The 70,020-nt window shown below is 49.0% G+C and overlaps 1 protein-coding gene and 1 long non-coding RNA gene across 8 annotated transcripts; one reads left to right on the plus strand and one right to left on the minus strand.

Moving 5' to 3' along the window:
• Positions 1-7,689: 7,689 nt before the first annotated feature.
• PFKFB3 (6-phosphofructo-2-kinase/fructose-2,6-biphosphatase 3) lies at positions 7,690-49,370 on the plus strand. Of its 7 annotated transcripts, none has more exons than XM_039730848.1 (17): positions 7,690-7,821; positions 33,697-33,822; positions 34,119-34,215; positions 34,477-34,543; positions 34,677-34,751; positions 35,057-35,113; positions 36,798-36,922; positions 37,661-37,868; positions 38,543-38,689; positions 38,819-38,923; positions 39,918-40,047; positions 40,220-40,282; positions 40,441-40,505; positions 42,005-42,175; positions 43,309-43,331; positions 45,147-45,197; positions 46,504-49,370. In XM_039730848.1, the coding sequence occupies exons 1-17, from the start codon at positions 7,806-7,808 to the stop codon at positions 46,508-46,510; spliced, it is 1,533 nt and encodes a 510-aa protein (XP_039586782.1). In that variant the 5' UTR covers positions 7,690-7,805; the 3' UTR covers positions 46,511-49,370. The 7 variants fall into 7 exon arrangements, with proteins under 7 accessions (XP_039586782.1, XP_039586783.1, XP_039586778.1 ...); XM_039730849.1 differs by lacking the exon at positions 7,690-7,821 and adding an exon at positions 29,039-29,521; XM_039730844.1 differs by lacking the exon at positions 7,690-7,821 and adding an exon at positions 29,300-29,521 and having other exon boundaries at positions 45,150-45,197.
• On the minus strand, positions 28,801-29,311 carry LOC120512492. The gene is made up of 2 exons (XR_005630029.1): positions 29,243-29,311; positions 28,801-29,021 (listed from the first exon to the last, which is right to left on the minus strand). It is a non-coding gene; the product is annotated as an uncharacterized LOC120512492 (long non-coding RNA).
• Positions 49,371-70,020: the final 20,650 nt, after the last annotated feature.

Below are 70,020 nucleotides of genomic sequence, written 5' to 3' on the forward strand. Positions count from 1 at the left end.
GAGCTGCTTGTGACACGGAGAGCTTGGTGTCACTTACACGCACTTTCTGTCACAGTCAGTGCAGTACTGTAATGATTGAGTTCTTAGAGGAATTCCTGCCTTTAGATGATGAGGCAGTTGTCCTTAAAGACAAACAGGGATTGATTGTGTCTAGCAGTCTGTTAATTTGCTGTCACTGAGCAATGAGAGGACTCAGCCAGGAGATCTATATTCCTGCTGTGCTCTCTGGGCAGATCTAGATTCTTCATAGATGGGTTTGAAAGTAGCCCCTGGGCTTGGGAATTTTGGTGTCCTATAGACAGGACTATGGATAAAAGACTTCCCTCTTGCCCTGTGATGCTGTGATTTTATTCAAGATGCAGAGCAGTTAAAGAGCAATCCCAGTGCCTTTATCATCCATCAGTTTGGTTTATCCTCACACTTCACCACTGGCTTCTGGTTGTGGCTGTAGAAGGTACTTCTGAAATCCAGCTGGAGATGATCAAGCAGCTCCTGGCAGAACATGTGGCCCTTGATTTTGTGTTTAATATGTGAACACAGCTCTTTGTTACCTGTGATGGAATTTAGAGGATGAATTTATCTGCTTTGCCTTGTTTTGAGCCACAAAATCATAGTATGGTTTGGATTGTAAGGGATCTCAAAGAGCATCTAGTTCCAAACCCCTGCCATGGGCAGAGATGCTTTCCACTAGACCAGGTTGCTCAAAAATTAACCTTTTCCTCAAAAGGCTTTAGTGACACTTCCTGCTTCACAGAGGATGACAGGATTTTTTAAGGATGCAAAAACTGGTAATTATATGAGTTGCTCATAATATCAGCCAGAGCTGACAGACCTTAACCCCAGGGCAGCCCTGGATGTAACCATAGATACTCATGCCTTATATAAGGAGCAGTAAAGGAGTAGCTGCTCTTTTTTCCTCCTCACTGAAGTATTTATTAACTCTGAAACTTTTTCTCAATGAGTGCTTGGATTGGTAAGATTCCCTTTCTCTTCCTACAGGTCAGTGGGTTACAAGTGCTGCTTGCTTTGAATGTCCAGTGTGATTTTACCTCCTATTTACTGCAAAAAATATTTTGTGCCACTCCAGGTTCAACTCAGCCAATTAGTGGCAAGGAGAAAAAAATGCTGTAAAGTTTGCAGGACTTTCAATTGCTGCACAAAACCATGAAAGTCTTTCACTTCTGTTTCTAAAGAGAGGGAATGAATGACAAAATCCCTGTCTGTGTGCCTGTGTTTGGTAGTTCAACCAGAACTGTGCAGTAGCTGACAATAAATACAAAAGTGATCCTGTTGTCAGCTGTGCTCCTTTAGGGATCTTGCTGCCTGTTTGTGTCAGGTGGAGCTGGATCTTGCTGGTGGCTTTTTGTACACAGGTCCAAACTCATCTTTCCATGTCAGTAAGCAAACTCCTGTTTGAATGGGGGGGAAATGGATGTTGAAGAGGAAAAGGTGCAGTGGAAGAACAGGTATGAAAGCCAAAGGAAACATTTTGTAAGTTGAAGAAGGGGTAGTGTGTGTGTGTGCTCTTGCAGAGGTTTCCTCTCACACCCTGATTCCTCCTGCTGAGCTCATGGTTGTGGCTTTATGGCTTTTTCTCTTTTTAGCATCAGGAAATTGGGAAATCCCAGAGCACAGGGTTGTTAGCACAGAAATGTAAAAACACAGCCTTAGGTCTTGTGTCCAAACAAATACCTGGTGTCCAAACAACCTTATCCACCACAAGCTTTCTGTAGCTGTGGGAATCAGGGGATAGGACACAAATGTCCCAAATGTCCTGCACCCACCAGCCCTGTCTCCCATGCAGGATATCCCCCTGCCCTTCTTTGGCAGCCCCAGCACATGCTTAAAGCCCAAGACACCCTCAACTCTATGGAAAACAAGATCTTTCCCAGGATCTTTTCTTTCTTCTCTCCTGCTTCTTCCTCCTCTGGGAGGAGCATGGGGTTTTTTTTCAAAGCAGCTTTTAAGCATCTTGCCACTTCACAGCCCTTGAGTTGTTTTTCCTCTCCCAGTCTCTAAGGTGTTGATCTCTGGCCTCCATTTGAGAGCTTGCAGCAAGTCAACAGCTCAGGAATCCACACGGTTCTGCCAAGACAAAGGTCTTCCACTCATCTTGGGTTTCTCCACCTTCTGCCGCAGGCACAGAGCTGGGTAGCACTTCTGGACTTCTCTGCTTTGAACTTGTAAAACTTGTATGGCAACTGTGAACCAAAACTCAAATGATACCCTGGCAAAACACACCAAGCTCCTCTTGGGAGGATGGAAAGTGAAAACTGGTGGGGTTTTGTGTTTTCCCACTTTGGGAAAGGGCTGGGTTTGTGCAGCTGAGGTGATGCAGTTACCACTGGGAGAGGATGTGAGCTGGAGCTATTCCCAGTGTCCTTTCCCTCTTTGTAGGAAGGGATGTTGCACTTGAACAGCAAAATTTAAAGACCTTTCCAGGGAAATAATCCTGTGGCAATGAAGTGTACTCAAACTGGGGTTCAGAGATTTGCTTCAAGCACAAATTTCAGAGGAAAATCCATCTCCCTGCACCACCACAGCCCTGCCCGTCATCCCATAACACCACTGCACCCAAAGACACTGTCCCAGAAGTATCACACTCACCTGCAAGGACTCAGCCCTGCTGAGGAGATCAGGAATTTAGGGATAATAAAGAAATTAAGTTCTAAAAATATCTTCAGCTATCACATACTAGTAATAGTTTCTTCCCCTTTCTTCACTTGGATTTCTACATCATCATTTAAGTGTTTTGCTTTGTTTTATTTCTATCCAGCAGGCTGATTTATTCATGGGCAAAGCCTGGTGGTTTTTATTTTTCCTGCAGTGTTGGGGAACATAAAAGCCTGAAAACTTGAGGCTGCTATCAGCATTTATGCTAAAAAATAATGGTGTTGGCATCGTAAAATCAATGCATTTTTTTTTCCCTGTTTTAAAACCAGGAGGAGTTAACTGCATGGCAAGAATTTGCCTCAGCAAGCCTGGACTGTGTGAAATAGAATTGATTATCTGTCACTCTTGATGCATCAGAAGAAGGATGCAGAGGTTTCTCCAAATGTGACATTTCCTCTTCAGTGCCAGGTGGGTGTGTGGTAGCAGTTTAAAACCACAGAAATCAAAGGAGAAGGGAAAGTGAATTTCCTGCATGGAAAGAGCAAAATAAAATTTAGAAACCTGCTGGATCTGGCAGCAGCAGGGAAGCTGAGAATGTTTCTACCTGACAGCTGCAGTAATTACTGCCTGCAGATCACTCCTGGGAGACTCTGTCCAGTTCTTTCTCTCCAAAACCCAAAAGCTGAAAATTGTGCAAAACAGGAGACCAAGAGTGCCTGGTCACAAAATGATTTGGGTTAGAAGGGGCCCTAAAGATCATCTCATTCCAACACCTTCCAGTATCCCAGGTTGTTCCAAGCCCCATCCAACCTGACCTTGGACACTTCCAGGGATGGGGCAGCCACAGCTTCTCTGGGCACCGTGTGCCAGGGCTTCACCACCCTCCCAGAGAAGAATTTTTTTCAAATCTCTAATCTAACCCTGCCCTCTGTCAGTTTAAAGCCATTCCTCCTTGTCCTAAGTCTTTGACCTGCATCTCTCTAATCCAATCTCATCTCCACACCTTTATAGAGCACCTAATCTCTGTGATATGAAGATGCCAGCACTAATACCAGAGGTTAACAAAAGTAATCTCTCTAGGTCAGGCTGCAAGGGGGAGATCGGCTGTAGACTTTCCAAAAGCTGATTGTTCCCTGCCCCTTCTGCATCTTAAGCCCTGATGACCTGGTTGTGCTGCCTGTTCCCCCAGCAGGACCAGGCCAGGAGCCCCTCTGCAACTTTCCCCTGCTAAATGTGCAAGGTGATCAGCTCGTGGGGAGAGCCTGCTGTGAGAAAGGGAGCTGGGTACCACTGTCTGGCTGCTGGAGTGTGGGAGGGTCAGCAAAGGGCCTGGGGAAGCTGGGCATGGGCTGAAAGCAGAGATGTAATGGTCAGTGCCTGGTCACTGAAGGGCGACCTTGAAGATTGGCTTAGGTGTGACCACAGAGCTCAGCCAGGAACAGCTGAGCTGTGGGAAAAGGGGTCTGGTGCTGACAGGGAAAGCAGGACCTTCAGGCAGTGTGTAACCCAGGGGAGGAGGAGGAGGAGAGCCTGCCTGAGCACTCAGACCTCTTATAAAAGGACAAAACAGAACTTTGCAAGCTGGATCAATCACGTAAGCAAGTCTCCTGGTGTGCCCAGTGCCAGCAATTCCCAGCACCCTCATCTTCCTTGGGTTGGTGCCATGCAAGTCATTCCAAACGTTATAAATATTTCAAAGGAGCTGTTTGCATTCTTATTTGCTTGTAGAGTAGAAGCCTTGCAGTGAAGGAGATCCCCGTGACTGCTTCTCAGGCTGGAGGCACTGACATTCCTGTCTCACACTGCTCCCACCCGTGACCTACCTACCTGCAAAGGGAGAACAGTTCAGTGCTCATTTCCTGGCTGGGGATGTGCAGGGCAGCTCATTTCGTCCCCCTGGCCCTTGATGCAAAGCCTGGTTGTGCACACAGATGGATTCAGTGCAAGGTGGGGAAGGCAAATTAAATCTCCACCCTGGATAAAGAGGTTTTTCTGGGCTTAAGGATGAAGTTGAGGGAAAAATTCTTCCCTGTGAGGGTGGTGAGGCCCTGGCACAGGGTGCCCAGAGAAGCTGTGGCTGCCCCTGGATCCCTGGAAGTGCCCAAAGCCAGGCTGGATGGGGATTGGAGCAACCTGGGATAGTGGAAGTTGTTCCTGCCATGGCAGGGGATTTGGAACTAGATTGTCTTTAAGATCCTTTCCAACCCAAACTTTTCCATGTTTCTATGAAATTGGGGTTTAAACCCCATAGAGAGACAGGTAAAAGGATCCTTTGCAGGGTCAGCTTTAACTAAACAACCCCCCTAACATAATAGTCATTAAATTATGCTTTTGTTTCCTTTGGAGACACCTTCCTACAGGACACAGCTGGGAAAGCTGGTAGCAACCACTGAGGCTGGAAGTGCCTCTCCCACAGAAACCAGGGCTTGGGAAGATCTCAGGAAGCTTTCTGGACCATCCCTCAGCCCTGGGGCACAATCAGTGCAGGCTGAAACCCTTCCCACCATGTTTGCTCAACAAGTTCTGAAAACCTCAAGTGATGCTGAGCCACTGCCACCCTCTCTGGCATTTGTGCTCTGCCAGGAGAGATGCTCTGATTTCACCATCCTAGACCAGAGTTTGGTTAGTTTCATCTAAATCTTGTTCTGGGACCAGCTTGATTCTCAGTATTTTTTTTTAATTATTACTATTTTCTACTTTTAAGTTGTTCTTTCTAGATGCCAGACAGAAATGCTGTGAGCAAAGGGTGAAGATCCTCATACACCAGAAATCCCCAGACTGTGTTTGAAGTCTTCTCTGCTTATTAAAACTGCCTGGCACCACTGAGATTGCCTGAGGTGCTTTCTGTGGGTGAAACCCAATAATATCTGATACAGGGAATGATGCTCTGACTGCTCTGATGGCCTTGGCTGGAGCTTGGAAGCTGGTTTCTGGAATTTTCTGGAAAATGGAAAGCAAATCCGTTGGTGTGGACACCAAGGATGGTCCCATCTGAGATCTTTCTAGGTCAGGGCACAGAATAACTGGAGCAAATCCCAGGGCAAGGGCCAGGGGACAGAAGCACCTTAATGGGGACCTGAACCATCATCCTCTAATACAGGTCCTGGTCACAACCACAAAACCCTGGGATGCTCCTACTGGGAAGGTTTTGGAGCTGAAGTGGCATTGTCCAGGCAAGATCAGTGTTGGAAAAAAAACCAAAAAAACCTCTAAGGAGTTAAGCCCCTTCCAAGATGTGCAGGCACTGAGCAGGATGTTATGGACAACAAACTTGGACATGAGCATCCAAACATGGATTTTCATGGATAAGCCACTCATTTTGGGTCTAACCCTGAATACATTGCATTAAGTTTCTTTTGTGAAGCCCTGGAATCATGTGCTGGAAATATCCTTCTGGAGATGAACTGCAAACCCACTAATTTATCCTGGGAAATAAAACTGTAAAAATCTGGTTTTGTAGAAATTTGAAAGCTCATCACTCCAAGGAATTTCACTTGTTTGCCAGAGCAGAGGACTGAGTTGAGGGTGGTTGAGGGTGAACCAGAAGAACTCCTGGGTCCTGCTGCCCTGGCCTTGGGCATGGCTGGGCTGTCCTTCCCTTCCACCTGGGTGCTGGGACACATGGAGTGAAGGAAGACCCCCTTCACCTTCTGGGCTGTCTGGCAACAGCACATGGCTGTCCAGCCCACCTGCCTTTATCCCAGCCTGCGGCCCTTTAAGGTTACTAAACATCCTGGGAAATTCCATTTCTGGATGATTTTTCCCCAAGGAAATGGTTTCCTGCTCAATGTTCTTGAGCACACCCCCAGCCTGTCCTGCTGTGTTTTCCAGGGGCAGGGCATAAACCAGCTGCTGTAACTGGTTCCAGCCACTGGAAGAAGCCCAACAGCAGCCCATGCCATCAAATCTTGAACAATTTTGCTCCTCACGTGGTGCTGGGGCTCAGGAACATCTCCACCTACAGAAGCAGCAAAGACTGTAGGACACTGATGTCCCTGTCCCTGCCATTTCTGTTGGTGTCACAGCTCTCCTAACACCCTGGGGTGTGGTTTTTTTTGGAGTGCTCCTCACCCACTGGCCTAAACAGGTCTCTCCAGTGGGGGTTAAGCCAAACCTGGCAGACTTTGCCCTGGGGAGGATGAAGGACACTCACCTGGAGCATCGAGGTGGTCTGGATGGGGATGGAGCCTACAGGAGAGGGATGGGGAGGCTTTAGAGCACCCCAGGAATGGTTTGAGGAAAGTCTTGCTGACTCCAGGAGGGAGAAACAGTTTTGCAGGGAGCAGAGGCACAGCATGGAGCTCATGGTGTCGCTGTCAAGCACCAAGATGAAGGGATGGGGTCCTGTCCTGCACAGTTCAAAGGGTTTCTCTTGAGCTCCCTCCAAGCCAATGCCCCTTTCTACCTCCAGGGAGGGCATAAAGGAACCACAGTATAAATAAACAACCCTCCCAGGTTAAAATACTCCACCTTCACCTCATGCAGAGACGAGGACACACTGACCTGATGCTGTTCCAAAGCCCGTGGCTCACCCCAGCCCAGTGATGCCACCAAGGGGTATTTGCTCATCCTCAGGACCCAGCACAGCAGGATCTGAACTTCCAGTGGCCTGTGCAAGGGCAGGAGGTGCTGAACAGGGGGATCTGAGTTTCTGACCCCCTTGTTTCTGAAGCAGCTGGATTTTCCCAGTTTGTCCCAGGGCCACCACAGAGAAGATGGGATTGCTGCTCTGATGAGCTCAGAAATTTGCTTAAGTGATGCAGGAGGGCAAAATTCCATCATCACACCCACATCCATTACACCCAGTTCTGTACTGCTCCTACCAAGAAAAAAACACCACAAATCAACTTAAAAACCCTTTCCCAATACCTTCCACCCCTTTCTAAAGCAATCCTCTTCCTGTCCTGTCACCTCCCTCCCATCCCTGCTTTCTCCGGGAAGCGAAGGGTTAAAGGCTCTGAAACTGCAAGAACTTCCTCCCTTCTGCAGTGCCACCCTCGGAATGACGCTGGTTTCTGCCGGGCTTTGCCCAAATATGTCCGTTTCCTTCTGAAAGACGGAGGAGGAGGAAGGAAAGAAACAGAGATACGGAAGAAATATATATATTTTTTTGGTTTTTTGTGTGTGTGTACATATCTGAGAGAAGACGTCCGCGTCCGGGGAACCCAGGCAGCCCTGCCTCCTCCTGCTCCATGCCGTTCCGCAAAGGTAGGGCTGGAGGGGTGGGCAGCACCCCGGGATGCTCGCCCAGGGGCTACCTGGGCATTCAGGGGATTCCTGGGCAACCAGGGAATTACTGGGCATCCAAGGGAATACCTGGGCATCCAAGGGAATACCTGGGCATCCAAGGGAATACGGGCAACCAGGGGATACCTGGGCATCCAGGGGATTCCTGGAGGGCTGGAGGGGTGGGCAGCACCCCGGGATGCTCGCCCAGGGGCTACCTGGGCATCCAGGGAATACCTGGGCAACCAGGGAATACCTGGGCATCCAAGGGAATACCTGGGCAACCAGGAATACCTGGGCAACCAGGGGATACCTGGGCATCCAGGGGATTCCTGGGCATCCAGGGGTGGCTCCGTGCCGCCGGCGGTGCCTCCTGCAGGGTGGGAGGTGGGAGCACCGGGCTGTGCCGCACCGCCGGCTTTGGAGGAGGCTGGGGGACACCCCTGGGGTTGTGTGGGAGGGTTCTGTGCAGCCTGAAGAGGGTGACTGTCCCCTCTCCACCTCCCCTGTGGGGTTTTCCTTCTGTCCCCGGGCGGGGGGATGAGCTGCGGTGGCTGTGCGAGGGCTGGGGACGGAGGGCAGCGGGATGCTCCTGCCCAGGGGATGCTGCTGGGGGCTGCCTGGGGCCATGCAGCTGAGAACTGGCGACCTGCGTGCGTTTGTGTCCTTGGGAGGAGCTCGCCTGAGGGGCTGCGAGGAGAGGCTGGGCAGGTGAACAGCCCTCACCTGGGCAAAGCCCTTCCGTGCACCCCAAAGCATCTCTTTTCCGCAGAAATCCCCACTTTGCCACCCCCTGGCTTGGCAGTGTGGGGAAGAAGCAGCCAATATGGGACAAAAAGCCCTGATGGGCGCTCCTGTGCTGCTGTGGGTGAGCTCTCCATCCCCCCCGGGTCGCTGTGGAGCAGAGACTCTTGAATGCCACCTCCTCCCCTGTCCAGAGGGAAGCGGTGCGGGACGCTTGTGGTGGTTCCTTTTGGAGAAATGGAAGGGGAAAAGTCCTCTCCGGGAGACAGACAAGCCAGGGGAGGCAGGGTTAACTCGGGATGTGCGAGGACACGGGCGGAAGGCGCTGCCCAGCATCGCACACAGGCTCTGGCCGGCTGTGCCGGGGCAGGGACAGAGGTGTCACACACCGGCACACCGAAAAGCAGCAGGGAGGGGATGAAACTGGCGGGGAGAGGGCTGGGTTTGTTTTTCTCCCCTCTGGGGAGGGTGTGAGGCAGTGCCCGCAGTGATGCTCACAGAGTGATGCCGCCGAGGTTTCTGCTGCCTTTCAAGGCTCAGCGCAGCGTGGTGCGGCTCACACCCTCGCATCCCGACGGCGCAGCAGCCTGCAGGGCTCCGTTTCATTTTAGGTGATAAACGGATTCATTTGGAGCAGAGGGAGAGGCGCTGGGAGGACAGAGCGTGTGAGGCTTTAAAAGGGCTGAAAGGTGGAAGTGACAGGCAGGGCTCCAGCACTTGGGGACACGCGGAGGATTTGCAGCAATTGATGCTCTTCCGTGCGTTCCTGCCCAGCACGGCTGGATTGGGGTTTTTGGGGCACCGTGCCCCCATCGCTGTGGGGCACAGCTGGGCTGCAAATCCTCGGCAGTTCCCTCCTGCAGCCCTCGTGTCACCGTCGCAGCCGTAGCTCGGTTGTCTCCAACCTTCCTCTAGAGGTCAACCTTGAAATGCCAGAGCAGCTCTCAGCAGCCTGCAGCTCCAGGGAGCCCAAGGTGGCAGGGAGAACGGTGTGGATGGGTTTTGCCCATTGCTGGTGTGTTTTAGGAATAATTTTGTCACCACAAGAGTTGTCAAACACTGCAAAAGTGGCGCCTGGGGGAGTGGTGGAGTCACCGTCCCTGGAGGGATTTAAGACCTGTCCATGTGGCACTTGGGGACGCGGTTTAGTGGTGGCTTAGCAGTGCTGTGACCTGGCTGCAGCCTTTAGCCTCAGCTCAGAGCATCCCGTTGGGCTGGTGGGACTCTGCATCACCAGCCCTGCCTGGAGCACTGCTCAGTGCCTGCTGCTGGGCTGCCTGGGCTCCCCAGGGACACGTCCATAAGCCACCAGGCAGGAGGGTTGTGGAGAGCATGGCCTTGTGGCTGCCCTCCAAAAGCTGCCCACAGCAAGCTGTGCACATCCTGAGTTTGCAGGAGAGGTGGGCGTGAAGATATTTTCCTTCTAGTTCAACCTGGTGCATCAAAATCCTTGCTCAAGGTGGCGGCTTCAGCTGGGTTGGGATCTGGCTGTGCTCCTGACCCTTTCAGAGGAATGTGGGGGCTCCAGGCAGCTTGGCAAGGAGGCTGAGCCTTTACTCTGGGAGTCTTTTGGGAACAGCATCTCACCTTCAGGGCTTGCTCACAGCCACCCTGATCCAGGGTGCAAAGAGGAGGCTCTGCCCAAGTGCTGCTGCTCTGTAGACCCTCTTGAGGCACAAGGGCACTTTGGGATGAGCATTTTGGAGGCTCTCAGCTGTCTTTGCACATCCCTGTGTGTGGAAATGGAGCATCCTGTGGAGGAAAATGCAAACTCCACCCGTGTCTTGGCTGGTTTCTCACTGCTTGCAGCTTTGGCATCCCTTTCCTGTGTCTCCCTGAGAAGTCTGTGTGAAATCCTGGTTACCTTGGCTCTGATCTTCCTCCTTTCTCCTCGGGCATCTTAGCCAGTGGCATTGCCACAGGATCTGCACTCCCTGGCTGTGTAACAGCTGCCATTTAGCTGACCTCAAGGCATTTGGCAGTTTCAGGTATTAAAGGAAGGTATTTCTAGCAGGGGTGCTCAAGGACAGGCAGGAGGAACGAGCTTAGGACAGAAATTAATTTCTCGAGGCATTGCTGCATCAGCTGGGAGCACTGGAGAGAGCCTTGATCCCCAAGCAGTGCCACTACCCTGGCAAAGGCCTGTCTGTGGCTGCAGCTCCACTATCAGGAGGTGTTGGGAGCTTTCACCTAAAGTGCCCTTCCTGAAAAATATGATTTAATTACTGCAGCTGACGCGAGGAAGCCTGGGAGTGTGCAGGTGATAAGCTGGCAGGGCACTGCCAGCGAGCAGGACATTTATCATCTGTCAAAGGACAAATGAAATCCTGCTGCTGCTGGCTGGGAAGGAGCTGGAGATAAGACTGAGAGCCAGTGAGCAGAGAATGAACACAGGATGATAGAAGCATGGAACAGTCTGGGTTGGAAAGGATGTAAAAGATCACCTAGTTCCAAACTCTCTGACAAGGCAAGAACACCTTGTGCTTGATGAGGTCACTCAAAGTCCACTCCAGCCTCACCCTGAACACTTCCAGGGATGGGGCATCCACCACCTCTCTGGGCAACCTGTGCCAGGGTCTCACCACCCTCATCATAAAAAATTTCTTCCCTGTATCTAATATAAATTAACTCTCCTTCACATTGAAACCATCACCCCTTGTCCTATTGCAACAGATCCTGCTGAAATCTGTCCCCATCTTTCTTATAGGTTCCCTTTAGGCACTGGAAGGGGCTCTAAGATCTGCCCAAAGCCTTCTCTTCTTGAGGCTGAACACCTCAGCTCTCTCAGCCTGTCTGTATAACAGGTTCTCCAGCCCTTGGAGCATCTTCATGGCCTCTTCTGGACTTGCTCCAACAGCTCCACATCCTTCCTACATTGGAGACCCCGAGCTGGACACGGTGCTCCAGGTGGGGTCTCACGAGAGTGGAGTGGAGGGACAGGATCCCTCCTCTCCTACTGCTCCCACTGCTTTGTACATTCTGTTAGCACAAGTTACAACATCCCCTGGTCTCATTTCTGCTTGCTGGGATCAAGGAGGCTCTTGTTAGCAGGGGCAGAGGAGCCTTTTGCCTGCAGCATGAAGGGGAAGGGCAGGACTGTGCCACATCCTGGCATTGCTACTTCTGCTGCCTGTCCCCTGAGCCACTTCCTTGCTGTCCCAGCTCTTGCAGTGGCTCAGATTACAACACCCCCTGATGGGAAACTCTGCTTTTGCAGAATGGTTACAGCTAAAAGTGGAGAACTGCCTTTCTGCAGCTTTTTTTAGGTATTGGAAGGGATAATCTCGTCACTTTGGGAGGCTTTCTGGATTGCTGGCAGTGCCCTGCCTTTGCTGGTCATGTCACCCCTCGATGTCGTGTCTTCCTGGCAGCCCTGGAAAAGGTTTCATCCAGCATTTCCTGTCAGAGGCACTGAACAGGACTTTTAAGCACTGATAGATGCAGAGAAGCCATGTGAGGAGTCAGGAGCTGCTCGAGGGGGGTCCTGCCAGCTGCAGCTCCCCATGGGGACCATCCTGGTGACAGTGACACCGTGGGTGTCTGCTTTGGGGTGTCTGCTCAAAGAGCACGGAGAAAACGTGTGGCAGAACTGGCCCTGGCTCTCCTGACTCACTGGCTCATGCCTGAGTCGAGCCATAACCTTATTTTCACTGAACATCTTTCCTGGAAGGCTGGAAATCCCCTCCCGTTCTGCTTTGTCCCCTGGCCTGTGTTTCTCACTGTGGTATTTTCACTCTGGCTCTTGGTTTCATTTCATCCCCTTTCACCTCACCAGCCCCTTGAGCCAAAGCACCCAAAGGAGCAGGTGTCTGTCCCCCATCCCACCCCTCCCAGCACTTCCAAGAAAACCCTGGGTGAGCGTGACCTTTCCACTGCCCCTTGGCCTTTGCACTTTCTTTAGCATTTATGGCCACTCACAGGGAGTTTCTGATGGATTTCAGGGTCACCATGCCTGGTTTTGTTCCCATTGTCACCCACTGGGTCATGCACAACCAAGCAGCAGAGCCCACCACGTCTCGAGGTGCCGGTGTCCATGCCAGGCTGTGGTGGCCAGGTGGGACAGCCTTGGCTGCCACTCCACTAGAAACTCTTGTAGGAGGCTTCTAGAGGGTGCAGTGGGATTTTTGGGACCCGCTCTGCATTCTGGTGACTCCACAGAAACCAGCTGGTGGGGACAGATATGAGTTGTTAGCACCTCTCAGACTTCCCGAGTCTGGGAATTAAACCATGTAACAATGCTGAAGGGACATCCTCATGTCCTATCCTGGCAGCAGGCAGACACACCTATAACCTCCCTGCCAGGGCCAGCACCCCACCAAGCAACTCAGGATGCTGGAAAACCCCTCCTTTTGGTGTCCTGCCTCCCTCCTGGCAGGGATGGGGAAGGATTTTCCACTGCTGTATCTCCAGCCACCAGCTGAAACCAGCCTCAGTGGCAGTGTCACACAGGAGAGCAGCTCAGACTGGGCTTGGGCTCAACCCCAGTGCTCAGATCCCACCACCAACACCCCCAGGCCCTTGTCCACCTGGCATCCCACCACCCCTGTGCCACTGGGAGCCTGTGCCAGCAGAGCTGCTGCCCTGCTGAACCTTTCCCTAACACACCCTCTGTGATGGAGAAATTGATCTCAGCACAAAACAGCTCCAAAGGCTTTAAATCAGATGACCACAGGGTTTTTTTTTTCATGGAGGGACGTGGGAGGATTTCAAAACCAGCAGCCAGCAAGGTGTGATCCCTGTTTTCCTGGTGTGTGCGTGCAGGCACTCACATCTCTGCAGGGCACCTGATTCTTTTCCCCATCATAACTACATTTTAACGTTGGGGGGGAAAAAAAAAGGATGGGGCACAGTCCCCAGTTGGGCCTCAAGATCAAACCCACACAAGCAGATTTAGGTTTCCTTTGTGTTTTCCCCTGGATAATTCCTTGTCCTTGCAAGGGGTATTAGGATTCCACTAATTAGGGTTCCACTGGGGCAGCATATCTTGTATAAACCTTAAATATTCCTTGCTATAAAGAACAGCTGTTATCTTCTCCATAGCATCCTTTTCCAGGCCGAAATCTCCTCCCTGGAGAACAAAATCACTCTCATTTTGTCTTTTCCCATATACCCAATTCTGAACACATATCCTTGGTATTGCCCACCCTGTCCCATCCCTGCTTAAACCTCTTCCCAAAACTACAGGGCCTGGAGTGAGATGTGCCCTTCCTTGGTGCTGAGGAAGCAGCACCATCCAGTCCAGAAAACTCACCCTCCTGCATTTTGTATGCCACCCTCTAGCTAAAACATCATGGAATTGAGTTTTCCTTTTGGTTTCCCTGCATTGCTGTTATTAGTGTTATTAATAAATGAAATAATAATAATAATAATAATAATAATAATAATAATAGTAATAACTACTTCTGGGATTTCATTATGTTTGTTCAGAATTGACTGCTGAGACCTTTTTATTCCCTCTCTCCTCAGTCCTTTCCTCCTTGTTGGATGAGTTCCAGCTTTATCAATTGAGGCAGGGTAAACTGAGGCACAGGAGGGCTGAGATGGGCTGGAGGCTGTGCTGATGGTGCCTTTAGCTGCTCATATCCACGGATCCAGCTCTCTCTGCACCAATCCTGGTAGTGCCAGAGCATTCTGAGGTGTGTGTTCCCTGTGTAGGTCCATTTTGGGGATATTAGTGGTGCAAACTTCATTGTAGTGCAGCACAGAGCTTCCAAATCAGCCCGGGTGGGCAGGAGCAGGGTGTTAAAATCCCGCATGCAGAGGTGTTGATTTGGGTTGGAAAGCAAGGAAAGGTTTGCTCAGCCCTGGAAAAGATTATCTGAGGACAGAGGGGGCAAGCTGAGACAGACCAATGTCTCCTTGTGAGATGGTCTGGGGAGAAACGATGCTGCTGGGGAAGGGGCGATGGGGAAGGGGCGATGGGGAAGGAGGTGGTAATTAATGGAGAAAAGGAGGTATTTCCAATGCAGTCCCAGCCCTGTTTTGGGCTCTCTTCGGGCAGGGCTGGTGTGAAACAGCTGCATCCCTTCAGCCATCCCGATTTTTTCACTCCGCTCCCCTCCAGCCGCCGCCGGAGCTTGTTTACCCGGCCGGACGCCAGCAGAACCTTTCCCAGGGCAGCGGGGTGAACTTGTTTACCAGTTGTATCTGTCATTTTACTGGGCTGCTGGCATGAGGGACAGCAGGCAGGGGCCGTGCACGCCTCGGTGGCGTGGCCAGCGAGGGAGCGCTGCCAGCTCTGCCCCGTTCCACCCGAGACACGCGAACGGAGCGTGCAGGAGCCCTGCTGCTGTGCCCTGCTGCTGTGTCCTGCCGCTGTGCCCTGCTGCTGTGCCCTTCCCAGCTCTTTCCAGGAAGCCCGGAGAGCAGCTGAGGCTGGTAAACAACAGGGGTAATCTGTCAGTATCTGCGGTGGTGCTGGTGACTTAAGCTGTTATCTTTTATATTTTTTAGATCCTGTACTGCGTTAGTGCGTAACTCTGAACTCCGTATAAAGTGTTAGTTAACTTCACAAACAGCACAAAATGTCTTCACACTTTGGTCAGACAGAACAACCTCTCTGGGCCTGAGTTTCAAGCCTCAGGTCCTCAAAAGTGTAAACAGAAGTGAATTGGGGGGAAGCAAACTGGGGGTATATGATTTCATTTACCCCTGATATGCAAATGGACCAAACTCATATATATCTGAAAAACTCGCGACTGTCATTCATTTTTGGGTGTAGCCCCTCATGGAGGCTTTGTCTGCCCTCAATGTACCTGAAGAGCCTTCGTTAAATATATCAATTTTTATTCCTTTAACTTTTTCTGGCCTCTGTTTCTAGATAAGCCCAAAAACACATCAATACTGAGAGGAAAATTGGGTGTTTCATCTCCTGCTCCCAAATCTATGAGCCCCAAGGAGGGATGTGGCTTCCCAGCCAGGGTGCTTCTGGTGCCTTTACTGGGGGATGAGCAGGGTTGCACTGGGTCCTCCTCGTGGGCTTGAAGGTGAGGACTGAACAACTGATGATTTCTGCGCCCAAATTTTTCCACCCCTAAAAATGCAAGTGGGCGCTGCCAGGTCACCTGGAACAAGTGGAAAAATAAAAGCTCCTCAGTCACCAATATGAATTTATTTGGAAGAAACTCATGACCCACCCCACGCAAACACCCCACCTTAATGAAATTTGAACAGAAATTTGAGAATTTGCCTTGATTTTTTTCTCCTTCTCACTGGCTTTCTTAGAAATCCTCCTTATTAGCAAGGGATTTCTCACAGGAGCAGTAGGACGTAGCTGTGGCTGTGATTTGGACTTAGGCATCCCGATAAAGCCCTCCCACAAAAGGAATGTGGGATGGCTTTATGCCAACACCAGGTGCTCCAGGGATGGATCCACGCTCAAAATCAACATTCCCATTCAGAACAAAATAAAGAAAAATAAATTTATAGAGTAAATAGTATATAGAATAATAATAAAGAAGAATAAATGGTAGGGTTTGGGTTTTTTTCCAGCCTGGGTCCATTTCCCAGCTGGAGGGCTGGATCTCATTCATGGCTGAGGAAGAGGCTTTGGGGTGGGAAGAAAGACTCAGAAGTAGCTTCACCACCAAAATCTCCATGTTGCTGAACCAAGCTGAGCAGGATGAGTTGAGACAGAAGAGGCACCTGCCAGCAGTGATTTCTGTGTTTATTTTTTTCTCCAAGGTGGCTTTGCCAAAGGCAGGGAATGGATTTCCACCTCCTGCCAGCTGTGAAGATCATGTGCATGGGGGAACACAGTCAGCAAAGCCTTTGTTTCCTTTAAACACTAAATCACCTCTGGTTGCTGCCATGTTTCTCCTTTCCCTTTTTTTTTTTTTTTCCTTCTCTTAATAATTTTTTGGGTGCAGCTGAGCTGCTGAGAAACCGATCACGTCCAAAACATTTACACCACAAATAAAAGAACAATGCAATAAACCATTAAATCATGTAGGGCTGTTGCAACAGCAGCAATTATGTGGAAGGCATGAGGGTGGGAAGTGTTCTTTTTATGGATGTGCCTCTCCTGGCCCAAAATCTGGACGACCTGAGGTTACCTTTTCCAGCCTGGCTTGGCATGTGCTGTCACACGGGGCTGGGTGGCCTGGCAGGTAACGGCCCAGCTGCAGGCAAGATGGGACAGGGCAGCGTGGGATGGGGCTGGCGTGTGCCAGTGCTGAGCTTTAGTCACCCCTGCCATCGATGACTGGCTCTGCCTGAATGCAAGAGGACCAGATTTTTGAGTGGCATCCGAAGGCGCTGGCGGCTGCCAGGGGCTGGCGTGGCTGCGTGTGCTCCTGCACGTGTGCAAGGGAGCTCTGCTTGCCCAGGCTCTGGGCTGAGATGGGTTTGGGATGGGTTTGGAATGGGTTTGAGGTGGGTTTTCAGGGATATTCAGCTGGTCAGGTCTGGAATGAGCACCAGTGTTTAGGGCAGGACAGCCAGGGGCACAGCACATTTGTGCTCTAAGCAAGTCCTGCAGATACTACAGCTCCTGTGGCCCTCTGGCTGCCCCACCTGCATCCCAAACCCATCCTGGTGGGATCTCCCTTAGCCACAGCTGCAGAAAGGCCTTGCTGTTGCATAGCTGGCAGGTTTAGGAATTGCTCTGGGCTCTGCTCCACGGGCACAAACTGTATCTCCCACTGCCCCAGTGACCATGCACAGAATCCCTGAGGCACCACAAGCATTTCACCAAGCAGTGGGTGAAAGGTGCCCATCAATCAGGCGCCTGGGGCTGTCCCAGCCTGGGTAATAACAACATGAACTGGAGGAAGGTCATGCCTTGAGCCTGAGCCAGGCTCTCCTTTATAGGGAAGCTGGCAGGAAAGCCTGTCCAGGAGTCGGGTGTCCCTCAGATCTCTTGTTGACTGTCTAGCAGTTGTTTTCCTTCGGGCTGAGCTCTGGGTAAACAGCTGGGCTGGGAAATGTGAAACCCTGGCTGTCACTGCAGCCCAGGGACGTGCAGGGAGCACGAACCCACCAGAGCCATGCAGGGGGCACAGGGGGATGGACACGTGAGGTGAGCCCTGTCCTGGGGTCATTTGTTTGTTTTGAGAGGTGTCTATTTGTGGCACAGAGTTTGTGCTGGAACACGGCGCCCAGAGAAGCTGTGGCTGCCCCATCCCTGGAAGTGTCCAAGGCCAGGCTGGATGGGTCTTGGAGAAACCTGGGACAGTGGAAGGTGTCCCTGCCCGTGGCAGGGGTTTGGAGCTGGATAATCTTTTATGTTCCTTCCAACCCAAACCATTCTGTGATTCCCTGATGGGTGGTGTTGCTGGAAATGCTGAAGCAGACACAATAAAAGTGGTTTTCCCCCATCTCCAATTTTATTCGGTGAGGATGAGTCATAACCAGTGGCCAAGATGTGTTTCCACCTGTGCCATGCCCTCCTGGCTCTGCTTCTCAGCTCAAGTAACATCAGTTATTTTGGAGAAAATTGAGGCCCTCCCAAGTGCTTTGAAGCACAGCATCTTTCCTTGTGACCCCTGCCAGGCACCCAGATGCTGCTTTGCTACTCCCTGTTAAACTCCAGGGCAGAAATCTAAACATTGAGCTAAGTTTTCTTCCCCCCTCCCGCCAAGGAGCTGTTAACAGCTTGTCATTGCGGGTTGGAAAATATAAATGTATTTGAGAAAATATGTTGGCAGCAAGCTCCCCATATTGTTTCAGCTTGCCCCAAAATTCCAGAGAAATTTTCCATTAATATTTTTCATGTCTGATTGGAAAATATCAGGGAAAGAAGAAACAAATTCTCTAGATTTTTTTAAATAATTTTAGACTTTTTTTCTTTCCCAGCCATCTCCATGGCGTAGAAAAAAAAAAGTAAATTAAATACACAAATGAAAATCATCTGCTAGGACTTAAATGCATTGAAATCATTGCTCTGTAAGTGGAAGAATTTTAAGAAAACCATGATAAGGAAATCTGGTTATTTAATTTCTGCATTCCAGCAATCTGTGTGATCTGACTCCAGTGATTTGGGTCCAAAACTTGGTTAGGAGAGGTGTTAGGAGATTGGAGGTATACTGAGAGATGTTGTGACTGTAAGGAGCTCCGGCAAAAGATATGGAAACAAAACTGGCCCTTACTATTCTAAATTTCAGCTTGTTGACCACACACTTTCCCTTTTACTTGTCTTCACAGACCTCCTAAAAGCAGTGCCTGCAGGTCTGGAGTTTAAAAGCACATGGCAGCATTCTGGAAAAGTGGGACACAAACCTCACCTCTGGATGCCTTGTGGTTTCCAGCAGCTGAATGGAGAGGGGAGCCCTTGGGGAGGCTGATCCAGGGAGCAGGAGTGGTGCTGGTCCCAAAAGTGGTTCTTCTTGGCCAGAGCTGGGGTGTGTGGGCCACTGTTGGGCAACCATTGTCTGGATCACGCCAGCCCTGTGAGGGAGCAGGGATGAGCAGGTTGTGCATGGGGCAGACGTGCTCACAAAGGTGAGGTGTGGGTGGGAAGATCCTCAGCACGTACACAATTTCAACATGCAGCTCCTCACCTAAGCTCTGCTCTTCCTCCCTGCATGGGACTCTGGATTGGACAAGGACTTGTGTTTTGGGTGTTTTGTGTGGAATGGTTTTGGGCACAGCTCTGAGGTTCCCTGTTTTGGCCACAAGGACACATCTCATCCTGGTTTGCAGTCAGTACCCACAGCAGGGCAGCTGAATTGTCTCCTGTGTGAGTGCCCATTTCTCTCCACAGGTGGCAGAAGTGGTCAAAGGTGACCAATTCCTTGTAGACGCCCCAAAATTACATAAATCCTTCCCAAACTCTACCCACAGCTTTGCTGTGGATGGAGGCAGAACAGCAGGAGCTGAGAGCTTCAACGCCTCCTCCCTGCTCAGCATCCCTCAGGGGAACCTTTCCATCTGAGCCTCCCAGGCAGTGCAGATCCTTCTGGGATGCTGCTTCAAAAGGCCCTGTATCAGGAGCCAAACTGATTATCAGCGGGGGCTGAGACCTGAGATTTTAAAAAAAAAATACCCTTTTTCCTAGGCTGTGATTAATCTGCTGCCCGCTGCTGCCTACAAGCACGTCCTCCTTGATGATCAGAAATACAAGCCCATGTTCTTCCCCCAGAGCTTTGTGTTTTAGTTTTTTTTGCATTGCTTTGAAGAGATTCCCCAGCATCTCTGGGGTATCTGGCTTTCACCACATCATTGCCTACTACTTTTTTAGGCGCTTCCCTGTCACCATGACGATGCTGAGGCTGTCGCTGGCCCGGGCTTGTTACATAATGAGGTGAGTCAGCCCCAGAAAGGCCACAGCCTTTGCCATTGTTTGATTTAATAACCTGCAATGATGAGATAACGATCCAGGCTCTTAATGAAAGGTGGGTGGTAATGAGAAGTTAGGAAACAGTTCAGTAGCAAAGTCCACGGGATAATGACAGGCTGTGGTTTCCGGAGGGCGATCATCGTCCGCCGTGAATGGGCTGAACAGACTCATCATCCATGGGGGTTTCACATCCAGGACTGAGCCCTGCGGGCAGGAGACCTGGAGAGCAGCATCCCACCTGCATCACCGGGCTGGGAACGAAGCTCTTCAATGAACACAATCAACTTCAGCCACTGGGCACCTCTGTGAAAAGAAGTCCTATAACAATCTGAAATAAATGGGCAGGAGATCTTTCTCCTTTTTAATGCCTTTATTAAAAAAGAATCAGCTCAGGCGGGGAGAAATCGACGGGTCGCGCCCACGCTGCCGCTGCTCCCAGGAGTGGCACAGAGGAGGAGGATGATGCAGCTTTGTCTGCTGGTCTGCAGGCAGAGCTGGGGATTCCGTCCTCACGAGAGATTAGGAGATTCCACCTTTTTGGTCCAACACCCCGGGTCGTCTCTCTACTTAACATCTTTTAGGTTAGGGTGAGAAGCAAAAAGGATCCAAGCAGGCACTGGACTACGCTCCCATCCTTAGACATCACTTAGGTGACTCAGTTCTATGTTGGCTCGCAGTTTTTTTAGAGGTTTTCCTGGAAAACTGCAAAAACTGGGGCAATGCGTTTCTCATCTGCATAGCAGCTCTGATGCCACTCCCATTCTCCTGGTACCTGCAGGGGTGTCCCTCCCTGGCAAGCATCAGGGGGACAATGGTTAATCACCAACCATTAACAGGTAATTGAAGAACTCTTAACAATGAAGCTAATTTAACAGCACTGGACTAACTTGTTTTAACTCTGCAGCCTTAAAAAAAATAGATAACTTTTTCTTCATAACAAATCTACGCATACAGGAGGGTTGGAATTCTTTGTTCTTCCCATCAGATCTCCAAAATGCTGCGTTGCTTTGCAGCACTGTGCTGGTTTGGGCTGGGACAGGTTGATTTGCTTCAGAGCAGCTGCTCTGGGGCAGCAGAGTAGCTGCCCTGTGATTCTGACTTGTGGCCAAAACAGTGTTGATAATACAGAGATGGTTTTGTTTTTGCTGAACAGGGCTCGCATAGAGTCAAGGCTTTCTCCTCCTAACCTCACCAGTGAGGAGGCTGGAGGGGCAAAAGGAGCTGGGAGGGGACAGAGCAAGGACAGCTGACCCCAAACTGGCTAAAAATATTCCATAAAATATTCGGTTTTGTTGTGTTTAGGAAAGGGGTGATGGTGTTTGCCTTCCCAAGCCACCACTTGTGATGGAACCCTGCTTTCCTGGGTGTCACTGGAAACCTGCGGGAAGTGGCAAATTAATTCCTTGTTTTGCTTTGCTTGTGCACGTGGCTTTTGCTTTAACCATTAAACTGTTTGTACCTCAACCCATGAGTTTTCTCACTTTTACCTTCCAGTTGTCTCCCCCATCCTGCTGGGGGGACTGAGCGTGTGGGGCTGAGCTCCCAGCCCGGGTTAAACCAATAAAGTCCTAAATTAGGTCTGGTTCAGGTGCGAGCTGTAATTCTGCTGATTTTCCCGGAGAAGGCACTGTGGTAACACATGCCAAGTTCTGCTGGCAGCAGCAGGACAGGGAACATCTGATCTGGCAGCGGGGACAGAGCAGCCCTGTAAACACACTTTCCTCTCAGAGCAGCAGGATTTTTTCTGCTGGAACAGTGCCTTGTCGCGGGTGGTTGTGGCCTCCTGATTAGGGATGAGGTAACCTAAAGTCAAGTTCAACATCCTGTGGATTTACACCCTAAAGCAATCCCACGATTTTCAGCGGGGGAAATTCACACCTTAAAATAACAGTGCAAACAGGGAAGTGTTTCTTTCATGTAACTAAAAGTACCTGGGAGTAGAAGGCTCAACCCAGTGTCAGGCTAATGTGAATATTGTCTTTTCAGAAGTTCTGACAGTGCCAAAACCCGAATTGTGGCTCTCTGACTGATCTGCACTCTTTGGCCCTTGCTGTTAGGACCAAGCCTGAACTTCTGCAGCCAGGTTTTGTTTCAAGAAGAACCAGTATTAAATTCCTGGGACAGGGATATCCTGACTTCTTGCCATTTAATTACCCTCTAACTACTTTTAGAAACCCGTGTTTCGTAGAATCACAGAATGGCCTGGGTTGGAAGTGACCTTTAAGATCATCCAGCTCCAATCCCTGCCGTGGCAGGGACACCTTATACAAAAATAGGTTGCTTCAAGCCCTGTCCAACCTTGGATGCTTCCAGGGATGGGGCAGCCACAACTTCTTTGGGCAACCTGTGCCAGGGCCTCACCACCCTCACAGTAAATAATTTATTTATAATATCTACCCTAAATCTACCCTCTTTGCCACCTATGGAGTCAATTATCTGTATAGTTTAGCCCGTTTATGGGGTGAGTTTTGTTTTGCACTAATCTTGTACAGTCAGGAACTTTCACAGGACATTGCTCAATCCTCCTGGACCAGTTTCTGAGCAGACGTGCCAGCTTTGAGGAAAGTTCCTGCTTTAATGGATGTTTGCAACTTCAGAATGTTATCTCCAAATTATATTTTTTGAGAACCGCAGAATATAATTATTTTTAAAAATTACAAATAAACCTCCTTTCTTAAATATGAACCTCCATCTGGAAGGCTGCTTTGGGGTCATCAGTCCTGGCTAATGGACACCCATTGTACACCTCCTCATTTTTGGTCTTAAGATTTACTGAGTCTTCCCAAGGATCATCCAAGCCACAAAGGAGGTACCCACCTCTCTGAGGCCAGTGAAGGAAACCTTGAGTGATTTTGCTTTTAATTTGATGAATTGAGATTGAATCCAGGCTCTCATCCTTCCTTCTTGCCCATATTCATCAAAGCCAGGCACTGCATTTACAAATCCCATTTCCCTTCCTGCTGCCCTTTAACTCGGCCAATTATAACAAAACACCCCTAAGTTAGGGCACAAATCCAACACTCAAAATAAGGTTTGACTCCTTGTTGTCCTGCCTGAAGAGTTATAAATTAAAAGAAATTAAACAGACAACTTTGCGGAGTGTTGACTTCAAGGAAGAGAAAATAAGGTTTGAACCCTTGTCCTCCTGCCTGAAGAGTTATAAATTAAAAGAAATTAAACAGACAACTTTGCGGAGTGTTGACTTCAAGGAAGAGTTTACTTGAAAGAGTTCCTGCATGGTTCAGAGCGTGGTACAGGGAGCTCAGAGCAGAGGGCTGAGCTAAAGCAGCAGGTCCCCAACCTGCTCTCAGCTGAATGAGGCTGAAAAAAACTTTGCAGAGTGTTGGAATGAAGAGTTTACTTGAAAGAGTTCCTGCACGGTTCAGAGTGTGGCACACGGAGCTCAGAGCAGAGGGCTGAGCTAAAGCAGCAGGTCCCCAACCTGCTCTCAGCTGAATGAGGCTGAATTCTGCATTTCTGCAGCCCCTTCCTGGCTTCTCCTGTCCCTTGGCTGCCAGGAAAGCCAGGTCAGCCCTGGGTGCAGCGTTTGACTGGGGCTGATAGCGCGGGGTGAGCAATGCCCTGTGCCTTTGTGGGGATTTCCCCCTCTGGGGCTCAGCCCTGCTTTCTCAGTGCCAGAAGCTGAACCCAGTTGATTTCCCCCCCTTTCTCTGCTAGTGGCTATTTTTAGGCAAAGCTGCACAGGCAGGCCTGTGGCAAGCCCAGGTCTTGCTCCGGTGTTGTTCCAGCACCCGCTGCCGAGGAAGGAATTTCATGAGCACATCAGGTGCAATTAGAAGGTGCAACAGGCTGAAAAGTGCACGGCTTGTCCGCAGCCAGAAGCACGCACGTCTGTGCTGGTGGGTGAAAGGAGGGAGAGCTCTGGGGCACACAGCGTTCCCTGCCTGCACCCTGCATCCTGCATCCTGCACCCTGCATCCTGCACACCTCACTGCTGCAGAGGGACCAGGAGCTCTGCCCTGATTTCAGGGTAAACCCCTGTGCTGAGCAACATCCCTTAATCCCTGCAGGAATATCCCTGCAAATAATACCGTGAGGAGATGGTTTGGCTTGGTTTCTGTTCCCCTTTGCGGCGGGAGGAGGAAAAGCAGTGCGAGACTGCAAGAACAGCGCGGGTGAGAGGAGAGAAATGAGGAAGTAAAACACAACTTGTTTAGGAGGAGGGGAAATAAAAAACTCTTTTCCATGGCAGAAAAATCCCGATCCATGACAGGGACAGATGCAGGAGCTCTTGGTGTCCCTCCCGAGCATCAGGATGAGGGAGCGGTCACACAGGTACAGTTCACACTTCGCTCCTTGTTTGTTTATTCCTGTAACTGAAATACCTGCGAGGGGCGAGGGAGGCAATTGAAAACTGCAGGCGCAAAGGACCGTGAACTCCAGCTGCCTCTCCAAATCCAAACATTTTTATCAGCCTGATAAAAATCAGACGTTTATCACCTCCCCTGCCACGAGGCTGACCCGTAGCAGCTTTTTTTCCAAGTCCTTCCAAAGAAAGCGCCATCAGCGGCGAAAACTACTCAGCATCCAGCTGGCAAGGGGAGGGGTCGGTCAACCACTTGATTTCCTTCCTGACCTTTCTGAAAGCATCTAATTCCCCGAAAAAATGTTGCAGACAATTTTCTTGGCTTCTCCAGTATACCACTATTTAAAATTATTTTTGTAAGTGCAAAATTTAGCGATTTTTTTTGTTGTTGCTCTTGCTGATGGTTTGTTTATTTTGCTGTTTGTTTGGGGATTTTTTCCTCCTGAAAACCATATAAATTCCCCTTGGTCAGCCCAGAGGAATAAATTTTTCAGTTGCAAGAAAATATCATTAACGCACTAATAAGAGTCTGGGCAGCTGCTGCCGGACTTTTGCAACCACCCTCCCGGGGTAGGGAGCATTTTGGAACAGCTTTAAACTGGATGAGAGTAGATTTAGATGGGATGTTAGGGAGAAATTCTCTTGTGTGGGTGTGATGAGGCCCTGGCACAGGCTGCCCAGAGAAGCTGTGGCTGCCCCTGGATCCCTGGAAATGTTCAAGGCCAGGTTGGACAGGGCTTGGAGCACCCTGGGATGGTGGAAGGTGTCCTTGCACATGGCAGGGGGTGGGATTGGATGATCTTGAAAAATCCCTTTAAACCCAAACCCTGCTGTGATTCTGAACTTTGTGCCCACATTCCAGGCTGGTAAACCAAGGCCACACTGCAAAGTGCTGCAGATGATGCTGCCCTGGCATGAATGGAGCACAGTGTGTGGCTGCATCTACACGGAGATGTACACACAGCTCCCAGCCACCCCCCTCCAAATTCTAACCATGAATGTGGGATTGCACGATCTTGAAAAACCCCTTTAAACCCAAACCCTGCTGTGATTCTGAACTTTGTGCCCACATTCCAGGCTGGTAAACCAAGGCCACACTGCAAAGTGCTGCAGATGATGCTGCCCTGGCATGAATGGAGCACAGTGTGTGGCTGCATCTACATGGAGATGTACACACAGCTCCCAGCCACCCCCCTCCAAATTCTAACCATGCAAAGAATTCCTGGATGTGTGACTCGGATCCCACCAGGCATCTTCCCCCCGAAAGGAGAGGATGCATGTTGCACTGAATGTAGGCAAGAACGTGACTGGTCCTTCCCTTCCAAGTTTCCTTTAGAGGGAATCAAATAAATAAATAAATAATAAAAAAAATACATTCAAAGAGGAGGGTGAATCACGGCTTAGTCAGAGTTGGTGCTGGCATTTTGATGCTGGGGGGTGATGTCAGGAAAGGCTGGCTGGTGACCAGTAGGTTCTTCCAAAGGGGATGGAGAATGAAGTCTGGAGCTGTTATTTTGGGATGCATCCAGAGCCTAATGCCGCTGTTCAGGATGGGTTGCTAGGTGAGTTAGATGTTGGAGCAGCAGTGGAGCAAAAGGGGGAATTGAAAGGTTTTGGTTTTGTGTTTCGGAGAAGTTTGAAGACTGTAAACCCCATAAGAGATGGGTATCCCATTCTCACAGAAATGGGGTTTTCCTCCTTCTCTCCCAGACTTTCCCTTTTTGTACTTCCCTCTCCCACCTCTCTGGACCTGCTGCATTCATCCCTTGGACACTCAAGGTCAATTTTTTCCCCATCTACCACTGCGACTTTCACATTTCAAACCCTGGCATTACATTTATACCCCTGTCCCTGCTCATTTATTAAATATCTGCCATTTATTAAATATCTTCTCATTTATTAAATATCTGACTGGGGTATGCATGGCAGGACCTCCAGCCTACACTGGCTGGTTGATTCCTCCCTCCACCCTCAGTCCCACAGTGAGGATCACTGCCTGTCCCATGTCACCCCGTGCCTGTGCTGGCTCCCAAGGAGCTGACACATCTTCCTGACAGCATTCAGGCTGCAGCAGTGACTTGATTTCCTGAAAAATCGCTGAGCTAAGCACCCCTTTGGGCTTCTTATCACAGCAGCTGTGAGCAGCATTTTGTTTACCAGTCCAGGTGCTATTTTTAGGAAGCTGGGATTTTGCACAGCACGGTTTGGGAGGGGGAAAAAAATAATCCTCTGAGTGCACCTAGTGCCATCCTGCTCCCTGCCCTCTCCCCGGGGTGCAAGTGCCTTAAAAATAGAAGTGCTTCTTCCAGCTGACCTCCCTCGGAGCAGCTGGGTGCTGGTGCCTTTGAAATCCAGGCCACTTATTTAGGAGTTGAAGCTTTCCGCTCCAGTTATTTAGGAGTTTCTAAGCCAAGAGTCACTAGGTGGATCTAATTTGAAGCGACTGTGATTTTAATTCAGGCAGGGTTTCGCTTTCGGACTCCTTTTCATGTCGTGGGGGTGGTGATTTGTGAGGTGGGAAAGAGCCACGGAGAGGGGAGAGAGCTGCTGGGGGAAGGGGGACGATGCCCGAATTCCTTGTCCTGTGAAATCATGTGAATTTTTGTCCTCCTTCTGACTCATGCTTCAGCTGGGAACCGACTTTCTGTTGCCCTACATGTGAAAAGGATTTGGGGATTTTGTGCAGAGTGGTCCAGGGAGGGCTGTTGTGCCTGACTCCCGTCCCATCCTTGCCAACTGGAGCACTCACAGCTCTCTCCCATCTTCCTTCCCACATCCCAAATCTCTGGTTCTTTTCCAGCTCCCTCATAGTAGCTTTTCTTAAATTTTTTTTTCTTTTTTTTTTCTTTTTGCCTGTGAATATTTTTTCCCTGTGTAGGAGAGGGAAAGATTGTGCACTTTTTACTTCATCTTGGCTCCATGTAAGGAATTAGCCAGAAATATCTTCCTTCTAAATGCGTTATAAAAATACAAGCCTTTGCTTCCAGAGAAGGAAAATGCCCTAAGAAAAAAAAAAGATTATTGAACATTTTAGGTATCCAAGATGCTCCTTATCAGGCTTTAAATTTTGAAGCGAATTTTGCTGTATCAAGCACCATCAAAGCAGATGCTCCCACCTCTACAGCTCTTCCCACCCGTGACACATTCCCACATTTCCCTGCTGTAGCAAATTCCCAGAATCATTCCAAAGAAACCCCTCCATGCGAGGTGGGATCATCCCCATCAGCGCTGGGGGACAAGGGGGTTTGAGCACCTGCGTGTTTGGGATTTGGGCACGTCAGAGGAATTTCCAGGGTGGTCCCAACCCCTCCGTGCTGCAAGCAGAAGCTGTGTGGGGGCGTCAGCATTGCTGGGGTGCATTTTGCAGCCTAATTTAGAGTGGAAACATAACTTGCAGGAACCTGGCGAGTGGATTAAGATGTTTAATAAACTAATAAAAGAATGCAAATAAAATAATTATGATGACGATGATTATATGATGATGATGATTATATTTATTGTATACGAACGTGACAATTAAGAACAATTAAATTATCAGTAAAATGAAAAAATAATTTAAAAAAATGAAAAAATAATTAAAAATTACAATAATTTAATGAAAACATTAAATGATAAATAACTAAATGAGATTATTAAATTGAAATAATAATAATTTTTAAAAATATTGATTAAAAATCAGCATTATGCGCCCGTCTGAGCATCCCCAGCGCCGCGGCCGCCCCCGGTGCGCTGCCGGCGGAGGGACGCGGGGAGGCCCCGGCCCCGCCCGGGCGCGGAGCGGGGTGTACTTAGGGTTCATTTCTCTCTTTTTCCCCCCTTTTTATTTTATTTTAAAAATTTGTTTTAATTTTGTCTCTAGTTAATTTTTTAAAAATTTCATTTTTTATTTTGTTCAACTTTATTCCCAATTTTTTTTTTAGTTGATTTCCTTCGCCCCCTTCTTATTTTCGCCTCTATTACCTATTTTTTCTTAATTATTTTTAATATTAATATTAATATTTTCTTAATTATTTTTAAATTTTTTCTCTTTACATCTTTTACTCCTTTTTTATTTTTAAAGCATTTTTTTTAAAAAGTCATTTATTGTCGAGTTTTCATTGTCTTTTTTTTTTAAATTAATTCAATTTCCATCATTTTGCATCATTTTACATCATTTTACATCATTTTACACCATTTTCCCTCGCTGATTGAAAAGACGCGAGGAATGGAATATTTATTTATTTATCCACACATATTTCAGTCCGGGGGGTCCCCTGCTCGCCCCAAATTCCCGCTGTGGGGGCGGGGTCGGTGTCGCCTTCCCCCCGCGGAACAAAGCGCGTCCTTTGTCCGCGCTGCAGCGCGGGGCGCGGCCGGCAGGCGGCAGCAGCGGCCGCGCCGCCATCCCCGCCTTCATCATCATCATCTTCCTCCTCCTTCCCATCCTCCTCCTCCTCCTCCGGAGCCCCGTTCCGCCCCGCCCCGGGGGCGGTCCCGGCCTGTGCGGATAGAAATAGGCGGCCCGGCGGCTGCCGGCACATCGTGAGCGGAGCCGGCCGGAGCAGCAGCCCTGCTCCTTCCCCGGCTGCCTCGCGTGGAGATTCTCCTGCCTTTCTTCTCTTGTTATTATATATTTTTTTTTTCAATTTTAAAAGAAAGATAGTTTTTAAATTTTTTCTTTTTTTTTTTTACTATCTGGGTTTGTTTTTTTTCTCACCCCAGATATTTTTTTTCCAGTGGGGCTCGCCCTCGCTCCCTCTCAGCGCGCAGCGGCTGCGCTGGGGCCATTCCTGCCCGGCTTTGTGCCCTGCAGACCCGGCCCTCCTCTTCCTCCTCCCCCTCCTGCCGTAAAACCTTCACGAGCAATTTTAAAACAAAGATAGTTTTTAAATTTTTTCTATTTTTTTTTTACTATCTGGGTTTTGTTTTTTTTCACCCCAGATATTTTTTTTTTCCAGTGGGGCTCGCCCTCGCTCCCTCTCAGCGCGCAGCGGCTGCGCTGGGGCCATTCCTGCCCGGCTTTGTGCCTTGCAGACCCGGCCCTCCTCTTCCTCCTCCCCCTCCTGCCGTAAAACCTTCACGAGGCTCGCAGCAGCATCCGAAAGCGCCGCAGCCGCTCGCCCGAACCACCGACTGCAACAAAACCCTTTTTATTTTATTCTTTTATCATACATTTCCCCCACCTCCTTCCCCCTCCCCTTTTTTTATTTCTCCTCCTCCCTCCCTCAAACGCATCAAGGTGGACGCGGAGCGCAAAAAGACCTTTGTTTTAAAAATGCCCATGGAGCTGACGCAAAGCCGCATCCAGAAGATTTGGCTTCCCAATGACAACCGCCCGGCGCTGCCTCGCCGCTGTGAGTACGGGCACGGCAGCATCCCGGAGGGATGGGGATCGGCGTGGAGGGATGGGATGGGGAGCTGTCCTCTTTCTCTGTGCACCGCGGCGGGGCTCTTTGCAGCATCCCCTTTGCAGCATCCCTGCATCCCCCCCGCATCCCGGCGGTGCCCCCGCATCCCGGCGCTGCCCGCATCCCGTGACTCAGTCCCGGCAGGGCCGGGAGGTGCAGCCGGCTGTCACATGGCCCCGCAGGATGCGGGGAGGTGCCGGCACACGCGTGGCCCCGTTTCCACTCCAGCCCCGGGATTAAAAGGGAAGGGAGCGGGTTGTTCGCCTCGCAGCCCGGGGTGCCAGCTCAGCTGGGATTTTCACGGGATTTATCAATGGCAGGAGCATGAATGGTTCGGGTTGGAAGGGACCGTAAAGATAATCTCGTTCCACAACCCTCCTGCCATGTGACAGGATATCTTCCACTGGACCAGGTTACTCCAAATCCTGTCCAAATCTTTTTTTTTTGGGACGGAGGAGGGAGGATTAGGGCGATGTATTTAGGGAAAAAAAAAAAAATCCCAACCAGACACCAGCCGTTTGCAGTTTACTATTTAACCCTGAGGGGATGAGGAGGCAGGTGGAGGGGAAGGCAGAAATTAGTGCTGGAACTTCTGCAGTGCTTTCCCCTTGCCTCTGAAGCTCGGAATATAAAAATGCTTGGGTCGTCCCGGTGTTACTATAAACCAAATTTTGAATCTTGATCCAATCCGAAGGCTCAGGAAGGAGCACCTTTAAGTCACCCACCAGCTACACTGACAACCTGCCCGTTGTGCGACTCCCAGGAATGTGCGGAGCCGGGATGGAGGGGGTGGCACTCGCAGCCTGGCGAGGGATGGAAGTGGCTTGGCGTGGGTGAATCAGTCTTTCCGATGCTTGCCTTCATCAGGCGCTTAAAGTCGCTTCCGATGTTTATTTACCTTGGCTGGAAAGTTTCCCCTTGTAAATAATAATAATATTTTTTAAATATTAGATATTCTGTGATCTTGCCAGGTGCTGTTGCCCGTGGCTGTGGGTCAGGCAGCCTGGAGCAGATGTTGGGATGCGCAGCCTGCCGAGGAAATGGATTTCAGCAACAGGCTGCACATCTGGGTAGCCGAGGGGCTTTGCTTGCCCCTGGTGGTGTAAAACGTCTCCCGGCTTAATGCTTTGCACGTGTGTCTCTGTGGCTGGGTTTTCCTCAAGGGCTGGCACCTCTGAAAGAAATCCCTTGTGCATGCAGTGGTTTTTTGCCACTTCGTTCGGCTGGCTTCTCAGAGAGAGCTCCCTTTTGGGAAGCGGAAAAAACGAACATATTTGATATATTAAGGCACCGAGGGGCTTATTAATAACGTAACGTGGCTTGTAATTATATTTTCTTGGGGTGGGAGCAAGCCACGCTGTGCAATGCGAGCAGGGGGTTTTTAGGCTTTTTTTAGCTAGCTCTTTTTTAACTCGAGGTATTTTAAACGCGAGGCGCTATTAATTCCTCAGCAGCAACAAAAGGCGAGGGCTGCAAAGAAGGGAGGGAGGAATAACGGAGACCACTTCCAGCGCGATGCCTGGAGGGAGCGGGCGCATCCCTGCGAGCATCCTCTGCACGGGCGCTGCCCCGGGTGTGAAACAACCAGTCCGACTGTGTGCCCGCTGGTCCGGGGCAGGCTGCAGGCATCCCTTCAGCTGCCCTTTCCACGGCGATCCATTAAATTGCTGTCACGCCGCACGTCTCTCACGTAGGGGCTGGGAAAGCCGAGCCGTCGGAGGCGCTGGGCAGAGCCGGGCGAGGGGAGGGGGATGCTCCGGCCGGGAAGGGGCTGCGCTGCCCCTCTCCAGCCTGTCGCTGCTTTTTCCCGTCCCTCCGGCTCGGTGGGTGCGGGACACAGGCGGGGATGTGCGCGTTCCGGCAGCGGTCACAGCGCTGCGAGGGCAGGGTCGGTGGAGGTGTTGGGATTCCAGCGGGAAGGAGCTGGGAAAAGGGGAATAGGACTGACGGAATGTGCTGTCTGGGCTCGTGGGAGGTTTTTGGGGAATACTTAGGAGGAGACGGTGAAAATGCCTGAAGTGGGGAGGTGGCTGTTTTATCCGACTTTTTATAGAAGCAAATTTCCTTCCCTTTTGGGCTGGGTGTTTTTTTGGTCGTTCTTTCTTTTTTCTTCTCTTTCTTTTACCCACTGGTGAAACTGACTTTCTGGCAAATAGCAAAAGTGATAAGCTCCTTTTAAATACCCTCTAACTGAGCCTGAAAGTCATCCCTGCCCTTGACTTACCTGGCTAGATGTCGATAAGGAGTAATGAATATGTATTGAAATCCCTGATAGCTTCCCAGCAGCGGTGAAAAGAAATGATGAATGAGGGCTTTGTGAAAGACTGGGAGCAAAACACTGGGTTCTGTTTCATCCCTGATGCAAAGTTTCCCGGAGACTTTTGGTCTGGGCTCAGATTCCCGATGGAAAGTTGCTCACTGATGCCATGAGTGTTTTGGGAGGCGCTTCCCAGGTGCTGTTCCATTGTGCAAGGGCAGCAAAAATCCTGAATTAGGGGTGTTTTAACTCTTGCAGCAGCCTTTGGAAGTGACACGTGCACGCCCACACAGTGCCAGCCCCGGGGCTGCCACAGCTGTCTGGAGCCACAGGGACATGAACAGTACCCAGCATTGTCCCTTTGCTCTTGGAGTGCTTTTTAATGGCCCCAAATCCTCTTGGCTCTGCTCTTTGAGATCCTTTGTCCACTGGCAGGTAGGGAAAGGAAGTTTCCTTATTCAGGTATTATTCCTTCCTCCTCCCTTTATCTGATAAGTGCGTGGGTTTTGTGTAAAACAGACTTGCACCCGTAGCTTGGCTAAGGATGCGAGATTGTTGGGCAGGGGGAAGTATTTTTCTGGGTATGTTGCACAGCTCCCTTGTGCCCCAGCACAGAAAATTGTCACTTGCTGCCAAAATCTTTGGGAGCTGCCCTGGGGTTTTGAAATGCAGCACTGGGCAGGGGGCAGGTTGCACAAAGGGAGTGAGTGAGGGCAGCGGGCAGCTCCAGCCTGGGGAAGGAAACAAAAAAAAAAAAGAAACTTCATTTTAGGTAGTTTTTAATCTCTTGCCTGCTGAGTTTGCTTTGCTGAGAAACTTAGGAAGATGATGGGTGGCTCATCTCTGCCATCTGGGTACCAGTGCCATAAATCTTCCTTGTGGCCTTAATTTGGTTCCTCCAGCTGCTGGATTTATTTTCTCAGATGGGGAAGGTGCTTTGCATGTTCTTTGGGTACCTCTCAGTTTGTCCTTTCCAGATCCAGGCTGAGAAAAACCTACCCCAGCCCTGTGTCCATCCCAGGGAGCCCCTGGCATCCCCTGGTCCCACCTCCAGGCAGCTGTGACAGGCAGGCAGAGCTCTCCACCCAGGCCATAATTAAGCTGGGTTTTATGGCTCTGCCACCAGCCACTCACTCCCTGCATTCCTTTCCTATGAGGTCTCTGTGCTCACCGGGTGGATGGAAGAGTGGGTGAGAAATCCCCTGCAGGGTCCCATCTGTCCTGCAAATGCTGCCTCTGGGTTTTCTTTCCAGCTGTTTCACATGGACCCTCTTCACCGCAACAAACAAAACAAAAAAAAATATCCCAACAACCCAGCTTGGGTTTGTGAGGAAAAAAGGATAAATCACTTGGATACCTGCTTTTAAATGCTGCTGGTTCTGTGGTTCTCTTGCCTTGTTTGTCTTCAGAAAATCCAGTTAGCTGGTTGTGTGGCAGCTAGAAATTTAGTCAGAGATTTTGGGAGATGCTTTCTGTGAGTGAAAATCTGGACCAGACCTGGTATTTCAGCACAGGCACTGCTGCAGAGAGGGGTCTGAAGTCCTTGGCTATCCTTGAGCTTTTCATGGAATTGCCAAGCCATTGGAATGTGAAGTTGTGCTTGCCTTGATGTTAATTTTTCTTTTTTAATTTTTTATTATTTTGGTTGCAAGTGAGGCAACTGAGGCACAGAGGCTCTCCAGAGAGCCTGGGCCAGCTGCTGGCTCCTTGCCTACTTTGACCCATCAGGATGTTCATGCTGTGGCTTTCATGTTTCCTCCAGCTGCTGAAGGACTTGGCAGGAGTCCAGATAAAAACAAGTGCCTTGTTGGGTCAGTGCAGGACGAGCTGGAGAATTAACAGCTCCTGTTCTTTTTCCTTGCAGCCTGTGGGCCTCAGCTTGCCAATTCCCCCACTGTGATAGTCATGGTTGGCCTCCCAGCCCGTGGCAAGACCTACATCTCCAAGAAGCTGACTCGCTACCTCAACTGGATCGGGGTCCCCACAAAAGGTAAGGCTTGCACTTTCTGCCGGGGGAAGGCAGGAGGTCTGATCCTCAGGAATTCCTCTAGATCGGTGCTTTGGGAGATGGGGAGGTAGTGGGGGACATTTCCAAGATCCCACAGGTCAAATATAAATATCTGTGTTTTCATATTCTGCTGCACCCCAGCTTCTCCTTCACTTTGAAGACCAAGGGATGCCCTGAGGATGTAACTGTGTGGCCCCAGCTTGCTTTAACTGCAGAAGGTACATAATTGAGTCATGCCTCTCATTTTGATGGTTTGTTTTTTCCCTTTTCCCCCCTAGTTTTCAACGTTGGGGAGTATCGCCGCGAGGCCGTGAAGCATTACAGCTCCTATGACTTCTTCCGTCCTGACAACGAGGAAGCCATGAAAGTCAGGAGGTGAGTGTGGGCACCCTGACCCCACGTGGTGGTGAAGCCTTTGGCTGGGAGCAGAGTTACCCAGTTTGGGGGTGATGAACAGAGAAGTCGGGCTCTGAATTTCCCCTGGACTTGAAATTCAGCGTTGGGCTCTGAATTTCCCCTGCCTGCTCAAGGGGGATTCTGAGAGCTCAAAACTGAATCTGTACAGGATTGGTGACTTCAGGGTGACCACCACACCCAGAGGACACCAGGGCCACACGTCTGTCCCCTCTTTTGCAGGCAATGTGCCATGGCTGCCCTGAGGGATGTGAAGCTGTACCTGACCGAGGAGGCCGGGCAGATTGCGGTGAGCTCCAGATGTGCTCTGGGGTTTGGCAGCTGTGCTGACCCCAAAGGTCCTCTGCAGTCCCTTCTCTGAGGAGGGGCTCTCCGGGAAACCAGGCCCTTGTGGTGCTAATTGAGATCTTTTGCTTTTAAAGGTTTTTGATGCCACCAATACCACGCGGGAGAGGAGAGGGATGATCCTAAACTTTGCCAAAGAGAACGGGTTCAAGGTTGGTGCCATGGGACTCATGCCTGCATTGTGAAGCCTGCTGTAGTGTAGAGTTGGTGTATCTTCTTTCACTCATGTGTTATCCTCATGCTGCTCCTGTGTGAGGGAGATTTCAACACTGGGTTTGATTAAAAATATGAAACTCTTCCTTCATTCCCTGTACTGAGCCATGGGGAAGGAAAGGATGGGAGTGGGGCAGAGGGAGAGCTCTGGTCAAGCAGGGAGGAGGCTGGGTTGAGCAAGGAGCTGGCTGAATGTTACAAACCTCATTGGTGGCTTTCAGCTGAGCTCTGCTTTCCTTCACAGGTGTTCTTCATTGAATCTGTCTGCAATGATCCCAACGTAGTTGCCACCAACGTTATGGTAAGTGTGGAACTGGTGGAAGTGTCCTGCTTTTGCTTTCCCTCCATAGAGAGGTAGGAATGCCATCACCTTCACAAGCTCTGGTCTTCATGGTGGGCTTCAACCACCCTGGTATCTGCTGGAGGGACAGCTCAGCATGGCACAGCCAGTCTAGGAGGTTCCTGGAATGTGTTGGTGACTTCTCCAAGTGACAGCACCTCTCCTTGTTTGCTCTGTGTTGCACTTTCTTGTTGCCAACAAGGAGGTGCTGGTGAGGAATGTGAAGCTCCAGGGCAGCCTGTGCTGCAGTAGCTGTGAAGTGAGATGTCAGGAGAGCAGATTTTGGCCTGGAGTACTGTGGGATAAAAAGCCCAGGAGGGAAGAGGGGCCCAAGAAAACTGGTTCATGTTCAAGGATCATCTTCTCCAAGTTCAGCTGTGATGCATTCCCAGCAAAGGAGCAGCCATCAAAAATGCCAGGATGAACAAGGAGCTCCTGGACAATCTCAAAACACTGAAAGGGAAGCCTACAGAGAGAGGATGGAGGCAAGGACAGGCAGCCTGGGAGGAATACAGAGATTGTCTGAGCAACCAGGAACTGGGTTGGGAATAACAAAACCCTGACAGAACTGGGGGACTACAGGTGCAGTCTCACATCAGTGTTTGGGAAGATAATGGAGCAGATCATCCTGGAAACTCTGCTGAGGCACATGGAAGATAAAAAGGTGGTTGGTGACAGCCAACATGGCTTCACTGGAGGCAAATTGTGCTGCCAGCCAGGGGCTGAAGAGTGTCTTTTGCTCCTGCTGGGAGCTGTTATCCCAGTGACCAACTTTTTGGGAGATTGCATACAGCCTTTTCTACAACAAAAATGCTCAGTTGCTACTTTTTTCCCCTCAAACTGGATTTTTTTTTTTGGGATTTTAATCCCTTTATTTGGAAACTAATGCTTGAAGGGTGAGAAAATCGGCTCCTAGCTGAGCATGGGATTTTGCTCCACAGGGAACTGCAGATGAATGATGCTCTTAGTGCTGGGATCAGTGTGGAAAATGCACCCCAGGCCTGGGATGCTGCCACATGTATTGATCCACTGTGTTATCCTGTTGGTTTCAGGACTGCTTGTGAAGTTACTAATGTGTAGTGCTGCTTTTCAGACACAAATCTTTAGGAAAAGCAGCCTATTAGTTTAGTTCAGCCAGGACTTAGTCTATGAGGGTTCTGGATATTCACACTGCGTGTTTCTAGTGTCTTTCAGCCCAACAGCTTGCAGCAAATAATGCACAGAAAGGGGTTGAATGTTGCTATCATACTGTCTTGCTGCTGAGCTAGGATAAGCATCTTATCTAAGTTCATGCACTTCCCTCTCTCAGCTTGAATTTGAACCTGATGGGGGTTTTTTTAGCTATTAGGAAGCTCAGTTTTCCTGCTGTTGGGTGGTGAAGTGCTAGTCCAACTTCTGGGAGAATGGGAGTGGACTGTCTGTACTAATCAGGCCATGGTTGATACCAAATGGTCCCACCTGATGCTTGGTTTTGAGTCTAATTTGCTTCTTTTCTGCCCTGTGATGAGTGATGGCAATAAAGTACTCATCACTTCCTTTCAACTAATCACTGAATCTTGGCAGGACTTTGAAATTCCAGATTAGCATTGTCTGGCTTGGAGAGCTTCCTAACCTCTCCTTGTGGCATGTTTTTTTTCTGTTGCAGGAAGTCAAACTGTCCAGCCCAGATTACCGGGACTGTAATTCCACTGATGCCATGGAGGATTTCATGAAGAGGATCAATTGTTACCAGGCCAGCTACCAGCCCCTCGACCCTGATGACTATGACAGGTAAAAGACCTTGACTTCTGAGCTGCCTTGAGCACCTGCCCTCTCCCCAGAGAAGAGCAGTGAAGGGTGGAGCTGTATTTCACTTTGTCTTCAAATGCCTGACTGTGCTAGAATGATTTATGGCCAGGCCTCACCTTGAATTTAGGCCTTTCATAGGAAAAGCTGGTTTCCCCAGGCCCTATGCCAGGGAAATGGGCACTGATGCCTTCCCAGGCTCTTCTGGGCTCAGATGAGCTGTTTTCAATCTTGTTCTGCAGGTCTAAATACAAAGGCTTTGGGAAAGCACTTGAGTTGGAGTGGTTGAGGTGCTTTTTTTCATTGTCCCAGTTAAAGGAAGGGACTGCTTGGCTCACCACAGGATTGAGCAAGCCCTGTGGCTTGTGCCTGGTGGTTGTGTGCCTTGGAAGAGCTTTGCTGTCCTGCCTGACTCTGCAGGCACCTCCCAGCCCCTCCACTGCTCACAAACACTTGTGTGTGCCCTGTGTGGATTGTCCCAGTCCTGCTGATCCCTGTCCTGGGGAGGAGCATGTTCCCTGCTGGTCCTGTTTAATCCTCTTTACTGCTGCAAGAGGAGGGGTGGTGATCACACTGCTGCTCTTCAGCTCTCCATGAATCCCCAGTACCTGTTGGCTCCCAGCTGAAAATAGCCTGCAGGAAATCCTTTGAGCTGGGTGATTACATGGACAGAGATAAACCCACAGGGCTGCTTTGGAGAATGACGTCTCTCTCTGTCCCCAGGGAGCTTTCTCTCATCAAAGTCATCGACGTGGGCCGGCGGTTCCTGGTCAACAGGGTTCAGGACCACATCCAGAGCAGGATTGTTTATTACCTGATGAACATCCACGTCCAGCCCCGCACCATTTACCTCTGCCGGCACGGGGAGAGCGAGTTCAACCTCAAGGGGAGGATTGGGGGTGACTCTGGCCTCTCCAACAGGGGCAAGAAGGTGAGGGAGAAGGGAAATGTGCCCCTGTGGCTGTAGTAGATGCTGTGCCTTGGGTTAAATGTGTGAGGAATGGTTATTTGCTTTTCATAGTTTAGAAAGTTTGTTAAACCTTATTAAAAATACAACAGAAGACTAAATAGAGAAGAAAGGTTATGGGACAGGAGCAAAGGATTGTCCCTGCCTTATGCTCTCTCCCCCATACAATGGAGGTTTTCCCTTTTTAACCCTTTAACCCCTCCCAAAGTCCTGTCCATCAACCCCTTCTTTGCTGTCCAGTGGTGGAGCTCTTTTCCTCAAATCCTGATTGGAGGTCAGATGTCACCATAGTGACAAGCTGGCCCTCCCAGATGTCCCTTGATAACCATGTGAGGGGGTAAAACAGAGCTATAAATCTGTAAGACTTTTCTTAACCTATATACATTATATTTGTCTGTTAATTGTGAGAGTCAATCATTGCATTACTCATCAATCACAAATGCATGTTTGATGACAGCTGAGCTGCTGAGGGTCCATCTGTAGCTTTTGGGGATCAGTGAATGTGTGGCTGCCCTTCCCATCAGGGCAGGAGGCTGATCTTTCTGCCTATGGAAGGCAACACTTATTGGGAAGTAGGGAAAAAGGCCAACTGGGAAGCTGTGGACCAGGAATCAACCTCTTTTTTCTATGTCCCACAGTTTGCAGTGGCACTGAACAAATTTGTGGAAGAGCAGAACCTGAAGGACCTCAAAATTTGGACCAGCCAGCTAAAGAGGACAATCCAAACAGCAGAAGCTCTCCAGCTGCCCTATGAGCAGTGGAAGGCACTCAATGAAATCGATGCTGTGAGTATCTGTGCAGCTGGATGGGGCTGGGTGTTACTTGACAAGAGAAAGTGAGGTTTTGTCTGGTGGCTGTGGTGATGCTGTTTGACTTGCATGTCCAGTAACCTCGTGCTTGTCCTGCCCTGGCAGGGTGTGTGTGAAGAAATGACCTATGAAGAAATCAGGGAGCAACATCCAGAGGAATTTGCTCTGCGTGACCAGGATAAATATTACTACCGTTATCCTTCTGGGGAGGTAGGTCTGCAGAGTCACCTCCTGCAAAGTCTGCAGGACTTTTACTTTAAATGTGGCCTTTTTTCCCTCATTCTGTCTTCTACTCTTGAGCAGAGGAGCAGTGGGAGCTCCAAGAAACTAGAATTAAGAGAGCAGGGCTCGTGTTTTCCTCTACCTTGAGCTCTTGTGAAATCTTGGCATATGAAGATCTCACTGAGAAATGTGTCATTTAACAAACAGTCCCACTGACTTTATAACAAATTAGCATGGAAAGGTCTCTGGAGGTTTCTAGTCCAACCTCCATAGTTATATCTGCTCACAGTTTTGTGCTGCCCTAATTTTCTTTCATTTCCAAAAAAAGCAATTTTTCACCTTGTTCTCAGTATCATTCCCTAAGGGTTGATGGTAATATCTCTGTTTCTGGCAGTCTGCTTTCAGGGTATGACACAATGAGGTGGGAATTGACATCAATTCTAGATGATACTTTAGGCTGTGAATTGCTAATTATCCCCAAATTGAAAGTCATGCCCATGGACATTTCAGGAAAATCTTTGGAGACATCCTCATGACCCTGTATCTAATAGAAGAATATGTGGGGATATCAGACACAAACTCTGGGTGTCTGGGGCTCCTTCTGACTGCCTGTCATGGTTTTTATGAGGCCTTCCAAACCCCTGGGGTTTCTCAAGTTGCTCCAGACTTCTCAGAACTTTGAAATCCTGTACCAAATCAAATATCAATGTGATGGAGAGGCTCCATCTTCAAAGCCCTTATTGCTTACCTTAATTAATTCTCCAGGCCTGAGCTGTGATTCACTGAGATGTGAATGGCTTCTTCTCTGACAGGAGAATTAGGAGTTCCAGAGTAGCCTGGGGATGAGGATTTATTTGTTTTTAGCAGCTTGTTGGTTTGCTGAGAGGCACAAAATCAGGAGGTGTACCGAGACAAGGACTGTTTTTTTTGGGCAGCTCGTTGCACTGATTCCATGCCTCATCTCCCTTCCCTTCCTTCCCAGTCCTACCAAGACCTGGTGCAGCGCCTGGAGCCAGTCATCATGGAGCTGGAGAGGCAAGAGAACGTCCTTGTCATCTGCCACCAGGCTGTCATGCGCTGTCTCCTGGCCTATTTCCTGGACAAGAGTGCAGGTGAGCTCCCTGGCTCTGGGAAGAGGATTGGCCCTGCTGGGGGAGGGATGATGGATGCAGCTCTGGGGTGTTCACATCCTGGAGCGTGCATCATTTCGGTGTGGGGTGAAGGTGTCTGAGCCTGCCTGTGGAGGGGAGGTGGGATAACCCTCCTGCTTTGCTGTCTCTGCAGATGAAATGCCCTACCTGAAGTGTCCCCTGCACACAGTGTTGAAGCTGACCCCGGTAGCCTATGGTGAGTGAGACCAACCCAAACATACCAGGGGGGTTGACTTGTACCTCCTCCTGAATCCAGGCTGTGTGGGAGAAAAGCAGGGATCTGTGGTGGGGCACCTGGGAACATCCTGTGCCTGCTGGGCTTGCTGATCTGTCTCTTTGTGCTCCTTTCTGCAGGCTGCCGGGTGGAATCCATCTCGCTGAACATTGAAGCAGTCAACACCCACAGAGACCGGCCAGAGGTGAGTGTTGCTTTTCCCTGGAGCTGTCCTTTGGTGTCCCCCTGCTGTCCCCTGTGGTCACCTGGCAGTGGGAACTGCCAGATCATGCCTGGGGTGGGCATGGGGAGATTGCACAGCTGGGTGCTTGGAAGTGCTGCTGGAAAACTGGGAGCATCAGGTGTGTTCTTGCTCTGCAAAGTCATGGCCAGTTGAGGGTTTTCCAAGGGAAAAGGACTGTTGCATGTTCCTGCTTCCCAGTGTGTTTGCCCAGGGAAAACTCCTCCCTGGTCTCTGACTTCCACCCGCGTGGTCATGTGCTCACCTGAGCAGGGAGTGGAGCTGTGGATGGAGAAGGTGACTTCTCCCAGGTCTCCCAGTAGGCTGGCAGAGACTGGGCTCAATGCTTGCCCTCCATCTGCCTCTGAGGGTCTTTTTCCTGGGATGCCTGTGGCTATCTGTCATTCTGCAGGGTGGGAGGTGGCAGTGCTGGGCTGGGGGTGCTCTGTGGAGGAGACCCCTCCTGTGGAGAAAGACCCAACCCTACAGGAATCTATCTGCCAAGAGCTCCACTGGAGCTCAGAGGCCAGGACAGGAGGCTGCCAACTCAGTGTCAGGGCTGGGCAGCCACCCAGAGTGAGCCCCAGGGACCCTGGCAGCACCCATGTCCCAAGATGCTGGGACATTTCCAACTTGTGCTTAGTGGTGGTGGAGCCCAAAGTGATGCTGAACAGTTGGGGCTGTCCCATTTTGGCCCACATCTCCTTTCCTTTGCTTCCCCTGTCAGGTGGCAGCACCTGAGCTGCCTGTCCCTCCCTGCAGCTGTGGGGGGAAGCCAGTCCTTCCCCTGCACGGGGCCAATGATGCCCTGCTCTGCCACCTCTCTGGGGATGGCAGTAAGGCCTTGGGTAGGACAGGGTGAGACCTGGGTGCCCCTGCTCAGCTTTGCCTCCATCCCTCCTTGCTTCCCTTGGAGCTTGGCGTGGTGCTGACCCTCGCTGGCTGCTCTGCTCCCGTGTCCCAAATCTTCCTGATCAGCCTGGGCTGGCTCATCTTCCCTCTTCTTGCTCCTCTCTCTGGGTGGAGGGACCAGCTTCGAGGAGGAGACCGATGGGCACCTCTGTGTCCTGCACAGTCATAGCTTGATTGCTGCTGGGTGTGTTCAGCTACCTGTAGTTTTTTTTTTTTTTGTCAGCTGAGACTCGGATGAGGAGAAAATCTGTCCCATGTCTGAGTGCAGAGCCAGTTTTTTTCCTCCTCCTGCCTTCTGTGCTCTTAAGCATTTTGCATCAGGGTTTTTTTGGTTTTTTGGTTTTTTTTTTGGTGCCGAGACTTTCAATGCATCCTTTGCTCATGGACAGTGACTGTGGGGAAAAGCAGAGGCCACTTTAAGACAAAAATGAAAACCAAAGCAACTTGCTTCTTTTTTTTTTTCCTTTATAACTGTCGCCTTCTTCCTTTTTCTTTATTTTGCTTTATTTTTTTATATTTACTTTTATTTTCTTTGTCTCACTTTAATTTAGGAAGCAAAGAAGGGACCTAACCCGCTCATGAGACGTAATAGCGTTACCCCTCTAGCAAGCCCAGAGCCCACCAAAAAACCTCGCATCAACAGCTTTGAGGAGCATGTGGCTGTTTCTTCTGCCCTGCCAGGCTGTGTTCCTCAGGAAGTGCCCACGCAGATGCCGGGACAAGTTAGTTGAACTCTTCTTTTTTTTTTTCTTTCCTTTTTTTTTTCTTTTTTTTTTTTTTTTTGGTTGTTGTTCTTGTTTTATTGTTTGTTGTCCTCCTGTCACTCCTGAAGCTGAGGAGCTGCTTGCACTTGTTGTAACCTGTGCTGCTGTCTGAGATGCATCTTCCTCCCACGGCTGCTGTCCCTCCCTGCCTTGGGTCACTGTTGATCCTCTCTTGGGTTTTGAGAGCTTCATCAACTTCCACCAAGCTCTAGACTGCGTTCATTTAGTGCCTTCACCATCCAGCATCAACCTCCTGAGGGGTCTCCTCCCTGGAGTGAGCAGGAACAAAGGGCTCATGCCTTCCCTCTGGGTGCTCTTGGCTCTGTTGTAGACCTGGGCATGGCCAATAAATCAAATGCTCTTGTGCTTCTCTGAAGGAGGAGCTGCTGCCAAGACTCATCTTTGGCTGGAAGGGTCTCCTTCATCCTGGAGCTGTAGGCAAAATGGACCAAAATTGAGTAGAAGGCTCTTGGTGTGGTGAACCTGGGTGAAACCCTGTGGGTAGCTGCCATGGTGCTCATGTGTCCTCTCCTCTGTCACCCACCCATGAAGGGATGTAGGAAGAGAGGCCTTGCTTGCTGCTCACTTTCCCAGGCACAAACCCCTCTCCTAAGCTCACTAAGGAGTCCTATATAATCTATAGGAGCCTTTGCCATGCTGCCCTTCCCACCAGCTGCCTGTTGGATCTGGCTGTCTTGCCCAGCCCTCTCCCTGTTGTGTTGGTGTGATGTCCCCCTCCTTGCCCAGATCCCAGGCAGAACAGGAATGGCTCCATGCTCCTTGGCTGTCTTGCCCAGCCCTCTCTCTCCCTGTTGTGTTGGTGTGATTTCCCCCTCCTTGCCCAGATCCCAGGCAGAACAGGAATGGCCCATGCTCCACCACTGCTCAGCTTGGTTTGCTGCTTTGCATGAGCCTGCCAGGACAGCTGGGTCTGTGTCAGCTCCCAGGGCTCTGCTTGGGCTGGTTGAGCCTCACAAGAAACCTTTTGCCAGCTCTGGCTGCCCGGTGCCCCTTGCTGCTGTCCACTGTCCTCTGCCCGCTGTGGCACGGAGTTACTGACACCTCTCTCTGTTCTCTCTGTCTCTCTGCAGCCTTTACTAGGGAAGGCATGCCTGTAAGTACCTTCTTGCCTCTTATTCCCTCTTCCAATCATTTTTTCCATGTTTCTTGCCGTCCTGCTGGGTTGTTCTGTTGTTGCAAAATCCAGACGGGGTGTGCATTTCTTGGAGTTAATATTTTGCTGGTTTGGGGGGGGATTTGTTTAGGAAAGGTAAACAGGAGGCTGTGGGTCCTTGTTTGTGTCCTAGCTGGATGGAATGTCCCGATTTTGTTGTGAGATTAAGCAAATTATGACTTTTACTCTGATGATGCCTGTGGGCAATGCTGTTGGGGTTTCCTGGAGCTGTCTCCTCTGTGATAGCATGTTGTACTGTAGATGAGAGACCTGGGTGCTCTGTCCTTCCTGAGGGCTCTGAGTTGTGTCTGTGAGTGATGGCACCAGAGAGGTACCTGAGAAGCTTCTGACCTTCTCAGGAATATGTTTTGTGGAGCTGGATGATCCTGGGACCAGCCATCTGCAGTTCTGCAAACTTGGATTTTGGAAACTTAGTCAACCTAGGTGTTGTGGGCAGAGTGAATGGAAATTGTCCTTCTCTAGCTCTCTTAAGAAAGCAAAACATCTTGAGCATTTGAAGCACTAATTATGAATAATCAAGGCTCTGGCAGTTTGGCTGAGGGCTGTTATATCCCCAGGTAACAGGAACAGGACAGCTCCTGGATAAATTCAAAGCCTTTGGACTTAGTTAATGCCACACTGAGTTGAGAGCAGCAGTTGTTATATGCTCAGAGGTCTTCTCAAAGACTGTGAAGACTTTGGGGCAGAGCTGATACTGGGTAGTGTCCAGGGAGTGTTTTGCTCTCTGAGGGTCAGTTCAAATCAGCCTGTGAGCATCCCTGGCTCAGGTGGTTTTGTGGGCTGAAGATGGAGGGATCTGCTCTACCATGGCCAGGCCACAGCTCAGCCCTGCTTGCCTGTAGCAGCTGTTGAATCTCATATTTCTTCCCCTTTTAGAATAAGTGTTTTCGAGAAAAGGGAAGTTAGGACTGTTGCACTTGGCTTTGCTGGTGGATGGGTTAGGTGAGATCACAGAGTGTAGAGACTGAGTTGCTCAGCATGGCCTGCATGCCTGTGATCCTCCCCCTGCTGCTCATGGCCACGAAAGCCCCTGATGAAACCTGATCCTCTTGGGTTGCTCTGAAAGCATTTTAGTTTTTGTCCATCCTTCCCTCCACCCTTTCCACACCTGTATTGGTACAAAAGGCACTGCATGCCTTTCTGCTGGCTGGGACACTGGAAACACACTGTTGTTGAGTTTGGGAGATGCAGATTTTGTTGGAGCAGGCAGTGGTGGTTACCCATGCCAGGTGTAGGCTGGCAGCAGCAAGATTAAAATCTTCAGCTGCTGGGAGCCTGTCTCCCCTCCTAGAGTGGGACTTAAAGGCTGCCTTTGTGGGACCCATGAGGACATGCCAAACCCAAGGCTTGGTGACATTCACCCTGTTGTTAGCTCTGCTGTCTTGCACACTGGTTTGTCCTTCACTGTCACCACCTGTAAGGGGCTGGGGAGGCGGAAGATGCCTCTGTCACAACTGGCATCATGGTCCTGGGTTGGCAGTGGGAGGTTCACTGCATCAGCCCTCACTGTTGGGGTCTTGACCCCCATCCAGGGGACACCTGGGTGGCCTGGGGATGTGGCTGAGTACCTCAGAGTCTTCCTGGCTGTGGGGTTGAGCTGACTGGGGGTTGTGGGACTCCCTAGTGTGATGATTTCTTTTCCTTTTGCTTGCTTTGTGATCCAAACTGCACTTTTGAACAGTCACCTGATTCCCCCCTCCCTTCTTCTTCCCTTCACTTTTCATGCTTAAAAAGAAGACCCGTTTGTCACTTTCTCAAAGTTTTCTCTTTGCTAATATTTCCAAGGTAAATGGCTGTGGTGCATGTGGCTTTTCCTCACCCTCCTCCTGTCTCCTTAGACAACAGAAAGAACAGCCCAGCCTGCTCCACCTTGTAGCCTGGCTGAGATTCCTAGTGCTTGTGAGAGTCAGCTTAGGTAGTAAAAGCATTAAAAAACCCAAAAAACCAACCAACAAACAAAAAAAACTGCCAAAAAACAACCAAACAAAAAAGTCCTTCCTAGCTGTTTCCTAGTCCTTTTTTCCTGCCAAAAACCAACCAAACAAAAAAGTCCTTCCTAGCTGTTTCCTAGTCCTTTTTTCCCCTACTTTGTTTCATGTAGTTCTGTGAGTTGGGCAATGTCCTTGTGGTCCCCTGGGCTTTTCCTGGAGCAGATCTCTCCTGGGTGCTGGTCCTGCTTGTGTGTAGCTGGTTGTCTCTGGTTTTGTGGTCCTCACCACGTGCTGGTGGGTACCTGTTGTCATCATTCTGTACCAGGGCTGTGTCTGGAGCACCTCTTGGGCCCATGGGACCTCATGGGGTGTCACCAGGGGAGTTGTGCTGCTGCTCTACCACTGGTGGTGGGTGGTCCTTGGCATGGCCAGCAGGAGCTGCCTGTTCTTGGCATTGCCAAGGGTGGGCAAACAATGACCTTGTCTTTGGCAGGCAGGGGGGAACACTGCCCACCCTCAAGGGGAGCAAGAGAGATGTTTAATTGGGCTGTTTGAATGTGGTCCCCTGTCACCTTGTCTTGACCAAAGAGCAGCTTCAGAAGTGCAGACAGGGTGGGGTGGGAGGGTGTGGAGATTCTCAGTTTCCAAGAAAGAACAGAGATAACTTCTCCCACGCTGAGCCTGGGAAACTTAGAGAAAAGAATTAAAACAATTACTATCTCTCCTTCTGTAACCATTGTTTATAGGTATGCTTCTCCAGAGTGTGGTATTCATAGCTCACCAATAGTGTGAGAGGTTTTTACTTTGAGACCAATCAAGTCTCACCTTAGCGAGTCACATTATAAAAGACCCTCTATCTTCATTAAATTGCCTCCTGAAGAATGGGGTCTTTCATTCTGTCCCTGACTCGACAGCACCAGGAGGGGCTCAGCTCAGTTTTTAGGGATATCTAAATTCAAACCCTGTAACTAAAGCCAGGCAATGCTTGAGGAGGGGCTGAGCAGTGAGTCAGTCACTCCTTTCTCCTCGGGTGGGCAGTGTCCTCTCCTCTCTGGTGGGTGCTTTGTGGTGACCCGTGCTTGGCTCTGTCCCCCTGTTCACATGCTCCCAGAAGGTGCTGCAAGCTGACCCCAACCCCTCTCCTTCCCCTCTCCTTCCAGAACATGAACAACTCCCAGAAGCCGTCGTGACTCCGTGGGCACCGCCGTGAGGCCGCCAGCTTCCCATCCCATCGCCATTCCCGAAGCTTGCTGCCAGCCCGGGCGGGGCTGGCTCTGCTCCTGCTGCCCACTCACCCGCCAAACCCCGCGCTGCCCGGCGGGCAGGGATGCAGGAGAGCCGAGGAGGAGCCCAGCTCCCTCCTGGGGTCACCACCAGCTCTCCAGGCTGCAGCGTTTGCTCTCCTCTCCAGCGTCCTGTTAGGTCGTAGCGAGCTGTAAAGTGCTTCTGTAGTGCACAGGAGTTTAATTTTCTTCTCTTTCAGTGGTTTTTGATCTTCTGTGTAGATGATTGGTACCCACCCGTGCCTGGGTGGGGTGTGTATATATGTGGATGGTGAGGGGTTAGTAGAGAAATAGGGGGAAGGGGGTGGGTAAATGGGTTTTGCATTATTTTTTTAATTATTATTAATGTTGTTAATTACTTTTGAACAAGCCCCTAACATGCTGTGCTGCAGTCCCTCGCCCACACTACAGCTGGTCACACGCGCCAGCCTGGCTCATGCAGATCTATGAGCTCCAGGAAAGCAGCTGTGTGGACTCCTTCACTGCAAGAACTGCTGGGTTTAATAAAAAAAAACCAACCCATTCTTTCACTTTTATTTTTAAAATCAACATACCTTAAAGGGGTTTGCAGAGAATGTAGATCTGCTGCTAAAACTGGTTGAAAGATTCCTGCAGTGTATGAGGAACCATGCCAGCAGGGGCTTGGGTGATGCTTTCATCTTGGGGAGCAGCCAGGGATGGTCTGAGATCAGGCATGGGTTGAATTTTGGGAAGGCTGGGCACTGTTTGAGGTGCTGTGCTGGTACTTCATCTCCTCTTTCTTCTTTTTTAGATGGAAGTGGAGGTATTGGGAAGGGCTTGAATCCCCAGGCTTAGATGCTTTTTGTAGACACACAGGTCTCATGGAGGTGGCCAGAGGTCTGGCTGGATTGCAGGAGTTCCTGTCTGACTGCAAAGAGCCACAAGAAGGGACGGTTTTGTCTGTATTTTTTTAATTTTATATATACATGCACACACTTGTGTGTGTATATGTGTATACTTAGAAACTGCTTGGTTTTTGCACTTTATTTGTGGCAGAAGCATAACTACTTTATTTTTTTCCTAGTTGTGCCCTTTAACAGGGGAAGCCTGAATACAGGCAAGTTTTTCTGTTTGTTTTTAATTGTATTTTGCATGCTGGAAAGCTGGGACTACAAAATAATAGTAGTTACAGTGTTTGAGGTGGGGGGAACAGGGTGAGGACCTGACTGACTCCATCAGCCAACTCCTAGTGCTTTGATCCATAAGATCCCTTGTTGGCAGCCTGTCCTGGGCTGGGAGACAGCAGTTAAAAATTGCAATTAACCACTATTGCTTTGTGCAAAAGTCTGTGGATTTTGGAATTTTTTTTTTTTTTTTTTAGGGTTTTAGGTTGGGTTTTTTTGGTTTGTTTTTTCTTTTCCCATCTATGTGTAGCATCTTCTCCATGCCCATCTCATGGGGTTTTTTTTGCTGGAGGCAGGAGGTGAAGGCAGCCACCCCTCCTGCAGCACTAGGCTGGGGAACTAGGGGTGAGCAACCCTTTGGATTCATCCTTCCCATGGCTTCCCCCAGTGTCCTGCGTAGGGAACACCATCCCCAGAGATGGAATCGGAGATCTTTGGTGGAGAAATGATCTTTTTGTGAGAGCGTGCATGTTTTGGGGGTGGGTTTGGTCTGTTTTTTCCTTTGGGAAAAGGTGAACCACAGTGCCTCGCGCTCCGGCCGCGCGCTGGGAGCGGCACCGACACCGACGGCGGGAGGGCTCCGGGGCCACGCTCAGCCCGTGTGCCACGGGGGTGGCAGTCCTGGCAGTGCCCTGCCTGGGTGAGCTTGTGCATATGTGTATCATATTCCTGTACAGATAAAACAAAGAGCACTCCCCCCACCCTCCTCCTCGATTTGTGTTTTATTAGCCTCATTAAAAGCAGACTTCTCCCTCTGTGCCCTGGGCGGCAGCTGCGCTTTTGGTTTCTCTGCCTTTCAGATAAATGAATGTTTTGGGGAGGCCACTCGCTTGGCTCTTTTCAACTTCCTCCTTCGTGGGGAGTTTTTATCTCTCTCCTGCTGCTGCTGCAAAAAGATAAGCCAGCAAATACAAACATGACGTCTGGCTGCCCCGAGATCAATCCTGTACACGTGTAATTGCGCGGATGTTTTGGTGTGTATTTGTGTGTGTGTAAATATATAAATATATGTATAAAAAAACAGAAAAAAATAAAACCAAAATTGCCCTAAACTTTCATCCTTTAGTAATAATAGAGGTCTCAGTAGGTCTACGTAAACCTGAAATTTGAAGGGGGTGTTTTTTCCAGCACTGGGAAAACTGCTCATTTGGGTTTCTCTTGTGCTGGAGGGGTTGGTGTGATGGTGTCAACCCTGTGCCATCACAACTGCCCTAAAAAACTTACTGTCCATCTTTTTGATTAACAGAGCCAAGGCAGATTGGCAGAGTGGACATGTCAAACCACACCAATGATTTCTTCCCCCACCTTTTTTTTTGTCTCTGGTTTGTTTTCCTTTGTGATACTTGAATTTTTTTTTTTATTTTTTTTTAATAGCAAAGCACTCCTTTATTTATTTAATGTATACTGCAAAGCTTGGAGAGAAGGGTGTAGTTACTTGGGATTCCTTTTTTTTTTGATTTGTGGTATGTTGACTGTTCTGTATATATGTCTGGAATAATTGCCTGATCTAAAGCTGTGCCAGCTTAAAACAGGGTATGCCTTTCAGAAATTTGTATATTTTGCAGTTGCTGGACCAATAAAATACCTTGTTGAAATACAGATGTGATCTGGGTCTTCCTTGTGTCAGAACTCGTGCTCTCAGGCCCTAAGGGTCACCCTGTGCTGCCTCACATGTATTTCTGTGCCTCATAAGTAAAAATTCTCATAAAAGGGAGATTGTGGATGCTCCATGCCTGGAAGTGTTCAAAGCTAAGTTGAAGGGGGCTTGGAGCACCCTGCTCTAGTGGAAGGTGTTTTTCAAACCATTCTATGAATTCTACAAGTGTTAATGCCTACTTAGGACAAGCAAATGCACCCCCAAGCTGTGCATGTTCCATCACTCTTGAGTAGAAAAGTGATGCACTGGGACTTGTCCTGCCTAGATCTAAATCCAGTGTGCAGATTAGGCAGGACTAGGCATTTATTCAGACCTAGTCTAGTTATTGAAATTAAAGACCTGTGTGCTGGGTGAAGGGCTGGACAGGACCTGTCCCCTGAGATAAGGTCTGTCTGCCCTGAAGGCAGGAAAACAGCAGCTGCCACCTGCAATTTAAGTTCCCTGTAAACCTGTGTGTGGTTTTTTATTAATTAATTTAATATTAATTTATTGTTCCAAAGATAAAGTAGGAGAAGGCAGAGCAATGTGTAATTTGACATGATATTTGGGAGCACACCTTGTGTGGATGCCTCTTCTGTGATTAGAGGCTCGTCCCACTATGGGAATTGTATCTCTAAAAGCTTGTGGGGAGCTGAAGGGGCTAAAAGGTGCAGGGTGTTGTGCATCCCAGCTCAGCTCTGGTTTGGCTCCTGCTAGTGATGTGCAGCCCTTGCTCTGCTCTCCCCTGGGCTGGCAGAGCCTGTCAGGCCCTGCTTTGGGCCAGAGCTTTTTGGGGTGCACAGGGATCATCTCCCTTCTCCCAGCTGCTCTGTGCTCCAGGCCCTCTCACCAAGGAGGGTGTTCTCCCATTTAAAATGTGATTGAGGCACCTGCAATAATATTTTCTGGGTGGACATGTGGGGTGTGAGATTGTGGCCATGCGCATCCCAAGGACAGGGAGGACCCCAGGAAACCCAGCAGCCACCAGATTTAAAATTTTTTTAGCCATTTTTTTTTAATCTCCAGCAACCTGGCTGTCTCCTTGAACCATGCAGAGACAAAACACTTGTTTTAGGGCAATGAGCATAGCCTTGCACTGCCTCACAGGGAGTCCTGCAGGGGCTCTGATAACACCTCCAGCGGGGTGGGCTGAGGTCACACGAAGCCACAACATCACTGCAGCTCCCCTGTCCTCCCCAGGGGCTCTTTGGAAGCCGTGATAAAACCTTGTCCTTGTGGGAAGAGCACGGGGGAAGGTTTTGCCTCCTTGAGAATGGCTTTGGGCAGCATTTCCAAGGCCGCTCTGTAAGAAAATCCACCCCTCCAAAAATCTCTTTTCCATGTGCACGATGGGGCTTGTGTCACAGCATCCCCAAATCAGGGAGGGGAATCAGTGCCAGTGCCATCCCAGGCAGCAGCATCCTTTCCTTTTCTTCCATGTGATGCATTCAGTAGCAGCATCCCAGAGAGGAGAAGCTCCTCGAGGCAGTGCAGCTTTAAAGGTTAGACTCGACAGCAGGAACATTTCCCTCCTCCCAGTCAAGTCCCATTTTTATTTAAAGGGAAAAAAAAAAGGAATAAACCCCCAGCTCACTGCTGGCAAACAAGTCGAGAGAACTTGTGATGGCTAAAAAAAAAAAATAAAAAGGGCAGACCAGTCACGCTGGCTGACTCAGCTCTGATTGATGGCTCAGGAATGTGTCTGGGATTAACTAAACCACGGGCAAACCTTTACAATGCAACACATTGGATGAAGCACAGCCGGCACCGCTCACCTGCCTCCGGCTGGGGAGTGGCTGCCCTCACGTCATGGCATTGCAGGGGGTTTTTCTTCCTTTTTTATCCATCTGTGAGGAAAAAAAAAAAAAAAAGAAAGGAAAAAAAAAAAGAAAAAAAACCCCATAAAAATAAACGGCATTTTCGGGAATTGATTTGCAAGGGGCTCTAGTAGGAATTATTTGCAATATTTCGAGGTCTAGATGCACTTGTGCAGTTTTGCTGCAACCAAGACATCCTTGGAAGAAATATATTTATGCTGAGATATGTCATTCTCCTTTCTTCTTTTCTGTGGAGGTATGGGGAAGGGTTTGAATCCCCAACTTAGATGCATTCTGTAGACACACAGGTCTCACGGAGGTGGCCAGAGGCCTGGCTGGGTTCTAGCTCTGTGTAATTAAGAATCTTGCTGCTCCATGCCTAAATTCTGCCAAATGTCAGGGTCCCTTCCCCATCCACAGGGGAGCCCCTGTTGCATTCATAGTTAATGGAAAGCTGTGTGGATGTGAAAATTTTTCCCCTCACATTTCCCTTGTCTGTGTGTCCAGCTCTGTTCTCTTTGAGGCTGAGTGGTGTGGTGAGTTGAAAAAGGGTATCAAAATTGAATTTATTTGCCAGCAATGCTGGAAGACACTACATCACGTGGATGGAGGAGTAGTGGTAAGAGTCAACACCCAAAGCATTGACATAATCCCATAAACCTGATCTAGCTGAAGGTGTTCCTGCTCATTGCAGGGGGGTTAGATAAGAAGATAACCTTTAAATGGACAAGATAACCTTTAAATGTCCCTTCCAACCCAAACATTCTATGATTCTATTCTAGGAAATTAATTTTCAGTGCCTACATCAAGGTTGGCTTCATCTCTCATGCTCCCCCTGGAAGTGTCCTGCTCTGTGGTCCACCCCCAGGAGCTGTGTCTGCTCTGGGGAGGACATGGGTGTACCCAGCAGCTCCAGCTCAGCTGATGGTGGGCTAAACGCCTTGAGAAGTCTTCTCTGGATGTTATCTCCCACAATCCTAAGGAAAACCTAATTTACACTGTGACAACTGAGTCTGGTGAGCTTCAGGGCAAGCCAGATAAAACCCAGCTGATGCATTTCTCCACCCAGCTTCCTGCACAGGGAGAAGATATTTTTCTTGCTGATCTAAGATTCAGATCTAACATGGTCTGAAGGGACAACATTCAGGATCCCCCAGGCTTTATGAATTGCTTCTCCCTCTAGCAGCAGATGCAGACTCTGATACTGCACCCACTCCTGGCCAGACACCAGCAAACATTATTTGATCTTTAAGAGGTATCTGAGTGCTCTTTGTTCTGATTTGATGTTGGTGGCTCAGAGAAGAAGTTAGAGAAGTGGGTGGCAGCAGAGGTTGTGACCAAAAAATGCAGCTGAATTAGAGCTACAAAGAGAAACAGTAATTAAGACCTAACGAATAATTACCATGGGGGAGGACAGCACAAGATTGAGCACAGCCCCAAATCCAGACGTTTCTAGCTGCAGCTCAAACCCCACAATTAAGCTGTGATTTTGGTCATTATGAGGAGGTATTTCCAGAGCTGGGTCTTGCCCTTTGCTGCCTTCACCCACCCAAATGACTGCCTGAGCATCAGCAGAAAGAAAACCCAGCATTTTGATAAATGCCATCCAAACCAGGCTGGAGAGGCTGTGTTGGATGCCTCCACCAAAGCTGGGTGCCAACCTGTGGGCAGAGCTGGAGATGAGGAGAGGAGAAGGCTTTCTGGCTAGCAGGGGATGTGTTGGCTTAGAGGTTGGTGGCACCTAAAAATACCAATGGGGAGTCTCACCATGCAAATGTCACCTTGCATTTCTCTGGTTCTTGGTCCATCTCCACCCGCTCATCACCCCAGGGCACTGATCCATCAGTGGCAGAGGGGGACAGGAGGCTGTGGCTCTCTCACACACAGGTACCATGCACTCTGTGCTGCAGGCACGCTGTCCCTGGGTGTCCCCTTGGGTGTCACCTCCATGTCAGGGTGATGGCACCAGTGCTCAAGGCTGATTTCCCTCCTGCCTCTCCCGCTGGAGCTGCTGCAGGGACTGTGGCTTACCCTGGCAGTCCAGGGCTGCTCTTCCCCCTTTCAGACAGTGTTAATGTCACCCTGTCCCCTCGGTGACACCACAGTGGTGCCCTGACTCACTCACTCCTCCTGCCAGCCTTGGCTCACCTGTGACAGCTTCAGATGTGCTCTCCTGCCACACATCCACCTCATTCTCTCTGCCTGCCTCATCCTTCAGCATTATTTTGCTGTTTTGTCCCAGTCTTTCCTATCATCCATTTGGGCACTTTCTCAGTGAGGTTTTCACGCCATCATTGGTGTGGATGAGCCCACCTTTTTGAAGCCACTTGGCACACAAAGGTTATTATCTGGCTATAAATTACCCATCAAGGACTGGCTGCTGTATAAGCAAGGCACAAGAAAATAATAAAAAATTGATATGAATCATAATTAATTTGTAATAATGACTGGGATGCCTTTCCAGACTTGTTAATTGGTTTATGGTGAATATTTCTGAGCATGGCCACTGCACAGAGACTGATTTAAGCCTCTTTTTTGGCACAATTTTGCCCATAATGGGGTCTGTTGCAGAGGGGAAAGCAGTCCATCTGCAACTCTTAAATAAAATCACTTGCAGTAGTCAGCAAACGCTGGAGAGAGATGGGACTGGGAAGAAAGTGAATTAAGCCAGAAAAATTGTAATAAAAGGTTTGAAGGACTCATGGTTACAGCTGGCTGAAAACCAAGGATCTCGGTTCACCAGAGATCTTCTTTTTAATGTGTAAATAAAAATAAAAATGCCTTCCTGTCCAAATGGGATGGAAACTGATATTTTTCAAAATTTCAGAAGATCTTCTTGACCTCATGAACTGACATATCATTTTCCCTGTTTTGCTGAAGATGTTTTTAAAGAAGTGTTGGCTTTTTTTGAAAAAAAGAAATATTCCCTTGTTGGAAAACACTGCACTGGAGTATGCTGAGGGAAGAAGAACCATTGATGGGACAATGGGAGTGACCTTTCATCACTCATTAAAGATGAAATGAGGTTTTCACTGCCCTTATCTTGCACGGGGCTGGACGCCCAGCTTGCCCACCCCCAGGCACCTCCTGGGAGACCCAGCAGAGAGGAGCAACCTCAGGAATGCAGGTGTGACCCAGCGTGGTGCCTCTGGCACCTCACTGTCAGCCCTGGAAATGCTCTCAGCAGCTCTGTCAGCAGTGTCCCAGACAGGGAGGGAGGCTGGGAGGTCTAGGCTGGAGCACAAAGCCCACCTGTCTGCCCTTGGTGGTTTTATCACTATTAAATTATTAATTACCTTCCTATCTGCTAAGCTGATCTGAGCCTGTCTGCCCCTTCCTCCCAAAGCCTCTCCTAGCAAAGCTCTGCTGCCCTGTGCCTGCACGGCTGCTCCTGGAGGGGGATTAGGGCTGTGGAGGTGTCAGCCAGCCCGGGATGGCTTTTTGTCTGGGCTGTGGAGCTGATTTTCCTGCAGAAAGGCTGACTCAGCAGAGCTGGGAGGGTTAAGCTAAGCCAGGCAATCCCAGGGATGGCACAGGGTGAGCTGGGTTGGCTGATGGGTTGCCATTGCCATGGTTTGGTTGTGTGAGCATGGCACAGGGTGAGCCCATGCACGTGTTGGGTTTGGCTGATGCGTTGCCATTGCCATGGTTTGGTTGTGTGAGACTGTAATTTGAGTTCTGCAGCTTCTTTAGGAGCCTCTTCAAATTCTTTTCCCCCCACAAACGCAGGCTGGGGATCTGCCCCTCAGGTTCTTCCTGATGGCAGTGCAATGCATTGCAAAGTATTTCTCTTTCTGGGCACCCTGGAGGGTTTTTGTGCTGGCCTGGGGGAGAGGATTTGGTTTCATGGCTTGTCTTTGGCACAGCCAGGATTTTTGGAAAGCGTGATGTTTGCCAAGAGCATGCAGGAGCCCACACAATCCCACTGTCCAGCCCATCCACTGGCTGTGGATGGAGTTCTCATGTCTGTGCATCTCTTGCAGGTTTTGGATCAAAGCTGTAGAAGTGTAGAACATCTCAGGTTGGAAGGGACCCATATGGATCATTGCATCCAACTCCTTGCTCCTCACAGAACAACCTAAAACTAAACCATCAGTGCCAAAAGTGCCAAAAGAAACACATCAGTGCCAAAAGTAACACAAGCAACATCCAAAAAACACCAGCTGTCCAGAAAGTCAGTGTCAAAGTGCTAAATGAGCACAAGCAAACTGTCCCTGCTCCAAAAGGGGATGTGTTTGCCCCTGTGCAAAGCTAAAGGGAAATACTAAGCAGCTGCCAAATTCCTCTGTTGTTTTGAAGAGCTGATTTGAGATAATAAGCCGGGGAATCCATCTCTGGAAGAGGTCTGGGTCCAGTTTTGAAGGGTGGAGTCCAAGGCCAGGCTGCGTGGGAGATGCACTCTCACTCACAATCCCCTCATGCCTCAATAGGCAAATGCCAGAGATCAAGGTACCTCTGGATAAGGAAACATTTACTGGGAGGGCTTAGGAACAAATCCACCCCAGGAAATGGACCTAATGGCTGTATCAGAATCAGGCCTGGTGTCCTCGGGTGACCGGGACAGATCCCATTAGCTGCAGCCCTCTCTGGGTTTCATTCCCTCTGCTGAGATGGGGTACAGCACTGCAGCCATCAAAAACTGATATATCCCAGGGTGGAAACCCAGTAGCATCCTCTTCTAGGTAATTAACCAAAGGGCCCAAGCAACTATGTGCAAAGAGCAAATTAAAACATTGTGTATTGGTCATGCCCGCAGTAACTAAATCTGTCAGGGAGGTCATTCCTGATGCTGGCTGGGATTATTTATAGCCACTGTCTGCAGGAGCTCATCCGAGCAGGCAGGGATCACAGCAGGGCTGTGGCTGCTGGGAGAACTCATCTGTGTTTAAGTGAGGCTGGGAATGCAGGCAGAGACACGCAGGATTCTTCTGGGTGAGCTTTTTTTCCGAGATGAAAATGTTGGTTTGTCAGAAATTGAAGCTCTCTGCATCTGCATGCCAGGCTGTGTTTATGCTGGCAAACCAACAGGGTCAGGGCAGGGGTCATCAGTGGAGTTTTGCTGTGTCCCTGGTGTGTGGCCTGGACTAACCAGGAGCAGTGCAGGGGATGCCAGGGCTCAGGGATGCAGCCACATTGCACCCATCACCCAGTCTGGGTACATGCATCAGCTGGGGGTGTCTGCTGTCCAAAGGTACTCTCCCAAAATAAATAAATCAGAAGGCTCAAATCAGCTCCTTGTTTGAGGCACACTGAGAAGGATCTTGACCACAGGTGCAGCCTGTGGACCACAGGGTTGTGTGGATTGTAACTGCAGGGTCTGTGAGCACAGCTGAGAGCAGCATTCTGCTGTCAGGGGGACAATAACCATGATGGATGAACTGGGCAGGACTGGGAGCAGCTGCAGCCTCATGAGCAATGATGCACTCCATGGCCACACTGCGTACAGCCCCAGGAAAGTCCCAACACTCAGAGGGAAGCTCCACCACTTGCACATGAAAGGGGACAGCTGTGGGAAATCACCTGGTTTTGCACAGTTTTTGGGCAGAGGCACAAAATATTTCCCCCTTCAGCTGCCAGCTCTGGTTGTTAAACTACTGGAAGTTGCCCCTTGTGCTGGTGTCTGTATGTGTGCAAATCACCCCCAGGCAGGTCTGGCCTTGATAGACAGAAAAGCTGTATTTTTTTTTTTTATTACTATTATCATTGTTGTCTTTGTTACTATCACTGTTGTTATGTCTGGGAGTGGCATGAGCTCCTCTGCACATCTTGGCAGCCAGGACTTCAGAGAGGGATCCAGAGAGTGGATTCAGGGTAGATCTGTTGGAGCTGTGTTTGGCTTATTTGTCCAGGAAGAGTCTGACAGAAGTGGTGAATGGCCTCATTTCTGTGATCCCCACGGGTACTTCAGTGATTCCTTGAGGGAGAAATTTCTGTTGGAGTCTTTAGGAAGAGTCACACATCCACCTGGATCTCCAGCAGTTTGATTAATGAACTTGTATGGGAAGAGATTTAAACCAGGGCTCAGATGTGGAGCCCATTCTGCTTTCAAACATAGCCAGGGCATTTCCCAAAAGAGAGACAAGGTGGAAACACATTCTCCCTGCCCTCCAGAGCCAGCGTCCCCTTCCTCCCCCATGGTCCAGTTATGGATTTTCTGCAATCCTGGGACATTCTATTAGGCAATCCCAAGCAAGCAGCGCTCCCACAGGGCACATCAGCCTGGTGCTCTCACCTCACTTTGGTCACTGCCCTCTACTTCAGGACCTGCTGGGGCTGGGGGATTGCAGCAGAAGGGATGTTGTTTGATGGGGCAGATGCTGGCAGGATCACAGGGTGGTTTGGGCTGGAAGGGACCTTCAAGACCATCTTGTTCCACCCCGTCATGGGCTGGGACACCTTCCATGAGACCAGGTTTCTTCAAGCCCCATCCAACCTGGCCTTGGACATTTCCAGGGATGGGGCAGTCCCAGTTTCTCCAGGCAACTTATTCCAGTGCCCTTCTACTTTTTGAGTAAGGAATTTCTTCATAACATCTAATCCAAATCTCTCCTCTTTTAGTTTAAAACTGTTCCTCCTTGTCCTGTCACTATCTGCTGATGGACCAGAGGAGTCATAAAGCACAGGACAACCTCTAACTGATGTCCAGACGGGATATTTACTTCCTTTAGCTTCTTTCCATTACATTTATCAGTGTTGATGCTTTGATTTAAAACCTGTGCCTTGCCTGGCAGGTGCTGCCACTGGCAAAATTTGCAACTCACTTTGCAGCTGACAGCCAGGTGTTAATTGTTGTATTCCTAACTCTCCATCAGGTTGGAAAAGGTTAACCAAAAAAAAAAAAAAAAAAAAAAATATATATATATATATATAGGAGGCAGGCAGGTTTGGCAGACGGGGGCAGCGAGTGGTTATTGCTCTGGTGAGTGCAGTCACACGTGGTGAGTGCCAGAAGTGACTGAGATTTGCATTTTTGCCCGGCGCTGGCTCAGCTGCTCCGGAGTCACGGCTGCGTTCACACAGGGGGAGAGAGGAAGCGAGGGGGAGGATGTCACCACATGTCACAGTCAGCCTTTTCCAGTAATTGCCGTGTGCTTAGGCAAAGCTCATGTTTAATTTACCAGCAGGCAGATGGTGGAGAGCTCTCCCACTGCTTGGTCACAGGGCTTGGAGCCTCCTTTTCCTTCTCTGCTGTTGGGAGAGCAGAGACAACCAGCAGCACTGGTCTTGTGATCTGTTCCTATATGTGGCCTCCTGGTGAGAGGGTTCCTATTAATTTACTCACTGGAGTTGTGACTGAAGGGCATCCTGGGCTGCATCACAAGAAGTGTGGGCAGCAGTGGAGGGAGGGCAGTCTCCCTCTCTGCCCTACTCCAGTGGGACCCCAACAGCAGGAGGATGTGGAGCTGCTGGAGATAGTCCAGAGGAGGCCATGGAGATGCTCCAAGGGCTGGAGCCCCTCTGCTCTGGAGACAGGACCCCAGGGAGAGCTGGGGAAGAGAAAGCTCCAGGGATTCCTTAAAACACCTCCTGGTACTCAAAGGGGGCTTGTAAAAGGCTTATAAATTTTTTTACATAGACAGAAGGTGATAGGACAAGGAAGAAGGATTTCAAACTAAAAGAGGGGAGATTTAGATTAGATAAAATGAAGAAATTCTTGGCTGAGAAGGTGGTAGGGTAGCACAGGCTGCCCAGAGAAACTGTTGCTGCCCCACCCCTGGAAGTGATGGCCAAGCACTGCCCCACACCTAAATTGTACAAGATGGGGTCAGGTGCTTTGGGTTACCTGGAGTGGGGCTCCTGGCACAGCTCCTTCTGGCTTTGCTCAGCAGATGGATGTCAGAGGTCCCAAACTGACTCCCTGACTCCAAGGGCACGTGGTTCTATGCAGAGCCCAGAGGCTGCACTGGAAAGGCTGGGTGGGTGGGCAGGAGATGACGAAGCAAACCATACCTATTGTTTAGGTGCATAAATCTAACAAATTCCTTGCCAGCTGGAGTTTGCTTTACAGAACAACCTGGGAACAGAGCTCATTAGTTATGCAAAGCTTCTTGATTATGAAAATAAAGTCTCAGATAAGTCAAACTTACCTGTCATGAATCAACAACAACAGAAAAAAAGGTTTTAGAGAGAAGCAAAACCAGCTCTCTGCTGGGAGGAATGGCCTGGTTCCTAGTCCAGGACTGTGCATCAAGTCCTATCTCATCTCCCAGACAATGCACTCCGTCCTCATCTCCTCCTCCTCTTGCCCACAGGATGTTTTGATTCCAGCACTGAGCAAAGAGAAAGGCATATGTGACCTAAATCAGGTTTTACTTCTGCTCACATCCCTGCAGCTGGAGTAAACAGCAGAGGATGTGACTGGGAGCACATACAGTGCCTTGCCAACGCCTCCTCTGCTCCAAGTCTTCTTCTCCATTTGCCAGAGGTGAGTTTGACTCACTCTGTACTTAGGGAGATGCTTCTGCTTTCCCCACACTGCTCATTAAACCTCCTGATGAGTCGATCTCCAGCCCACCTCTGCAGCTTTTCTTGTCACACAGAGCAGCATTGTCAGACCCTGCCTGCCAAACCCCACCAGAGGGCTGGGAAAGGATGGGAAAAGCACCCCCGGAGACCGACAAAACAAACACAAAAGGGACTCACCTGATCAGCCTGAGTGCCAGCCCCACCCTGGGGTGTGGAATAAACACCGGCAGGTATTTATTTATTGCCAGTCAGCATCCAAATATTTGTTCCTGTGTCACGGGGGCACACACTCATTTGTGGATGATGGATTCCTTTGATCCCAGCAAACCTGGGCACACTTTCATCTCCTAAGGCAGGGGAGGAAAGGAGCTGACAAGATTTGTTATAAATATGCTGGGATTTCTAGCGATTTGACATCTAGGTGCACAAGATTTCTTTTTGGATATCTGAACTTCTCTTCTGCATCACACATTTGTCTATCCATTTCTAATCTTGCACTCAGATTAGAATACTCACATAGTCATGTGTGTATGCTAAAGCATCTAACAGACATAAATCTCTATCCACCCACGTTCACCTACGTATGAGTACACAGTGCTGGAAATGATAATCTGGGCGCCTTGGCATTAATAATGCATAAATCAGATGTTTGCAAGAGTGAATGTATGACAGATGATGCCATTTCAGTCTTGGCACACACACACATGTGCATCTTTTCTCCATCTGTCTAGTTATGAACATTTAGGTGTGCTTAACATCAGCATGGGCTTTTATGGGAATCTTCCTGGGATGAATTAAGTTAGCACACGGCACTGGTTATCCCAGCCAGAGTAAACCTCAGCAGGAGCAATTAATTAAAAGTTACAGAATAGTCTGGGTTGGAAAGGAACTTAAATTCCATTTCATTCCAACCCCGTTTCCATGGGGAGGGACACTTTCCACTATCCCAGGTTGCTCCAAGCCCCATCCAACATGGGCTTGGACACTGCCAGGGATGGGGCAGCCACAGCTTCTCTGGGCAACCTGTGACAGTGCTTCACCAACCTCACAGAGAAGAATTTCTTTGTAATATCCAATCTAAACCTACTCTCTTTCAATTAACAGACATTCCCCCTTGACCTGTCACCACATACTCTTGTTCCTGTTCATTAAAAAAAAAAAGCACCTGTTGTACTTTGCAGAGTCAATATGGATCTAGTGCAGGCATCAATGTCCTGATCATCTCAAGGTCACTGCCAAGAGAAGAATGAAATGACCATATGTGACTAAATTCTAGGTAAATTCCTGGTTTGATCACATGACCACGGAAGAGTTCCATCCAAGGTCTGATTTAATGAGGCTGCAGGTAAAACGTGGAGGTGTTGCAGGTTCCTCTCACTGTGTGCACACACAGCCAGGTGATAACTGTCCTGTGATCTGTCCCAGCTTTATGGATGTCACGGGAAATGTCCTCAGTGCAAGCAAGGTGGAAACACTGACCACGGAGATTAGATAAAATTGTTTAGTGAGAAGCTTAATTTCCCGTCTAAAATGGTCACAATGACCTGTGATGAGTAACCACGGGCTGCTGGAGGTCAGGGAACTGGCCCCAGGGGAAGGCTTTTTCCTTTGTCTCAAGGGTGTGAAAAAGAGGGAAGTTCTCAGCTATCTTGAGTATTTTATGGAGCTGGGGTTTATTCTGATGTCATCCTTGGGGTGTTTCTCCACTGCCCTGGTAAGACTCCTGAATTGGAATGGGTTTAAACTCGAAGAAGCATTACAGGTAATGTGGAGATTCTTGTCTGGCCCAAGTCTGGTGGCTCCTGTTTAGTGCAAGCAAGGTGGAAAAACTGACCGGAGATTAGATAAAGTTGTTTAGTGAGAAGCTTAATTTCCCGTCTAAAATGGTCACAATGACCTGTGATGAGTAACCACGGGCTGCTGGAGGTCAGGGAACTGGCCCCAGGGGAAGGCTTTTTCCTTTGTCTCAAGGGTGTGAAAAAGAGGGAAGTTCTCAGCTATCTTGAGTATTTTATGGAGCTGGGGTTTATTCTGATGTCATCCTTGGGGTGTTTCTCCACTGCCCTGGTAAGACTCCTGAATTGGAATGGGTTTAAACTCGAAGAAGCATTACAGGTAATGTGGAGATTCTTGTCTGGCCCAAGTCTGGTGGCTCCTGTCCTCACAAGCAATTAAGGACATATTTTATCCTTATCTGCTTTTATAGCCTTTATGGCACCAATTTGCCAGAAACACAGAGTACTTAACTGAGGTGCCCCAGCAGGGCCCATATTGCAATTTAACTCCAAGAGAAATGTGGGTGATGCCCAGCTCCCAGAGAAAGCAGCAGGTGTGATGTCCATTTCAGACTTAGGTAGAAAAATGCTCATGTGCCTTTGACTTGATTGATTGGACAGGGAGCCAGGATCAGGCAGATCTGGAGAGGAGATGTCCTCTGCTCTCTCTGAGGTACAGAAATCACAACTCATTTTGTCACGCCAGAAAGTGCTTCAATATGACGCATGCTCTGCTTGAAGTCATCCTTCCACTGCTCCTTGCTGTGGGCACCTGGAAATGTGCATTTCTCCCACCCACCAGTGGAATAGACACAAATTTGCATGCTTTCAGCTAAGAAACCTTTGTGATCCCAGGTCTGAGTCACCATGAGGTACAGCCTCCTCCAGCCACACCACCACATGTATATCACCCACAGAGCAGGCCAAAGGAGTACTTTACTTTCCTCTGCTTTCCGTTTGTTTTTTTTTTTTTTTTTTTTTGGGGTTTTTTTGGTTTGGTTTGGGTTTTTTTTGAGACCATCAGAAGAACATGCAGGGAAGTCTGGGAGGTCGCAGCAGTCTTTTTTTTTTCAATCATGTGTCAAGTTCCAGCTAAAGATACAGCGTGTTCTGTCAGATAAGAGGAAGTAGGATGGCTCCTGACCCGGGAGCTGTCCCATGGTGACAGTGGCAGACAGTGCCTTGGAGCCACCTTGCAGCACTTCTATAATTGGAGACACACTCCTGAATCTATAAATGTAAATTGCCTCTGGAGAGATCACTGAGATCAGAGCAAGGAGCCATCAGCTGCTTTGTGGCCGTGTGGAATCCTCCAAATAGACTGGTAGTGGGAAAGGCACTACACAGGGCTGCTGTCCAAAACCAGGGATCTTCTGTGGTCCCTGGCTTGTTGCCATTTTCGTCCTCCCAGTTGGACCCTCTAACCATCATCCACAGCATGTGGCCTCGAAATGCCCCAGGTTTCAGTGGCAAGGTCTCCCTGTGTGCTGCTGTAGGAGGGGGACAGGGTGGGGGAAGGTTTTTTGGGAAGCCCTACAGGGTGGGAGTGGGTTGGTCAGGGCTCCTTGATGGGCTCCAAGACCTTCAGCGCCATCTGCTGCCATGCCATGTCTTGGCTCCGTGTGATCCCTCCAGGAGTGGGTTCGGAGGACACTTCCAGGATCATTGGATTGAATAATTAGTAGCTAGATCCTGTTTTTATGAGCTGACTGCAAATTAAAAAAAGAAAAATAAAATGCAGTGTCTGGAGATAAAAACCTGGTGCCATTTCCCTTCAAAATTCATAGCAAAGGAAAAAGAAAATACCTGAGGACTGTTATCTGAGAATGAGCAAACTCCAGGCATAAGATAGTGACTGGGAGCTACAGTGCTGTTCTTTCTATCTGTGTCTGCCTGGAGGATGTTCTCCACTGTCAGCATAAACTTGTGAGGATTGAGCAGATCCTTCAGTGAAGGTTAGAGGGAAACAAAGGTAAGATTCCCAGAGAAGCTGAGGCTGCCCCTGGATCTCTGGAAGTGTCCAAGACCAGGCTGGACAAGTCTTGGAGTAACCTGGGATAGTGGAAGGTGTCCCTGCCCATGGCAGAAGGTTGGAGCTGGATGATCCTAAAAGTCTCTTCCAACCCAAACCCTTCTGTGATTCTCTGTGAGAGAGGTTATCAAATATGGTTCATTGAGTTACCTGTGAGCAGATACAAAACATCCCTCACATTAAACAGTGAAAAAATGTTAGAGGGACACGTGACAGGACAGGTGCAGCTGAAGCAATGGGTCTGTCTCTATGTCATGTTCCAGTCTCAACCAGCTTGAATCAAATCAGTTGAAATCAGTGAAGATATATTGAATTTCCAGCCCCTGTATTAAGAAAGGATCTTGATTGTGCTCTTCCCAGGACAAAAACCCGAGAGGGTCAAAACTCTTCCAGGCCTAGGAAAAATCAAATTTATGGAGCAAGGCAACAAGTAATTTCTGATGTGTGCCAGAATTCAATCCTTGTGAGCTGAACCTTGACAGCCAGCCCCAAAATCCATCTCTTCCACCATTTAGGAGGTGGAGCTGTTCTAAGGCATTTTGTGGGTGTGTTCTTGCCCTTCACTCTCAGGTGTAGCAGGGATTCAAAATACACATGTTCCTCTCTACCTGCTCAAGAATGTTGTTATTCATTTTATGAAATAAAGACCCAAAACTGATTCTGTTCAAAACTCCTGTTCCTGTAGATTAAGCCAAAGGCTGTGCAGAAACATTGGCATCTCCCAATCCTCAGCAATCCACACTCAAGGCAAAGGGGAAGATGAGGTGTGATTGTTTTACATCATCTATAAAACCATCAGAGAGCACTAAAAAGGTTTCAACATAAAGGAAATGAGCAGCACTCAGGTCTCCTCTGCTATGAGCAAAGATGTTTGGGGCTCCAGAGAAAATATCAATAATTTTTAGTTGAGCTTGCCCTTATTTATGGAGTACAAAGCCTTTCAGGCGTAAAAACAATGGATTTCAACTCAATGATTCAGTCAATGACTGATTTTATACTCTTGTGTTTGCCAATAGCCAAGATCAGAGAATTCTAGGATGGTTTGGGTTGGAAGGGACCATAAAGATCATGTAGTTCCAAACCCCTGCCATGGGCAGGGACACCTTCCACTAGACCAGGTAGCTCAAAGCCCCATACATTTGTTTGCACTTGATTCTTCTGGTTAGTGAAACCATTATTAGGAACTTGGATCAGTTTGACTGAATGGGAAGGTCTGTAGGATGACACCAAGTCAGAGTTTTGACAAAATGTACACATTCAACTTTATATTCCTCTCCTGTGAGCCATCAACAGGGCAGGGAATCCTACAGGTGGCCTGGACATCATCTAACATCTTGGTTGAGAGATTTGGGAGCTGATCTCAGCATGCTCCCACGCCAAAAACCAAAACACTTTGCTTTCCCCAAGATCTCATATGCTGTCAGATTCTCTGGGTCCGGGGAAATTGAAGGAAGCAGCTTTTGAGGAACTTGTAGCCCAAAAGGAGGGTAGATTTTGGAAGATGAACTGAAAATTGGAGATTAAAACCAGTTAGTGTCACCAACAGTCATCTAGGAGTTAAATAGCATGTCAGGACCTCTCGCTTGCTCTTCTGGTGAGGATCTGATCAATCAGGACATCAGTAGATATTAGAAACTGTGGAGAGGCTCCCATTAATGAAGGTTCAGAGCATAGCCTGGCATAATTGCAACCTAAAAGCTTCTGCTGAGCTCCAGCTGGTGTTGATTCACCACCAGCCTTCTGCTGCAGATGGCTGGGTAAATTAGGAATGCTGTGCATAGCAACCTGTAGGCTTTTTCCAAGGAAAACAAACAAAAAAAAATCTCAGTGTGGTTTCTGCAGGAATGGAACTCCAGCTGAAACATTTGCTTTGTCCCTTTTCTGAAGACCAGTCCTGGAGACCAGGTCTAAAAGGACATGAGAATTGCAGATTCCTCTCAATCATGCATAACTTCCTGGAAAAAACGTGTTTTTTACCAAATCTTGTGTAGCATCCCTTCTAGCTGACATGCTTGTGCTGCTTCTCCTGGCATGCTGAATGTCTGATAAAGGTACACTTATGCAAACACACCCAAATTCCTCATGGGCATTGCCCAGGTCTCCAGCTGGGAAATTTGACATGCAAAAGGTGACCTTGATCACATGCTGAATGCTCCAAGGATGAGGTGTAGCAAGCAGCCTTTCTGGGACGGCTTGTAGGCATGTGATAAGATTAACTGGTGTTCTCACCCACCTTTGGTGTCCCTTTGGGTTTTCATCCCCCTTTGGCAGTCCTTGGCATGAGGAGAGCTGGGTTTCAGGAGCTCACAGTGACCTCTCTGATCCCAGACATGCCTGTGACTGAAAAGGACAGGCCTGGGGTTGGGTGATTTGACTTTCCAGTGCTTCCATTTACGTAGATGTGAATTACTGATAGGGAATTCTTGGAGATCTCTGCAGACTGCATCATGCCTTGCTTATGTAGGAGTTAATTATTCTAATTATTATATTCCTTTTGCTACCAGTGATTCAGCACAAAGGAATCTACCTGAGGTGATGGGACAAGGAGCTTTTGACAGTGCTTCATCAGCAGGATTTGGAGAGGAGGCATCTGAGCTCTGTTTCTGAATCTGTGGCTGAGACTCCTCCAAGACCTTGGCCAGGATGTTCAAACACCTCTGTGGCTCATGTTACCTGTGTGTTAAACAGGAGGAACAATGAGAACTCTGCAGGAGGGATGAATTCCTCACTGTCTGCAGTTTGTCTGGAGAAGCCTTGAGTGCCAGGGAATGCAAAGGTCCTTATCATTTTCAGTTTGGGACCTCAGCAACCACTCCATGCTCTGGAGTGGCCTGTGATGGCAAGTTTGGGTTTGGGTTGTAACAACCAAGAGGAACAAAGGGATACACACCTCTGGTAGAAAATGCTCCCAAATCAGGGTGGAAAAATACAAGTTTGGATTACTCTGCCCTATTCAAGGCCAGGCTGGATGGGGCTTTTCACCTGGTCTAGAGGAAGGTGTCCCTGCCTGTGGCAGGGGGGTTGGTCTAGGTGACCATTCTAACATCCCTTCCAACCCAAACCATTCTGTTCCAAACACACAATATCAGAGATTTTTAAAGCTTGTGGATTAATAGGCTCTAACTTGATGAAGAAGTGACTCTTCATGAGTAGCCACAGCAATCAAATTCTGCTGATGTGGGCTCTGGTCTGAGCTAAGGCTGCCAGTCATGTTGGCTCTACCCGTGGTGGTGTCCACAGGGAATTTCTCCACTGAGAAGTTGCTTCTCTTTTACTCTAACACAGGTTAAATTAGTCAGATGATAACTTCAGACCACTTTCTCAGAGATGTGGCTATTTCCAGATTTACAGAGGTAAAAATTTCCATGTAAAGAATTGAAACCCTGTGAAATTTTTCTCTATGGAAGAAAAGGGAGATGTTTACTTTCATCTACCACAGGATCATCTCTGCCCTTCAACCTTTGCTGTCAGTGCTGCTCTAGCAATTTCTTTTTTCTTTACTTCCCTTCAATTTTATTTTTTCAGGTTCTTGTCTATTCTGAGTTGTCTGTGTAAGACATACAAAGACTATTTTGTAAGAGAACATGGTTTGCCATGTCTTTCACCCATCCTCAAGGCTGACTTGGGGCAGAATTGCCTTTTCAGTGCCCCTTTACACATGGATTGAATGAAATTATGGTGATTTGCAGTGCTGAGGGGAATCCCACTAAAACAGGGAATAAAGATGAAAGATAAATAGGGAATAAAGATGACTCACACATGTGGTACAAAGTTCTCCAACACAAAGAGTTTCCATTATTCTCACCACTCCTTCTTGTTTAGAGCCTGCTAACATGGTGATGATTGAAACACTAGTGAACAAAAACAGTTCAGGGAGATGAGGGATGTTGACCTTGGACAGAGCCTCTCAGGAGTTCTAAAGCACCTGAACATTCTTGGAAGAAAAACAGATTATAAGGGCAACTATTATAAATTATTATCGTTATTATCAGTTTAAATTCCACTTTCCAGACATATGAAGTAGCAAGATCCCAAGGTCAGGGCAAAAGAGAGCTGCACACCACATGCAGCAGTGGAACTTGATCCTTGCTGCAGAGTGAGCTGCTATTTGGACTTTGTACCACCTTAGACAACATTTCCAGTCACAAGCGGCTTACAAGACTTGAAAACGGAGTTTTAAAGCAAGCAGATAATTTGTCAGCCCAGTACAAAACTCCTGAGATTTAGTTCTGATATGTCCTCAAAGACACAAGGCAGAATAACACTGTTCTTAGCTGTTAGAACACTGTTCTTAAAATTAATCTCTTGGTGTGGGAGCTGACATGGATTAGCTCCTGGAATACTGGAAAATTTTATTCTCACCTTTCAGGCATTATAGGCAAAATAATGTATTTTGATTGCAGTTTCCTTTATTTGTTGCTTTTGCTTTCTTTTCCTTCCACATTGGAAATTAGAAGAAATGAAACAAGAAGTAAAACTGCATTTCACAAATGAGGAGCTGGGTGTACCCATTCCTGATCCATGATCATGGAGCAGGGAAGGGCTCCATGTGGGCTGCATTTTGGACCTCATTGCCTGGACCTGAAGAGTGCTGGAGACCTTGGCTGAAAAGTGCTCCTATCCCACATTGCAATTGACTCTGGCTGCAAAATGAACAAACAAAATTTTAAAAATATGTCTTATTTTGACTCATTGACCAGAAAAGCTTTATTTTCATTAGGAATGCTGATGTCAAACAGAATGACTTTTGCCTCTGGCTCTTCCTTTTGAGCACTGAACAAGACCCTACCAAAAAAAAAAAAAAAAAAATCAGGTTATTTGGTCTCAGGCACCACGGTGGTGAGTGCACTGACAGCCTGCAGTGAGAAGAGAAAGTCTGCAAAGCCCAAAGCTCCTTTTTGCTCTGTGTTGTCCCCCACTGGAGCTGGCCCAGCTCCCCAGGCTCTGTGGGACCTCCTGGGCCTAAAGTTCAGCATGGTGGCAAGAGCCAGCTCCTCCCCTGGAGATAACCAACACGTGGAAGAGTGATGCCTCTGCCTGGACCTTGTGCCTGCCAAAAGAAGTCTTCCAAGAGGAATAAAACCCAGGTGTGACTGTACTGCAACAGCAGGGTGATCTTCCCATGGGCCTGCCGTTCCCTTGGGCCCAGCAGAGCTCGGGATGGAAGGTTTTCCTTCCCAAAATCTCCCCTTATCTTGGTGAGCACAGCACTGGGCATAGAGCTGGTCCTTCCCTGGGGAAATCTTTCAATCCCCCTCCCCAGAACCTCCATAGGGACCCCTCCAGGTGAACGTGTGGCTGGATGAAGCCCATATCCCTTCTGAGGAGGAGCAAACCTGTCACCTAGAAAAATTCAGTGGGAGATCTCTTCAAGGATCAACTACAGTGGGCCACTGGGATTTTCAGCCCTTCAGAACCAGGGGAAGGCTGGAGAAAGCAAGTGAGACATGGATCCAAAGTGGATCCTGCAGCCTGATGGTCTTAAGTTATTGTTACACAGCTACTTTACCTTGTGCAGGGGCTGCAGATTATTTTCATAAGAAAATGAGACAACATAAATGAGAATTAGTCCCCCAGGTTTTGTTTTTGAGTTGGTGTCACCCAAAAAACAAAGCTGGATTCTGCTTGGCTGACCCTGAAGGCTGGAGAGGGACTTTTTTGTAAAGGCGTGCAGTGATAGGAGAAGGAGGGATGGCTTTAAACTGATAGAATAGGTTTGAATTGGATATTTGGAATAAATTCTTCACTTTGAGGGCACAGGTTGCCCAGGGAAGCTGTGGCTGCCCCATCCCTGGAAGTGTCCAAGGCCAGGTTGGACAGGGCTTGGAGCACCCTGGTTCAGTGGAAGGTGTCCCTTCCCATGCCAGGGGGTGGGAATGAGATGATCTTTAAGTTTCCTTTCCAACAAAACCATTCTGTGGTTCTGTAATGACATTTCTCTCACATAAATTCGTCTGGGACTAGGTTGCCACTAAAGCACCTGACGAGGACAAGATAGTTCAAGACAAGTGACAAGACTCATTTTCTCAGGTTCTTGTGAGCTATTTCTGCCCAAAAGGAGAAGGACACAATAACATCACCTGCTGCAGTCCCAGCCCTTGTGAGGCCTGGGAGGAGGTGTTGATAATTAGGCTCGTGACTCATGCCTTGGGTGCGAATTTCTCCTCTAACGCTCTGCTAATTAGCGCACACTTCCTGATCAATGGCGGGGTAATTACAAGATTAGGGTTAATGGGTCAGAGTCATTGAAGGCTCCCTCCTCTATGTCAGATTACTGCTGCTGTCATTAGCTTTACCTTTCCAGGCTGCTGGGCACAGACAGAAGAAAGCACCCACAGGGTCAGTGATGAGGCTCCAGGGACCAAGACGTTGTCAAGGGAGTTTTGCTTCCATGATTGTGCCAAAAAACAAACTTTAAACATACTGAGGTTTTCCAAGTGATGTTTTTCATGTATCCACGGAATCATTTGCTTCACTGCTAGAAGGCAGGCAAAAATGGTTCCTCTGCAGGATCATTCCAGTG

This window comes from Passer montanus, unplaced genomic scaffold (assembly GCF_014805655.1).
Source record: "Passer montanus isolate IOZ18808 unplaced genomic scaffold, ASM1480565v1 scaffold74, whole genome shotgun sequence".
Taxonomy (NCBI): domain Eukaryota; kingdom Metazoa; phylum Chordata; class Aves; order Passeriformes; family Passeridae; genus Passer; species Passer montanus.

Bases quoted from the DNA above. Each gene is read 5' to 3' on its own strand.
- PFKFB3 (XM_039730849.1), top strand. From the start codon at position 29,443: ATGCCCATGGAGCTGACGCAAAGCCGCATCCAGAAGATTTGGCTTCCC. The intron at 40,048-40,219 runs GTGAGCTCCCTG...CTGTCTCTGCAG, and splicing joins TTTCCTGGACAAGAGTGCAG to ATGAAATGCCCTACCTGAAG. The intron at 40,283-40,440 runs GTGAGTGAGACC...TCCTTTCTGCAG, and splicing joins GCTGACCCCGGTAGCCTATG to GCTGCCGGGTGGAATCCATC.